This window comes from Lynx canadensis, chromosome B2, assembly GCF_007474595.2.
Source record: "Lynx canadensis isolate LIC74 chromosome B2, mLynCan4.pri.v2, whole genome shotgun sequence".
Lineage (NCBI taxonomy): Eukaryota > Metazoa > Chordata > Mammalia > Carnivora > Felidae > Lynx > Lynx canadensis.
Genome location: NC_044307.1, coordinates 31,974,861 through 32,046,949, shown reverse-complemented (window position 1 = coordinate 32,046,949; position 72,089 = coordinate 31,974,861). Strand labels below are relative to the sequence as shown.

The following is a 72,089-nucleotide window of genomic DNA, read 5'->3' as shown; positions in this document are numbered from 1 at the left end:
CTAAACAAGTCCATGTTATTAACTAAGAGAAGATGAAGTCTGTCTTTAACCTGACTCTGTCTCATCTCCTCCTGCTGTCACACAATGAACCTGTTCCAGTCACTTCTGTCTTCTGGTCATTATTTTAATATAAGATAAAATCATTAGTGAATTAGATTCCAAGGAATGGTGTACCATTTTTGACAAAAACTAATTTGTTACCTTCTGTCTCTAAGGAAAATGAAAGGCCCTTTTTATTAATTAATGGTAGAAATAAAATTTGGGGTTTAAGATATTACTTTGTCCAAGATTTTCTCAAAAAGCATGAATTTCCTCCATTAATTTAATACTTAGTCGTCAATATGAATAGAATGTGTCATTATAAGTTATGTCATTGGAAGCCCTTAGAAATTATTCAGACAGAATGTATGTTAGTTCTAATTAACATTTGTAACATTTTCTAAGGACTTGTGTATTTTCAAGTTCTTCAATTCTGACTTTCAACTCTTTTGCCCTGACACAACCCTGTTACTATATTGGTGAAGTTTTACTAAAAAGGCCAAGGCCTGTGCCATCTTGCAGCAAAGGTGCTTCACAACAATAACCAAGTCCAGAGCAGCAAAGTAAGATGAGGAAGGACTTTGTAACCAAATAAATAAGTATTCAACACTGCCTTTTTAAAATATATTTCTAAATGTTTATTTTTGAGAGAGAGAGCATGAGCAGGGGAGGGGCAAAGATGGGGGTGCACCTGGGTGACTCAGTCGGTTAAGTGTCGGACTTTAGCTCAGGTCCTGATCTCCTGGTTCCTGAGTTCGAGCCCTGGGTTGGGCTCTGTGCTGACAGCTCAGAGCCTGGAGTCTGCTTTGGGTTCTGTGTGTGTGTGTGTCTCTCTCTGCACCTCCCCCACTTGTGTGCCTGCGTGCGTTCTCTCTCTTTCCCTCAAAAATACATATTGAATGAAAATTTTTAGAAAAGCAGGGGGACAGAAGATCGAAAATGGGCTATGCGCTGACAGCAAAGAGCCCGACGTGGGGCTGAACTCACAAACCATGAGATCACGACCTGAGCTGAAGTCAGACGCTCAACTGGCCGAGCCGCCCAGGTGTTGCTTTTGATTTTATCAGTTACATCACATTGGACAAGTCATTCAAAATATATGAGCCTTAGTGTACTTTTCTATAAAATGGGATGAAAACTATTACATGATAGTATATGATGAAATGAAATTATTAATAAGTACAAATTGTAAGATATAAATACAGTCCAGTGCCTGGCACATGACAAGTACTCCCAAATGATAGCAACTCTATACTGACAAATATTAATTGTGCTAGGCCAGGGATGGCCTATAGCTTTCCCCTCATTAATCCAACCTTCTCCTTGTGGCAGTGTAGGTTTGTGAGAGCCTGTGACCCACAGGAGCAGTAAGAGATCATAAGGAAATAGAATTTTTTTTTGAAGGGTGTTGTATTAGTCAGTTTTTTCTATGTAACAAAGTACTCTAAAACGAATTGATTTCAAACAAGGTTTTAGTATATTCTGCTGATTCTGTAAGACAGCAAATTGTGCCAAGCCCATGTGGGCACTCTGTGTTCTGGGACAGCTCAGTTGTTTTCAGGTTTACAAGTCTGGGACGTCAACTGGTTCAGCCGAGACTGCTGTGCCTCTCCATTTGGGCTCATCATCCGGCAGCCTGGCTGAGGCATATTCACAAGGTATCGGAACTCTCCCTAGTGCAAGAGAGAAACTGCAGGGCTTCTGCAGCCTAAATTTAGATTCACAACATCACTTCCACTACATTCTCTTAGTCAAAGCAAGTCACAGTTCAACGTCAGTTCAAGAGGTGAGTTAATATTGCATTTCTTAATAGGATGAGCTGCCAAGAATTTATGACTAATTTTGCAATTTACCACAAATGTTCTCTGGCTTTTGTGTCTATATCGAGGAGTTTTGAATGTGAGAGTTGGAGTGCTTCCATATATGAAATGAACTCCACCCACTCAGCTACTAAATTTTACTTCATCCCCATAGCTTTCCCAAAGGGGATGTGAACTAAGAACTGTTGAATTCCAGCATACTCTAGATGTTATGCTTTGTTCTCACAACATTTTAAAACGCTTTCTTTACATTTATTTTAATGTTTATTTATTCTTGAGAGAGAGAGTGAGACAGAGCATGAGTGGGGGAGGTGCAGAGAGAGGAGACACAGAATCCAAAGCAGACTTCAGGCTCTGAGCTGTCAGCACAAAGTCTGATGTGGGGCTCAAACCCATGAACCATGAGATCATGACTTGAGCTGAAGTCGGACCCTTAACTGACTGAGCCGCCCAGGCACCCCTGTTCTCACAACATTTTAGAGGTTTCCAGATACAAGCACAGGAACTTGGAGAATTGTAAGTGATCTTATGGTCACCAAGCATATTCTGATACAAAGAACTGTGTACATGGCCCCTCAAATGACAAAGTTAATGAAGCAGACAGGCATTGCAAAGATAATTAGTTTGTTTTTCATTTAATATCACTCCCACCTATTCTTTGCCACCAACAACTCCTGTATGTGTGACTTAGTTGCTTTTTCTCTTACACTGCTCCTGAACAATTTTTTACTGACAAACTTGAAAAATTGCCTCCATGTCCGAATCCACTTTAACTATAGCTCAAGGGAACTGTTCAGCGAAACTGAATAGGTTGTTTGATGAGGACTGTGTGCTAAGATTATAGCACATAATCAACAAATGCTTGTTGAATTTAACTGAAGCTCTTAATTCATCGGGTTACAGAACTGACTGCCTGGAGACAGATGATGTTTGTGATGTCCAGTGGTGACTGGTTGTTTTTCCAGGAACTCTCCAATCCTAGTGTACTTACTTATCATGAACATTCATTACACAGAAATATTTAGTTATCATTAGTCAATTAAGCAAATGAAAAAGAATCTTATACGAAAAAAAATTTTTTTTGAGAGAGAGATACAGAGAAATGCAAGGGGGGGGAGGGACAGAGAGGGAGAGAGAGACACATGGACAGGCTCCTTGTCCAGTGTGAAGCCTGTTGCAGGACTTGATCTCATGACCCTGGGATCATGACCTGAGTCAAAATAAGAGTCCATACTCAACTGACTTGAGCCACCCGGTGCCCCTTAAATGAAATTTTAAATCAACTGTTTATTTTAAATTACATTTTTAAAACCAGATATCAATGCACATATTTAAAGCATTTTGCCTAGAAAGTTTTAAATTAGGATTTAACCAGAATTTAAAAATACAAATGATAACACACATAGAATTCTAATGTTCTAACAACTGACAGTATTAAGGAAAAGTATTCCACATGTGTGTAAAGTTTGGGAATTTTGAAAAAATACTTCAAAGAAGTATCTTATAAAATTGTGTTTACAATAATAGAATTGATTACAAATTAGTCTTACTGGAGCATTTCTCTAAGACTATCTGTAGTGTAAACCCTGGCAGCTGGTTTTCCATTTTTATAACGCAAGTGCCCTACATAGGCCCTGTTTGCTCAGGCATCCACTACAAAGAAGCATCCACTTTGAGATGTGGGGATATTGAAGTCCACAGAATTTTTGCAATGATCATAAAAGAAAGAGCCAGTAAAGAGCCAGGGTGCTCCACTCTGATTTTTTTGTTTGTTTTAGAGATCTAGCTGATCTAGAGAACTGACTCCCCTCCCCTTCCTTTTTTCTCTTCCTGTACCTTAATTTCTCCTCTTATGTTTTAAATTCACCCACAAAGAGGGAACCTGCAAAACCCTGGGCCCCCATTCAGCTTTAATAAAGACAGAACCCCAGTATGATAGGGAAAGATAGGATAAAATAGGAAAAGAGGGAAAGGATAGGACCCGAGGTCCCTGGATGGGGAAAAAAACACATATTTTGGAACAATGCTGGGAGTGTCCGACCACAGCAAACTCCCTCAGGGAGTAAGGTTCCTCTTAAGGATGTAACAGACACCACCTACTGTCCCTTCACATTCCCCTCAGGAATTTGACAAAAGACCTAAAGAAAAATAAATAGACAATAAAGCGTATGACTCACGTGGAACCCCACCCCTCATCCAATAGAAATGAGCCAATTAAAAAAGAATGACTCGGCATTTAGAATTACCTAGCCAGTAAGGGTAGAACCTGAGAAGAAACAAGGGAGGGGGAAAGGAAAGGAGGGCTGATGGGAATCATAAAACAAAGACTCTTGTCTGTTGTCGGGCCCCCCTCTGCAAAGAGGGCTTTCTTATACTCTAATAAGTTTCTGCCTGCTGCTCATTTTGTATTCATCTCTTCATTCTTCCAAGGGGTGAGACAAGGAACTCTGGGTATTGAGGTAAAAAAATCCTGCAACACAAGCCTTGCTCTCAGGCTAACTCCTCCCTACCCCCACTTTGTGACCTCACTGCATGGCCCCAGTCGTGCTGTGTAATTTCCAGGATTTGTAAGTAATAAACCTTTTCTCTTTCAAAGTTTCCTGTTGGTTATTGTTGAAGGTGTCCTGCAATCTTAAGTATCACAGGGGTTGGTCTGGCAACAACATTGTTTATGGATAGCCTGAGGCATGCACAGAAACGCTATCTCATTAAAGAAAAAGATCTGTCACGGATAGTCTTGCACCTGAGAGGTGGTAGAGATTGAGAGGGTTTAGAGTGAGCTCTGAAGAGAGAAGATAGTGGGGTAGGTAGGGGATGAACCCACAACCCATTCAGCCTCTTCTGCCTGTGCACTTGAGAGTCATGCTTTCATTCTTACCTTTGAGATGTGGGGATATTGAAGTCCACAGAATTTTTGCAATCGTTGTAAAAGAAAGTTCCTTTGTAAAAAGGTCTTCATTGTTGGGGTTTTTGGAGTGATGGTGGAGTTCGGAATGGATGGCCATTCTTGAGATGTCTTTGGTGCAAAAAGGTGGTTTTAGTAAAGCACGGGGAAAGGACCTGTAGGCAGAAAGAGTTGTCCCTGGATTGTGAGGAGAGACTGATTATATACTTGGGTGTTGGGGGAGGTAAAGGTAAGGGGGAGATTGCAAAAGGATTTTCATATGTTAAGACTCACAAGGTACTGGAGGCCTAGCTATTGTCAAGCTAAGGTTGTTTTTCCCTTTTGCAAAGCATTAACATTAAGATAGTAGGGAGTTCCTGGAGAAATGTTCTACTCTGTCAGCCAAAAGTATAGTCAATGGGTTGCAGGTTATAAGGAAATTTATTTCTACCTGTTGCTTCCTTCTTGCCTTTGCTCCCCATATCACCTAAGGAGGGGTGATGTTGGGGCTCCAGGAAACTGAGTCTACAGGTTTCTTAGGCTATTGATAAGATTGCCTTTTTTTTTTTTGTAAACTGATGGAGACTCAGGTCCTGCGTGACTGTGATCTCTATCAGCCATTTGTTTTCTTTCCTTTTCTTTGTTCTTGGGCAGCCAGGAGTGCCTGAGGAATATCACACATATCCCACCTGGAGAAGAGTGTATGCTAGCTTATGCTTGGCCCTTAGCTTGCCTATGGTCAGTCATTAACAAGAGAATTTAACCAGCAATGAATAGAAGAAAAATATATGGAAAACCCTAGAAGAAAACGTAGGAAAGAAGCTCCTTGACATTTGCCATGGCAATATGTTTTTGGATATAACACCTAAAGTATAAACAACAAAAACAAAAATTAACAAAATGAAACTACATCAAACTTAAAAGCTTCTGCACAGCAAAAGAAACAATTAACAAAATGAAAAGGCAATATCAGAGTGGGAAAATATTTAATAAATCATATATTAAATAAGGGGTTAATATGAAAATATATAAAGAATTTAATCACTCAATAACAAAAATGAAAATCTGATCAAAAAATGGGCAGAAGAACTAAATAGACATTTTTCCAAAGAAGACTTCCAAATGTCTAACAGGTATGAAAAGAAGCTCAACATCACTAATCATCAGTGAAATGCAAACCAAAACCACAGTGAGATATCACCTGATACCTGTTAGAATGGCTGTCATCAAGAACATAAGAGATAAATGTGGGCAAGAATGTGGAAAGAAGGGAACCATTATACACTGTTGGTGGAAATGTAGACTGGTTTCCCCACTGTGAAAACAATATGGAGGTCCCTCAAAAAATTAAAAATAGAACTATCATAAGATACCGCAATTCCATTCTGAGTATATACCCAAAGGAAATTGAAACAGAATATCAAAGAGATATATGCATTCCCATATTTATTGCAGCATTATTCAAAATGGCCAAAATATGGAAACAACCTAAGTGTCCATCAATGGATAAATGGATAAAGAAGATGTATGTGTGTATCCATATACACGCATACAATAGAATATTACAGTGATGAGAAAGAAAGACATCCTTCTATTTGCAAAAACATGGATGGACCTTGAGAATATTATGGTAAGTGAGATAAGTCAGAGAAAGTAAGTACTGTATGATATAACTTACATGTGGAATTTAAAAAAGTCAAACTCATAAAAACAGAGTAAAAGGGTGGTTACCAGGGGATAAGAGTGGGGGTGGTGGTATAGGACAGATATTGTTTGAGGGTACAAACTTGCAACAAGTAGTAAATAAGCCCTAAAGATCTAATGTACAGTGAATATAGACAACAACATTGTATTATAATCATCAAAAGTGTGAATATGAATAAGAAACCTCACTAGAGTGGAGTTGGGAGAACAGAAGGGGGAGCTCCAGGCTCTGAGCTGTCAGCACAGAGCCATACAATATGGGGCTTGAACTCACCAACTGTGAGATCATGACCTGAGCCAAAGTTGGATGCTCAACCGACCGAGCCACCAAGGCCCCCCTAAAAGGAGAAATTCTTGGTCCTTCAGATAACTGAATACAAACTGTCATAAACCTGGAAGAGCTTCAGTCTCAAAAAACAAACAAACAAACAAACAAACAAACAAACAAACCCCCCCCCACAAAACCTTGGCAGTGGAGTTTAAGAGAATGACTAAACAAGTTTTCATAGATGAAAGCACGAGCCTCTGGTATGGAGAGAGTAGATATGTTTGTCAGGGTCCCGTGTCTAGGCGACAAGTGTGCTGAAGTAATCATAGACCTCTGAGAAAGCTTTTACACAGCCTTGTACTCCTCAAATACCTTGGCATATACCACTGACATTGCTGGCAGGCTGTGAGGTGATGAAGGAATTGTAAATTTGCAATCAGAACTAAGGTGAAATTCACTCCTCAAGTGTCCAGGTCATTTTGATGATAAATGCAGACATGAAAGCCCACCTGCCTTGTGGGGGATTAGCTTAGGAATCCCCCGAGCTTACACCAATGGGTTAACAAGGCATAAAGAAATATAAAGTCATAAAATTCTCACACCTGAGTTTGGGTAAAACAGATTGGCACTCCAAGAATAGGGGGGTGCAAAGACACCCTGAGAAAAGGGAGGTACAAAAGTGCCAGAAATAGGGAGGTGCAAAGGCACCCCAAAATAGGGAGGGGGTGCAGTGCCCCCCAAAATAGAGAGAGTGGCAAAGGCCTGAAATAGAAATGGCACAAAGGTGCCCAATACACAGGAATAACAAGATTAGATTATTCAGGGTGAAAGCACCCCAAATTTAGTACTATAGCAGAAAGCTGCTTTCATAGGAAAATAGGACCAGGTTAGGTAAATGGTGAATTGGACTATGGACCGCTGCACTGCAGGCAAAGCAGCCCAGAGCAGAGATGGTTAACAAGAGAGAAGGTGCCTTGTTAACCCTGAGGTTATTCCCCCTATCTGTCTCATCCCCTAGGCTGGCAAAGATAAACAGGCACGGAGTCTCCTGTCTGCTGTTAACAACCATCTACCCATCTGCCCAGCGCCAGGATGTTGTTTTATATTGACCCAAAACCCAAACACTGTATATCTTCAAAACCCCCTTTCCCCCCTCACGTCCTCAAGTTAATATTCACAGTTTCTTTGTCTCTTTGTACATGCCCATCATGTATGTAAGCCTTCTGATCTAGATAAATACGAGACCAGGACCCTTATTCGGGGCTCTTGTCTTTTTCTGAACATTAGCCATCTCTCTCGCTTCAATCCTGTGTCCGCTCTTTTGCTAGACAAGACACAACTTGAAACTTAGAGTCTATGACACTGCCTTTGTTTTTATTGACGAGGAATGCTCATTTTTGCTGTGAGCATCTTCGATCCACTGACTTCAGAAAATATCCCATTTTTCCCACGCTACAGAAACACTAAGGAAAGTACTGTCTCCATAAGTAAAGGAAGTGCATGCTTAAAGAAGGAAGAAACATTTTTGAAAATTAAACAACGTGGTTGAGAAGAGAGTAATTATAAATCAAGTAGTAAATTCAGTAAAACAAAGGTGTTCTTCTTGCCTATTCTTCATTCCTAATGAATTTTATTTTATTTTATTTTATTTTATTTTATTTTATTTTATTTTATTTTATTTTATTTTATGAAATTTATTGACAAATTGGTTTCCATACAACACCCAGTGCTCATCCCAAAAGGTGCCCTCCTCAATACCCATCACCCACCCTCCCCTCCCTCCCACCCCCCATCAACCCTCAGTTTGTTCTCAGTTTTTAACAGTCTCTTATGCTTTGGCTCTCTCCCACTCTAACCTCTTTTTTTTTTTTTTTCCTTCCCCTCCCCCATGGGTTCCTGTTAAGTTTCTCAGGATCCACATAAGAGTGAAACCATATGGTATCTGTCTTTCTCTGTATGGCTTATTTCACTTAGCATTACACTCTCCAGTTCCATCCACGTTGCTACAAAGGGCCATATTTCATTTTTTCTCATTGCCACATAGTACTCCATTGTGTATATATACCACAATTTCTTTATCCATTCATCAGTTGATGGACATTTAGGCTCTTTCCATAATTTGGCTATTGTTAAGAGTGCTGCTATGAACATTGGGGTACAAGTGCCCCTATGCATCAGTACTCCTGTATCCCTTGGATAAATTCCTAGCAGTGCTATTGCTGGGTCATAGGGTAGGTCTATTTTTAATTTTCTGAGGAACCTCCACACTGCTTTCCAGAGCGGCTGCACCAATTTGCATTCCCACCAACAGTGCAAGAGGGTTCCTGTTTCTCCACATCCTCTCCAGCATCTATAGTCTCCTGATTTGTTCATTTTGGCCACTCTGACTGGCGTGAGGTGATACCTGAGTGTGGTTTTGATTTGTATTTCCCTGATAAGGAGCGACGCTGAACATCTTTTCATGTGCCTGTTGGCCATCTGGATGTCTTCTTTAGAGAAGTGTCTATTCATGTTTTCTGCCCATTTCTTCACTGGGTTATTTGTTTTTCGGGTGTGGAGTTTGGTGAGCTCTTTATAGATTTTAGATACTAGCCCTTTGTCCGATATGTCATTTGCAAATATCTTTTCCCATTCCGTTGGTTGCCTTTTAGTTTTGTTGGTTGTTTCCTCTGCTGTGCAGAAGCTTTTTATCTTCATAAGGTCCCAGTAATTCACTTTTGCTTTTAATTCCCTTGCCTTTGGGGATGTGTCGAATAAGAGATTGCTACGGCTGAGGTCAGAGAGATCTTTTCCTGCTTTCTCCTCTAAGGTTTTGATGGTTTCCTGTCTCACATTTAGGTCCTTTATCCATTTTGAGTTTATTTTTGTAAATGGTGTGAGAAAGTGGTCTAGTTTCAATCTTCTGCATGTTGCTGTCCAGTTCTCCCAGCACCATTTGTTAAAGAGGCTGTCTTTTTTCCATTGGATGTTCTTTCCTGCTTTGTCAAAGATGAGTTGGCCATACGTTTGTGGGTCTAGTTCTGGGGTTTCTATTCTATTCCATTGGTCTGTGTGTCTGTTTTTGTGCCAATACCATGCTGTCTTGATGATTACAGCTTTGTAGTAGAGGCTGAAGTCTGGGATTGTGATGCCTCCTGCTTTGGTCTTCTTCTTCAAAATTCCTTTGGCTATTCGGGGCCTTTTGTGGTTCCATATGAATTTTAGGATTGCTTGTTCTAATTTCGAGAAGAATGCTGGTGCAATTTTGATTGGGATTGCATTGAATGTGTAGATAGCTTTGGGTAGTATTGACATTTTGACAATATTTATTTTTCCAATCCATGAGCAGGGAATGTCTTTCCATTTCTTTAAGTCTTCTTCAATTACCTTCATAAGCTTTCTATAGTTTTCAGCATACAGATCCTTTACATCTTTGGTTAGATTTATTCCTAGGTATTTTATGCTTCTTGGTGCAATTGTGAATGGGATCATTTTCTTTATTTGTCTTTCTGTTGCTTCATTGTTAGTGTATAAGAATGCAACTGATTTCTGGACATTGATTTTGTATCCTGCAACTTTGCTGAATTCCTGTATCAGTTCTAGCAGACTTTTGGTGGAGTCTATCGGATTTTCCATGTATAATATCATGTCATCTGCAAAAAGCGAAAGCTTGACTTCATCTTTGCCAATTTTGATGCCTTTGATTTCCTTTTGTTGTCTGATTGCTGATGCTAGCACTTCCAGCACTATGTTAAACAACAGCGGTGAGAGTGGGCATCCCTGTCGTGTTCCTGATCTCAGGGAAAAAGCTCTCAGTTTTTCCCCGTTGAGGATGATGTTAGCTGTGGGCTTTTCATAAATGGCTTTTATGATCTTTAAGTATGTTCCTTCTATCCCGACTTTCTCAAGGGTTTTTATTAAGAAAGGGTGCTGGATTTTGTCAAAGGCCTTTTCTGCATCGATTGACAGGATCATATGGTTCTTCTCTTTTTTTTTTTTGTTAATGTGATGTATCACGTTGATTGATTTGCGAATGTTGAACCAGCCCTGCATCCCAGGAATGAATCCCACTTGATCATGGTGAATCATTCTTTTTATATGCTGTTGAATTCGATTTGCTAGTATCTTATTGAGAATTTTTGCATCCATATTCATCAGGGATATTGGCCTGTAGTTCTCTTTTTTTACTGGGTCTCTGTCTGGTTTAGGAATCAAAGTAATACTGGCTTCATAGAATGAGTCTGGAAGTTTTCCTTCCATTTCTATTTCTTGGAATAGCTTGAGAAGGATAGGTATTATCTCTGCTTTAAATGTCTGGTAGAACTCCCCTGGGAAGCCATCTGGTCCTGGACTCTTATTTGTTGGGAGATTTTTGATAACCGATTCAATTTCTTCGCTGGTTATGGGTCTGTTCAAGCTTTCTATTTCCTCCTGATTGAGTTTTGGAAGAGTGTGGGTGTTCAGGAATGTGTCCATTTCTTCCAGGTTGTCCAATTTGTTGGCATATAATTTTTCATAGTATTCCCTGATAATTGTTTGTATCTCTGAGGGATTGGTTGTAATAATTCCATTTTCATTCATGATTTTATCTATTTGGGTCATCTCCCTTTTCTTTTTGAGAAGCCTGGCTAGAGGTTTGTCAATTTTGTTTATTTTTTCAAAAAACCAACTCTTGGTTTCGTTGATCTGCTCTACAGTTTTTTTAGATTCTATATTGTTTATTTCTGCTCTGATCTTTATTATTTCTCTTCTTCTGCTGGGTTTAGGCTGCCTTTGCTGTTCTGCTTCTATTTCCTTTAGGTGTGCTGTTAGATTTTGTATTTGGGATTTTTCTTGTTTCTTGAGATAGGCCTGGATTGCAATGTATTTTCCTCTCAGGACTGCCTTCGCTGCGTCCCAAAGCGTTTGGATTGTTGTATTTTCATTTTCGTTTGTTTCCATATATTTTTTGATTTCTTCTCTAATTGCCTGGTTGACCCACTCATTCGTTAGTAGGGTGTTCTTTAACCTCCACGCTTTTGGAGGTTTTCCAGACTTTTTCCTGTGGTTGATTTCAAGCTTCATAGCATTGTGGTCTGAAAGTATGCATGGTATAATTTCAATTCTTGTAAACTTATGAAGGGCTGTTTTGTGACCCAGTATATGATCTATCTTGGAGAATGTTCCATGTGCACTCGAGAAGAAAGTATATTCTGTTGCTTTGGGATGCAGAGTTCTAAATATATCTGTCAAGTCCATCTGACCCAATGTCTCATTCAGGGCCCTTGTTTCTTTATTGACCGTGTGTCTAGATGATCTATCCATTTCTGTAAGTGGGGAGTTAAAGTCCCCTGCAATTACCACATTCTTATCAATAAGGTTGCTTCTGTTTATGAGTAATTGTTTTATATACTTGGGGGCTCCGGTATTCGGCGCATAGACATTTATAATTGTTAGCTCTTCCTGATGGGTAGACCCTGTAACTATTATATAATGTCCTTCTTCATCTCTTGTTACAGCCTTTAATTTAAAGTCTAGTTTGTCTGATATAAGTATGGCTACTCCAGCTTTCTTTTGGCTTCCAGTAGCATGATAAATAGTTCTCCATCCCCTCACTCTGAATCTAAAGGTGTCCTCAGGTCTAAAATGAGTCTCTTGTAGACAGCAAATAGATGGGTCTTGTTTTTTTATCCATTCTGATACCCTGTGTCTTTTGGTTGGCGCATTTAATCCATTTACATTCAGTGTTATTATAGAAAGATACGGGTTTAGAGTCATTGTGATGTCTGTATGTTTTATGCTTGTAGTGATGTCTCTGGTACTTTGTCTCACAGGGTCCCCCTTAGGATCTCTTGTAGGGCTGGTTTAGTGGTGACAAATTCCTTCAGTTTTTGTTTGTTTGGGAAGACCTTTATCTCTCCTTCTATTCTAAATGACAGACTTGCTGGATAAAGGATTCTCGGCTGCATATTTTTGCTGTCTAGCACCCTGAAAATCTCGTGCCAATTCTTTCTGGCCTGCCAAGTTTCAAAAGAGAGATCAGTCACGAGTCTTATAGGTCTCCCTTTATATGTGAGGGCACGTTTACCCCTTGCTGCTTTCAGAATTTTCTCTTTATCCTTGTATTTTGCCAGTTTCACTATGATATGTCGTGCAGAAGATCGATTCAAGTTACGTCTGAAGGGAGTTCTCTGTGCCTCTTGGATTTCAATGCCTTTTTCCTTCCCCAGTTCAGGGAAGTTCTCAGCTATGATTTCTTCAAGTACCCCTTCAGCACCTTTCCCTCTCTCTTCCTCCTCTGGAATACCAATTATGCGTATATTATTTCTTTTTAGTGTATCACTTAGTTCTCTAATTTTCCCCTCATACTCCTGGATTTTTTTATCTCTCTTTTTCTCAGCTTCCTCTTTTTCCATAACTTTATCTTCTAGTTCACCTATTCTCTCCTCTGCCTCTTCCATCCGAGCTGTGGTGGTTTGCATTTTGTTTTGCATTTCCTTTAAAGCGTTTTTCAGCTCCTCGTGACTGTTCCTTAGTCCCTTGATCTCTGTAGCAAGAGATTCTCTGCTGTCCTGTATACTGTTTTCCAGCCCAGCGATTAATTTTATGACTATTATTCTAAATACACTTTCTGTTATATTATTTAAATCCTTTTTGATCAGCTCATTAGCTGTTGTTATTTCCTGGAGATTCTTCTGAGGGGAATTCTTCCGCTTGGGCATTTTGGATAGTCCCTGGTGTGGTGAGGACCTGCAGGGCACTTCCCCTGTGCTGTGGTGTATAACTGGAGTTGGTGGGCGGGGCCGCAGTCAGTCCTGATGTCTGCCCCCAGCCCACCGCTGGGGCCACAGTCAGACTGGTGTGTGCCTTCTCTTCCCCTCTCCTAGGGGTGGGATTCACTGTGGGGTGGCGTGGCCCGTCTGGGCTACTTGCACACTGCCAGGCTTGTGATGCTGGGGATCTGGCGTATTAGCTGGGGTGGGAAGGCAAGGTGCACGGCGGGAGGGGGGGCAGGCTTAGCTCGCTTCTCCTTAGGTGATCCACTTCAGGAGGGGCCCTGTGGCAGTGGGAGGGAGTCAGATCCGCTGCCGGAGGTTTGGCTCCGCAGAAGCACAGAGTTGGGTGTTTGCGCGGAGCGAGCAATTTCCCTGGCCGGAACCGGTTCCCTTTGGGATTTTGGCTGGGGGATGGGCGGGGGAGATGGCGCTGGCGAGCGCCTTTGTTCCCCGCCAAACTGAGCTCTGTCGTCCGGGGGCTCCGCAGCTTACCCTCCCTTTGTCCTCCAGCCTTCCCGCTTTCTGAGCAGAGCTGTTAACTTATGACCTCCCAGACGCTAAGTCGCGCTTGCTGTTGGAACACAGTCCGTCAGGCCCCTCCGCTTTTGCAGGCCGGACTCGAGGGCTCTGCTTGGCTGGCGAGCCGCCCCTCCGCCCCGGCTCCCTCCCGCCAGTCCGTGGAGCGCGCACCGCCTCGCCGCCCTTCCTACCCTCTTCCGTGGGCCTCTCGTCTGCACTTGGGTCCGGTGACTCCGTTCTGCTAATCCTCTGGCAGTTTTCTGGGTTATTTAGGCAGGTGTAGGTGGAATCTAAGTGATCAGCAGGACGCGCGGTGAGCCCAGCGTCCTCCTACGCCGCCATCTTTCTGCGCCTCCCCTAATGAATTTTAGATTCATGTCGTTAATTTTAGAATTTCACGTGAACTTTGATTTATATTTTATCTCTTTAGCTTTTCATGTTACATTAAATAAATTAGTAAAGTTGTCATATTGTTGTTTCATACCTTTTAGATTTTGTTGGTATTGTGAAAAAGACTTTTCTATACACATTAGTTCTGTTCCTGTGAGTTCTCTTGACAGCTTTGCTTTCCAGAGACAAGTGATGCTGCACTACATCTGATCCTTATTGGCTGGAGAGAACATGTTCAACGTCAAATCGGTGTTCTACTTAAACACAACTTCTGCAAATGCTCTGTCTGTAAGTTCTCCTTTAGCTTATGTTCTCTTTTTGGTCACGAGGCGGTGGCAGTGTGGGAGTTGAACAGAGCAAGGCAGGGCTGCAAAGGCACTCTGAATGTGTTTTTCCCTTCCCCTGTCTCCAGGATTTAGCCCTTTAGGCCAAATGGTACTTATTAATACTGTAGTCAGAGACGATGGAATAAATCACCTCCATATAAGAAGAACTAAATATTACTAGAAAGAAAAAGCACTTCTGTAAGTGAAGCAATACAGTGGAGACAAAAGCTTATTATTTTTAGAAATTAATAATATAGTGTCAGATATACATACATACGCACATTTATTTATTTATTCATTTATTTATTTATGGGTACTTTGCATACTGACTTTTGAAAATACATTACTAATTTTTAGTATGTCATGTAGATCTTGACTGAAACTGAATTAAATCCATATTATATTCCTCTCTGGGAACATCGTATTCTGCTCTGCTTTTTCATCTTTGGTGGTCTCAGAAGAATTTTATAATGTTTTCTCTGATGATTCTTTATATCCCTTGTTAAATATATGACTTAGTATTTTGGGTTTTTTTGGTTGTTGTTTTTGTTCTTGTTAATGGGTATTTTTTTCTTCTCCTCTACCTAAATATTTTTATCTTATACTTCTTTGTGGCTTAGTCTGCCAGAGACCAATGATGCTGCCTCCCGTATGGTTTTAATTTGCCTGAGAGGAACATACCCAATGTCTTATTTTGGTTTCACTTAAACCCAACTTCTGCAAAGTTTGTCGCTACAGCAGATTTGGGGGAAGAAATGTGATAGCATGTAGACTATGGGTGTGCCTTCCAGAGTGCTCTGCTTCTCTATTGAGAAAAAGATTCCATATGTAAAAAGAAGTGAAGGGCCGAACAGTCATATGAAGGAATATGTATCACCCCTCTGATCTAGGTCACAACTAAGTGCTACACTTAATCCAAGGATGGGCTTGCGATCATAGGTCTGTAGGGAAATGACAACTATAAATATCAACATCATAAAGTGTTTACACTTCTAGAAATGCAGAGGATACTTCATTTATTTATATCTGCTCAGTCCCAAGTGAGTTTCAGAATATGCTCTGCTCATTAAACTGCCAATGAATCCCAAATCAACTATTGGTTTGACCTGCGTCAAGCAGGTGTGAACGTGATTTTTGCAGTTTCAGAGTCAACCAACACATTCTGCGATATGTAAATGATGGAAAGGAAGTCAGGAAGGGAGGGAGGGGATAGATCCAGCTATTTGCCTAGCTGTCTTATTGCTGGTTAGTTTCCTGCGATGGCAGAACCTAAAGTATGAATGGCTATTCCCTCCTATTCCTTCCCTCCTCCCCTTTCCCACCTAATATAAAGAAAGGCAGGCTTCTTTTGGCTTTTTTTTTTTTATAATTTTTTTTTCAACGTTTATTTATTTTTGGGACAGAGAGAGACAGAGCATGAACGGGGGAGGGGCAGAGAGAGAGGGAGACACAGAATCGGAAACAGGCTCCAGCGGCTTTTGACACTAAGACTTCTCCCCCAGATGTATTGGATCCTGATCAACAAGGCTAGTGAGAAAATAAAGACAGATTGCCAGGTTACCCTTCAGACATGATGATAATGATAATTAATAAAAATAATAATAATAATAATGCCTAATAATTACTGAGTGATTTCTATATGGCAGACACTCTTCTGCTAAGTGCTTTTACTATATTAACTGGCTTCATCTTCATGATACCATGAGGTAGGTATACTTTACCAGCTAGGAAATTGTCGCATGGAGGAGGTGGACGCCTGCCTAAGGCTGCACCATTAGTAAGGGGTGGAGCCTGAATTCAAACTCAGGCCGTCCAACCAGAGAGGGGTGACTGTGCTACACTGTGGCCCGGAAGGGCATTTACATACACTTCCCCTCACGGGCACTAGACCACATAATTCTTCTTCTTCTTTTTTTAATGTTTATTATTGAGAGACAGACACAGAGTGTGAGCAGGGGAGGGGTAGAGAAAGGGGGGGGGTGACACAGAATCTGAAGTAGGCTCCAGGTTCTGAGCTGTCAGCACAGAGCCCGATGTGGGGCTCGAACTCACAAATTGTGAGATCATGACCTGCGCTGAAGTCGGTCGCCCAACCAACTGAGCCACCCAGGCGCACGACCACATAATTCTTCTAAAGAAGGAATTAGGCACCTGGCCACATACACCTTCAATGGCCTCCTCCTGGCAGTGTTTCACCAGTATGAGCCTTTGGTGGAGAGTTACATTTTTGTAGCTCTTCTCTGTGGGCACCTTATGGGTAGAAAAGAGCTGTTCCCCATCTCTCTGTTTTTCATATCTGTCGCAGTATTTTGTTCCTGCATGCATGCCTGCAGGGATGAACACTCCTGGTCAGTTCTAATGTCATTTATCTAAGGGTTATTTAAAGAGGTGACACATCTTAGAGATTTCATGCTCAGCTGAAGATTCTGAAATTTTGTAAGGTAAAACACTTTGAGTCTAAGAAGTGTTCAGCTTCATCAAAAACCAAAGCAGTTCCTGTGCTGAGACCATTGCTAAATGCAGTCAAAGGGTCAAGGCTTGCACCCAGTCCCAGAAGTTCTAACACAAAAGCTGCTGTACTTTAACTACAGACTGGACATTTATTCTGAAAGTTTCCTTTTGCAGGAAAAACAGTGTGAACTTCAATAGGGCTCTCCTGTCTCTGCTTGCTTGAGTGGCACAGTTCCTGGGTTTTGAATTTAAGGCTTGCTGGATTTGGGAAGTGTTTGTGTTTTTCCTCTTTATCTGTGAGGTACAAAGTGGTAACTATTTTAGTTACATGAAATGAGTGGGTAAAAAAGAAAAAATTGGAGGGAAACGAGAAATAGAAATGACTAAGACATATAAAAGGATTGAGGGGCATCTGGGTGACTCAGGTGGTTGAGCATCTAACTCTCGATTTTGGCTCAGGTCATGATCCCAGAGTTGTGGAATGGAGCCCTGCATTGGGCTCCATGCTGAGCATGGAACCTGCTTAAGATTCTCATTCTCTCTTTCTCTCTCCCTCTACTTCTCATCCCTGCTCACATGCTCTCTAAATAAATAAATAACTAAAAAAAAGGATTGAAAAGTGGGCTTGGGAGCATAACTAAGATTGGAAAGTTTGTGGTCATGATCCCAGAGGGACTGTGAAGTCATATGGGAGGAGAAGAAAGGCAGAGAAGAGACCCAGTGGGGACAGGGTGGGCAGGTAACTTCAGAAATTCTACACAATGTTCCATATGTAAGTGTTTCATATACCAATTTCACTGAACTGAGATGTTAATGGAGTTTCCATGCCCCCTCCCCTGCCTGCCACCACACGTTTGGGTATGCCTTCTTTGTGGTTTAGTCTGCCAGATACAAATGATGCTGCCTTCCTTTTTTTGCTTTGTTAGCTGTAAAGACAAGTATTTAACAATTTATCACGGTTTCTCTTAAGTGTGGTTTATGCAAAGATTTATGTTCCATCATTCTTCCTCTTCAACCACAACATGGTCTAATAACTACTTCCTATGCCCAGGCAGCTTCTCCCTTCCTACAGCCATCAAATGTGTCAGTTTCTCTGAGGTTTCAATGCACATTTTAGATAGTAACAGAGTCTTTGGTCAGTCCATCAAAAAGCTTCACACAAGATGTGAAGCACGTCAGAACAAACTATAAGTAAAGACATCAAAAGAGTGTAGATTAATACTCCCAACTGTGAAGGCAATTTTCAGTTAGTCACTATATTTTACAGGGCACCTTCTAGGCATATGAAGCCAGCATAGTAGTAACTACACTGCAAAACTTTCCAAATGCAGTTGGGAAACCCATTTCAATACGATGAATCTGAAATTGTTTGGTATGATAGTGAGAGTGCCTAGTTATGGACCAGACAGACATAGGGCCACTGTCTCAACAGTGGCCTCAACTCTCTCTCTCAACAAAGAGACAGGTTTGAAGGGAGAGGGCTGCAGTAACCAGGGGGCTGGACCTACAGAGCTCACACTTAAACAGAGATAGGAGCCATGCTGCCTGCCAGCTCAGGGTGTAGGCAATAAAAGGTCCCCTGCTGGAGGCCGGCATATCAGTATATGCTGGCATATGCTGGCCATCAGTACGAACACAAGTATATTTTCCAAACAGTGAGTCCTTCAGGGCCTGGGCTAAATTAACCAGCACTCTCCCAATGGTAAGTCTGATACATCAGCTCTAGTTTGCTTTGTATTTTAGAATTTTCTAAATGCAATAGCTGATAATTTGAGCCACATTGGTTTACACTGCTACTGACTCAAGAGCCATGTTGTAACTCAAGTATAAGAATAGGATTTTGCATTGCTATGCAAATTTATCAGTGACAGTTACTGTGTCTCACTACCCATTCACATACCTGTTCTTTTCTGGTACTGAATAAAAATATATGACATTAAGACATTTATAACAAGATTGATACCATGAAAGGCTCACTTTTAGCTCTCCAGAAGTCTGTCTCTTAGAGTTTGTTGTATCTCTCTTACTCTTGCTGAGGCATCATCCAGTAAGCTTGCAAATTCTGTAATCTCTTTCTTCCAATAGATTTACTACATCTAAACTTAAATATAAGTCTAGGAATCCTTTCTGACACTAGGACACTGAAAAGAAGCATCCTTCTATTCCCTTATTTACTCAACAGATCTTTTGATCAACTGGAGAGTCTGGGCTACCCTAGCAAAGGATAAATTTCTCTCCTAATTATCTCAGTTACTGGGGGCTCCTTAATATGGGAGTTTTTACTGTATCACATGGGGAAAATGAAGGATATGACTGACTTTGTGGGGTTGGTTTGGGGAGATCAGCTGCACTGTGTCAAGTAATTCAGTGAAAGGCACTGTCGTTGTTTCCTACTCTGAACATTTTGATCTGAACATTTCCTTCACATCAGAGCTCCATGCACCTCTGATAAATGGTGAAGAGATTCTGAGAATGTTTCTGAAAACCTTTAGCATGACAGAATTTGGTCACTTCATATTGCTATTTCTTCTTGATTTGGTTTTGGAAGTTGGTGACTTTCTTTTTTAATGTTTATTTATTTTTGAGAGAAAGAGAAAGACAGAGTGTGAGTGGGGGAGGGGTAGAGAGAGGGGGAGATACAGAATCCGAAGCAGGCTCCATGCTCTAGGCTGTCAGCACAGAGCCCAACACAGGGCTTTAATTCACAAACCGTGAGATCATGACCTGAGCCAAAGTTGGACACTTAACTGACTGAGCCACCCAGGTAGGTACCTCAAGTAGTTTGTGACTTTCTAGGGATTAGTCCAATTTATCTAAGTTATCTGATTTATTTGTATATACTTGTCCATACTATTGCCTTTAAAAAATTGATGTATAATTGACATATAACATTATCTTAGTTTCAGGTGAACAGCGTAATGATTCAATATCTGTATATATTGCAAAAATGATAACCATAGTAAGTCTAGTAACATCTGTCAACATAGATAATTACAAACATTTTTTTTCTTGTGATGAAAACTTTAAAATTTGGGGGCACCTGGGTGACTCCATTGGTTAAGCATCTGATTCTTGATTTTGGCTCAGGTCATGATCTCACAGTTGGTAAGATGGAGCCCTGTGTTGGGCTCTGTGCTGAGCAGGGAGCCTGCTTGGGATTCTCTCTCTCCTTCTCTCTGCCCGTCCCCTGCTCATGTGAGCGTTCTCTCTCAAAATAAATATTTAAAAAAACTTTAAAATTTCTACTTCCTTCACTTTCAAATATGCAATACTGTATTATGGACTATAGCCAACATGCCATACATTACAACCTTGCTATTTATTTATTGTTTTATAACTTTTGACCTCCCCATAACCAATTTCACCCACCTTCTCTGGCAATCACCAATCTTTTCTCTATAATATGAGCTTGGATGTTTTGTTTGTTTGTTTGTTTTGTTCTTAGATCCCACATGTAAGTGAGATCATATGGTATTTGTCTTTCCCTGTCTGACAAATTTCAATTAGCATAATACCTTGAAAGTACACCCATGTTTGTCATAAATGGCAAGATATCATTTTTTATGGCTGAATAATATTCCATTGAATATATACCATGTTTTCTTTATTCATTCATTCATCAATGAGCACTTAGGTTGCTTCTATATCTTAGCTATTGTAAATAATTATGCAACAAACATAAGAGTGCAAATATGTCTTCGAAACCCTGTTTTCATCTCCTCTAGGTATATACCCAGAGTGGAATTGCTGAATTGCATGGTAGATCTACTTTTAATTTTTAGATTCTTTTTCTTTTTTGCTGATCTTATTTGGCTAATTGTGCTGCCATGTCTTTGAATTCGGTGATCCTTTCTTCTGTTTCATCTACTGGTGAACCCCAATAGTGCATTTTTTTTAGTTCAGTTATTTTATTCTTCAGCTTTGTGAATTTTATTTGTATTTTCTTTTTCTTTGTTGAAATTCTCCCTGTGTTCATCCATTTTTCTCCTGAGTTTGGTGAACACCTATAAAGAACCACTGCTTTGAGCTCTTTATCTGGTAAATTTCTTCTGTCCTTTCCATTAAGGACTTTTATTCTGAGGTTTTATTTCGTTCTTTTGTCCGGAACAGATTCCTCTGTTTCTTCATTTTGCTTGACTCTGTGTTGATTTCCATGCCTTAGATAAAATAGCCACCTCTCCTAGTTTTGAAGGAGTGGCCTTGTGTAGGAGATGCATTTTTATTTTTCAACCCTGCTTTAGCTTTTGGTTGACTCTCAGACTTTTGTGATTAAGCAACTATTTTATTTTCATCCTTGTTCAAAGTCCATGCTAATCTTCTCTGTATTGTTCCAATTTTAGTATATGTGCTGCCAAAGAAAACACAACTTGTTTTATTTTCAGGGCTTCTAGTAGCTTAGGGTATGCCAAAACCTGTCAGTGTCCTAAATGGAAGGATCTCAGTTAACACCAAGATTCAATCTGTTTGGAAGCCAGACCCTCAAGCAGCAGCTTTTAAGGAGGCAAATATATGCGGTGTTGTGGGACTGCAAACATAAGCCCTTCTGGCCACCAGAGCCTGACAATCTGGTGGTGTCCTTTGGGTGGCAGTTGCAAAAATTGTCATGCTAGTGTAGAAGCTCCTTTCTAGGAGATACTGGCTAGTTAGAGCTAGGCAGTGGGGGAGCCCAATGATGGTGTCCACCAGCCTATGTTCCTTGAAAACATTTCTATAGCATCCTAGATATGCCCCTCAGGCTGATGCTCCAGGACAAACAAATAGGCTTCTTTCACAGACAGACTCAGTGTATGTTTCAGTCTGCTGTCTGGGCAGCGCCCTTGAGGCAGTAACCTTCCAAGAATTTTCTTCCTAATTGTTATAGTCTTGTGGGATCAATTAATGCAGCCCCCCCCCCCCTAACTGGGCCACCAGAGCCAGATAACCAAGGAATGCCCTGAGGTCAGTGGTCTTAAAAACTGAGGCAACAGACACATGTAAAATCTCCTCTCTAGGAGATACTGGAACTTTGGAGCATGGTAGAGGCAGAACATAAAAATGTCAACCACCAGCTGGAGCAAGGCAGAAGGAAAGTGTAGCAATGTCTCCTACCAGCCTCTGTCCCTGAAGAATACATCAGCAGGCTCCTAGATATATGTTAAATTAGATGCCTGCCCCTTAGGCTGATGCTTTAAGAATAAGCAAATGAGCCTCCTTCATATAAAGTCTGGGTGCCTCGCAATTGGCTAGTTCTGTGCTGGGCTCCGGGATGAATGAGTCCAAGTGTACAAACCTTTAAAGAGGCATTTTTCAGTTGAGCATATCTTTTTTTGGAGGCAGGGTATGGTGTATTTTATTGGTGGTACATAACAAAGGAGGGCTCCCTAAGGCCTTCCCCTTCTTCAAGGGGTCTGGGATGGAAGCTGTTTCAAGGTTTGGAGATTCTCAGTGTGCTGGGGGATGAGTTGGGGCAAGCAGCTAAGGACCTCTCTCTTCTTTTTTTGTTTCACTGGGGCTGGCTGTTCAGGGGTCTCTTGCTCCTTGGAAGCCATGTGGACAATAAGGTTCACCACCCAGTGGCTGTAGCCAAATTTATTGTTGTACCGGGAAATGAGCTTGACAAAGTGGTCATTAAAGGCAATGCCAGCCCCAGCATCAAAGATGGAAGAATGGGTGTCACTGGTAAAGTTGCAAGAAATAACCTGGTCCTCAGTGTAGCCCAGGATTCCCTTGGTCCAGCATCAAAGGTGGAAAAATTCGCGTCACTGTTAAAGTTGCAGGAAGCAACCTTATCCTCAGTGTAGCCCAGGATACCCTTGAGGGGGCCCTCTGATGCCTGCTTCACCACCTTCTTGATGTCATTATGTTTGGCAGCTTTTTCCAGGTGCAGGTCAGATCCACAACTGATGTGTTGTGGGTAGGGACATGGAAGGCCATCCCAGTGAGCTTCCCATTCAGCACAGGGATGACCTTGCCTTCAGCCTTGGGCTGTTCTGGGCAGTCCCTCAGCTATCACACCACAGCTTCCCAAGGGGCCATACACACTCTTCTGGGTGGCAGTGATGGCAAAGACTGTGGTTATGAGTCCCTCCATGATGCCAATGTTGTCATGGATGATGTTGGCCAGAGGGACCAAGCAGTTGGTCATTTAGGAGGCATTGCTGACGGTCTTAAGGGAGTTGTCTCATGGTTAATGCTCATCACAAACATGGGGCCATCAGCAGAAAAAGGGCAGAGATGATGACCCTCTTGGATCCACTCTTCAAGTGAGCCCCAGCCTTGCCAATAGTAGTAAAGACACCAGTGGACTTCACAACATATTCAGCACCAGTATCACTCCATTTGATGTTGTTGGGATCTTGCTCCTGGAAGGTGGAAATGGGCTTTCTATTGATGACAAGTTTTCTGTTCTCAGCCTTGACTGTACCATTAAATTTGCCATGGGTGATTTCATTCTAGAACATGTAGTCCATGTAGCTGAGGTCAGTGAAGGGGTCACTGATGGTGAAAATATCCACTTTGCTAAAGTGAAGGCAGCCCTGGTGACCAGGTGCCAAATATGGCCAAATTCATTTTACTCCAACCTTCACCATCATATCTCTTGAAATCAGGAAATATGATGCCTTCAGCTTTTTTCTTTCTCAGAATTGCCTTGGCTCCTTGGAATGTTTTGTGTTTCCACACATATTTTAGGATTATTTTTTTCTATTTTTGTGAAAAATGCCATTGGAATTTTGATTGAGACTACACTGAATTGGTAAATCACTTGGGGTAGTATGGATATTTTAATAATATTAATTCTTCCCATCCAAGAATGTAGGATATCTTTCTATGTGTCTGTGTCTTCTTCAATCTCTTTCATCAGTGTCTTATACTTTTTAGAGTACAGTTCTTTAGATTTCTTTCAAAGAACTGGTTAAACTTATTCCTATGTATTTTATTGTTTTTGATGTTTTGTAAATGGTATTATTTTTTATTTCTATTTCAAACAGTTCCTTATTAGTGTATAGAAATTGCTGCTGATTGCTGATTTTGTATCCTGCAAATTTACTGAATTCATTTATTAGTTCTAACAATTTTTGGTGGGGTCTTTAAGATTTTCTATATAAAAGATTCTGTTATTTATAAATAGCAACAGTTTTACTTCTTCTGTCTGTTTTGGATGATTTTATTTCTTTTCCTTGACTGATTGCTCTGGTTGGGACTTCCAGTATTAGTTTAAATGAAACAGAAAGAATGGGCATTCTTGTCTTTTTCTTGATCTTTGAGGAGAGTCTTTTAACTTTTCACCATTGAGTATGATGTTAGCTGTGGGCTTGTCATATAAGGCCTTTATTATGTTGAGGAACATTCCTTCTATACCCAACCTTTTGAGAGTTTTTATCATGAAATAATGTTGAATTTTGTCAAATGCCTTTTCTACATCTACTGAAACAATACTATGATTTATATTCTTCATTCTGTTAGTGTGGTGTATCACATTTATTTATTTGCATATATTGAACCATCTTTGCATTCCAGGGATGAATCCCACTTGATCATTGTGTATGATTCTTTTAATGTGTTCTTGACTTCACTTTGCTAGTATTTTGTTTAGGATATACGCATCTATGTTTTTCAGGGATGTTGGACTGTAATTTTTTTTTTTTTTCTTGTGTCATTGTCTGACTTCAGTATCAGGGTAATGTTGGCTTTGTAAAATGAGTTTGGAAGTGTCCCTTCCTCTTCAATTTTTTGGAAGAATTTGAGAATGATTGTTACTAATTCTTATTTAAGTGCTTGGTAGGATTTACCTGTAAAGTCATCTAGTTTTTTTGTTGGGAGATTTTTGAGTACTGATTCAATCTCCTTCCTTCCTATTGCTCTACTCAGATTTTTTATTGCTTCATGATTTAGTCTTGGTATGTTATGTGTTTTTAGGAATTTATCCATTTCTTCTAAGTTATCTAATTTGTTGGCATATAATTGTTCACAGTAGTCTTTAATGATACTTTTTATTTCTGTGGTATCAGTTATAATTTCTCCTATTTCATTTATAATTGTATTAGTTTGAGTCATCTTCTTTTTTATTAGTCTAGCTAAAGGTTTGTCAATTTAATTTGTTTCCAAAAAACCAACTTTTAGTTTCATTGATTTTTTTCCTACACTTATGATTACAGTTTTATTATAAAGGATGAAAATCAGGATTAAACTCAGAGTGATGTTTGGGAGTTTCCCAAATGTGATATGATACTTTTGTGCATTCAGGATGCATTACCTCCTGACACTTTAATGTGTATAACCAAACATTGATCTTTTTTTAATTGTCTTTATGGTCTCTATTTCACTTGTGTCTGTTTTAACCTTTATTATTTCATTCTTTCTGCTAACTTTGGGCTTAGTTTATTCTTTTTTTTCTAGTTCCTTGAGGCCTAATATTAGGTTATTTTTTTGGGCCTTTCTTTTTTACATAGGCTTTTATTGATATAAACTTCCCTCTTAATTTTTTTAGTGTTTATTTATTTTTGAGAGAGGGAGAGAAAGAGACAGAGAGAGACAGAGAGACAGAGAGCAAGCAGGGGAGGAGCAGAGAGAGAGTGAGACACAGAATCTGAAGCAGGCTACAGGCTCTGAGCTGTCAGCACAGAACCTGACATGGGGCTCGAACTCATGAACCACGAGATCATGACTGGAGCTGAAGTCAGACACTTAACCGACTGAGCCACCCAGGGGCCTCTAAACTTCCTCTTAGAACTGCTTTTGTTTCATCCTATAGGTTTTGATATGCTGTGTTTCCATTTTTGTTTGTTTCAAGGTACATTTTGGTTTCCATTGTGATTTCTTCCTTGATCCACTAGTTGTTGGAAAGCGTGTTGTTTAATTTCTACATATTTGTGAAATTTTCAGCTTTTCCTCTTGTTACTGATTTTTAGTTTCATACCATTGTGGTCAGAGAAGGTACTTGATATGACTTCAATCTTCTATTTATTAAGAGTTATTTTGTGACCTGACATATGATTTATTCTGGAGAATATTCCTTGTGCACTTGGAAAGATATATATTCTGCTACTTTTGAATGGAATGTTCTGTATATGTCTGTGAGGTACATTTGGTCTAAAGTGTCATTCACTTCCTTTTTTTTTTTTCTGTTCGTTTTCTGTCTGGATGATCTATCCATTACTGAAAGTGAGATATTGAAGTCCCCTACTATTATTGCATTGCTGTCTATCCTTCCCTCCAGATTTGTTAATAATTGTTTAATATATTTAGGTACTCTGCTATTGGGTGCATATATGTTTAAAATTGTTATATTCTCCTAATGAGTGGACAGTTTGATCACTATATAATGACCTTCTCTGTCTCTTGTCACTGTTTTTGACTTAACGTCTATTTTGTCAGATGTAAGTATAGCAACTCTTTCTCTGTTTTCATTTCCATTTGCCTGGAATCTTTTTTTCCAACCATTCTTTTTTAGCTTATGATTGTCCCGAAAGCTCAAATGGGTCTCTTGTAGACAGCATTTCGTTTTTTTTTTAAATATTCAGTTACTTTCTGTCTTTTAATTCTAGAATTTGAACCATTTATTTTTAGAGTAATTAGTCACAGGTAAGGATTTGCTATCCCCATTTTGTTAATTGCTTTTTGTTTCTTTTGTAGTTCCTTTGTTCTTTTCTTCCTCTCTGTACTTCTTCATGAGTTGATTATTTTTTTTGTAGTGATATGCTTTGATTCTTTTCTCTGTATTATTTGTGAATTCATTATAGGTGTTTTGCTTTGTTGTTATCATGAGGCCTTCATAATACATCTTATGGTTGTAAATATCTATTTCAAGCTGATAGCAACTTAAGTTCAATTGCATAAAAATGTTCTAACCATTTACTTTCCCTCTCCATTTTTCCTTATCCCAATTTAAATCTTTTGTATTGTGTATACATTAAAAATATTGTAGCTACAGTTATTTTAACACTTTTGTCACTTAACCTCTATGTTAGAATTCAAACTGCTTTACCCACTACCATGCAATATTAAAATATTTTTTTTGAGAGAGAGAGACAGAGAGAGAGAGAGAGAGAGAGAGAGAGAACATGTGGGGGAGGAGACAAGAGAGAGGGAGAGAGAGAATCTCAAGCAGACTCCATGTTCAGCATGGAGCCTAATGTGGGGCTTGATCCTGGGCTTGATCTCATGACCCTGAGATCACGACGTGAGCTGATACCAAGAGTCAGATGCTTAACCGATTGTACCACACAGATGCCCCAATGTTAAAGTGTTTTTAATTTGACTATACATTTCCTTTTTTAGTGAATTTTATATTTTTATATATGTTTTCATGTTACTCATTAGCATCCTTTCATTTCAGCTTGAAGAACTCCCTTAAGTATTTCTTGCAAGCAGGTCTAGTGGTGATAAATTCCCTCAGCTTTAGTTTGTGTAGGAAAGTTTGTATCTCTCATTCACTTTGGAAGGACAATTTTCTTGGGTAAAGTATTTTTAGTTCAAATATTTTTCTTTGAGCACTTAAAAAATTTTTAAATGTTTTGTTTATTTTTGAGAGAGATATAGAGACAGAGCACGAGTGGGGGAGGGGCAGAGAGAGAGGGAAACAGAATCTGAAGCAGGCTCCAGGCTCTGAGCTATCAGCACAGAGCCTGATGTGGGGTTTGAATTCATGGACTGTGAGATCATGACCTGAGCTGAAGTGAGTTGCTTAACCAACTGAACAACCCAGGTGCCCCTTTCTTTGAGAACTTTTAATATATCATCCCACTCGCTCCTGGCTTACAAGGTTACTGCTGAGGTAGTTTCATAGCCCTATTGGGATTTCCTGGTTTGTGATGAGTCTTTTTTCTCTTGCTGCTTTCAAAGTTTTTTGCCTTTGCTTTTTGAAATCTTTATTTTAATGTGTCCAGTGAAGAACTTTTTGGGTTGAATATGTTTGGGGATATTTGAGCTTCACATATCTAGATGGCTATATCTCTCTCCAGGTTATAGAAGTTTTTAGCCATTTTTCTTCAAATAAGTTTTCTGTCCCTTTCTCTCTCTTCGTCTTTTGGGATTACCAAAATTACAAATATTATTCTCCTGATTATACATCATAATTCATGTAGGGTTTCTTCATTTTCTTTCATTCTAATTTCTTTATTTTCTCCTGACTGTATAATATCAGGAAATCTGTCTTCATGTTCACAAATTTTTTTCTTCTGACTGATTCTGTTGTTGGAGATCTCTATTGCATGTTCATTTCATTCATTGTATTCTTTAGCTTCAGAATTTCTGTTTGATTCTGTTTTGTGAATTCTTGCTGAACTTATTTTTTTCTTGTATTCTTTACCTGAGTTTGCTGAATTGTTTGTGTGTGTTCTCTTGGAATCTCACTGAGTTTCCTTAGAATAATTATTTTGGCATTTTGGGGGGATAACTCACAGATCTTCATTTCTTTGGGGTCAGTCACAGGACACTTACTGTGTTCCTTTGGTTCTGTCGTGTTTTCTTGTTTTTTCCTGTTTCTGATGGCTTTGTATTGGTGTCTGCACATTTGAGCACACAGTCACCTCTTCTAGTCTTTTCAGACTGGCTTCACTGGGGAAAGACTTTTACTGAAAGGTGGTTGTGATGCTACAGCTGGTGGGATACAGCATTTTAGTTCCTTGGAAAGCGCAGTGGCATAGTCTCTGTGCAGCTCCATCAGCTGACCTTGACATTGGCCAGACTGTGGTGGTCTTTTGTGGTCAAGACTGCAGAATTTCTGTGAGTGGCAGTGGTGGATGAGTCTAGTAAGATCCTTGCAGGTGAAGGCTGTTGCAATTTTCTTGTTCTTTTTTTCCCGTGGTTTGAAGTTCTAGCCTAGAGGATCCACAGTAACACTTGCTCTGCTGTGTTGGCACTCTGAGGAATAACTGGCCCAGGATTCTGGAATCAGGTGCACAAAAACTACCATAGCACCCGATTTAGGTCCTGGGGCTCAAGTGTGTTTTCTGAGGCAGTGTTACTGGTGTCTACAGTGTGGGTGTGTGGAGATATCCCATGGAATGAGGATCTGGGTCTTGGGGCTCCCTTCAGTGACTCTGGGAGGATAAAAGAGGAAAACACAGAAGCAAGGGTCCTGGGATGACAAGGGAGAGCAGTGGCTTGGGCCCAGGGCCCATGGTGCAGTAGCAGCACAGCCTGTGGTAATGGCTCAAAATTCCAACTCTTAGCCCCAGAGAGGGGTCATAGGACAGAAGAAGCAGTCCCTGATGATCTCATTGTTGTTTTGATTTGTATTTCTCTGATGATGAGTGATATTGAGCATCTTTTCGTGTGTCTGTTTGTGATCTGTATGTCATCTTTGGAGAAGTGTCTGTTTATGTCTTCTTTCCATTTCTTACCTGGATTATTTATTTTTTTAGGTGTTGAGTTTGATAAGTTCTTTATAGATTTTAAATACTAGCCCTTTATCTGATATGTCATTTGCAAATACCTTCTCACATTCCATAGGCTGCCTTTTAGGTTTATTGATTATTTCCTCTGCTGTGCAGAAGCTTTTTATCTTGATGAAGTTTGCTTCATCATGTTTGCTTTTATTTCCCTTGCTTCCAGAGTCATGTCAAGTAAGAAGTTGCTCCAGTTAGGGTCGAATAGTTTTCTACTTGTGTTCTCCTCTAGGATTTTGAAGCTTTCTTGTCTCACATTTAGGTCTTTCATCTATTTTGAATTTGTTTTATAAGAAAGTGGCCCAGTTTCATTCTTCCGCATGCTGTTGTCCAGTTTTCCCAGCACAGCTTGTTGAAGAGACTGTCCTTTTTTCATTGGATATTCTTTCCTGCTTTGTTGAAGCAGGATGCATGGGTTGACCATATCGTGTGTGGGTCCATTTCTGGGTCCTACATTCTGTTCCACTGATCTATATGTCTGTCTTTGTGCCGGTACCATACTATCTTGATGATTACAGCTTTGTGATACAGCTTAAAGTCTGGAATTGTGGTGCTTCCAACTTTGATTTTCTTTTTCAACATTACTTTGGCTATTTGGGGTCTTTTCTGGTTCCATATAAATTTTAGGATTGTTTGTTCTAGCTCTGTGAAAAATGCTGGTGTTATTATTTAAAAAAATTTTTTTTAACGTTTATTATTGAGAGAGAGACACAGAGCATGAGCAGGGGAGGGGCAGAAAGAGGGGGAGACACAGAATCCAAAGCAGGCTCCAGGCTCTGAGCTGTCAGCACAGAGCCTGATGCGGGGCTCGAATTCACAAACTGCGAGATCATGCATAACCTGAGCCAAAGTCAGTCACTCAACCAACTGAGCCACCCAGGCTTCCCTGGTGTTATGTTGATAGGGATTGCATTGAATTTGTACATTGCTTTGGATAGTATAGACATTTTAACAATATTTGTTCTTCCAATCCATGAGCATGGAATGTTTTTCATTTTTGTGTGTCTTCCTCGATTTCTTTCATACGTTTTATAGTTTTCAGAGTACAGATCTTTTACTTCTTTGGTTGTTTATTCTTAAGTATCTTATAGTTTTTGTGCAATTGTAAATGGGATCGATTCCTTGATTTCCCTGTCTGTTGATTCCTTATTGGTGTACAGAAATGCCACACATTTCTCTACATTGATATTTTATCCTGTGACTTTGCTTAATTCATGAATCAGGTCTAGCAATTTTTTTTGGTGGGCTTTTCATGTAGAGTATCATGTTGTCTGTGAAGAGTGAAAGTTTTACCCCTTCCTTGTCAGTTCAGATGCCTTTTATTTCTTTTTGTTATTTGACCGCGGAGGCTAGGACTTCCAGTACTATGTTGAACAACAGTGGTGAGAATGGACATCTTTGTGATGTTCCTGACCTTAGGGGGAAAGTTCTCAGTTATTCTCCACTGAGAATGATATTACCTGTGGGTCTTTTGAATATGGCCTTTATGATGTTGAGGTATGTTCTTTCTTTCACTATGTTCATGAGGGTTTTTATCAAGAAAGATCCTGTATTTTGTCAAATTCATTTTCTGCATCTATTGAGAAGTTCATGTAGTTCTTATCCTTTCTTTTATTAATGTGGTGTATCATGTTGATTGATTTGCCAATATTGTACCACACCTGCAGCCCAGGAATAAATCTCACTTTATCATGGTAATTCTTTTAATGTATTGTTGGATTTGATTTACTACTATCTTGTAGAGCATTTTTGCATTCATGTTCATCAGGGAAATTAGTCTGTAATTCTCCTTTTTAGTGGGGTCTTTGTCTGGTTTTTGAATCAAGGTAATGCTTGCTTCATAGAATGATTTTGGAAGTGTTATTTCTATTTCTATTTTTTGGAACAGCTTCAAAAGAATAGGAATTAATTCTTCTTTACATGTTTGGTAGAATTACCCTGGGAAGCCATCTGGCCCTGGAATCTTGTTTGTCGGGAGATTTTTTTATTACTGATTTAATTTCTTTACTGGAAATGGGTTTGCTCAAGTTTTCTACTTCTTCCTGTTTCAGTTTTGGTAGTTTATATGTTTTTAGGAATTTGTCCATTTCTTCTAGATTGCTCAATTTGTTGGCATATAATTTTTCATAATATTCTCTTATAATTGTTAGTGTTTTTGTGATGTTGGTTGTGATCTCTCCTCTCTTATTCATGATTTTATCTATTTGGGTGCTTTCCTTTTTCTTTTTGATGAGTCTGACTAGGGGTTTATCAGTTTTGTTAATTCTTTCAAAGAACCAGCTCATAGTGTGGTTGAATGGTTTTACAGTTTTTATTTTTTTATTTTTTTTTTATTTCAATATCATTGACTCTGCTCTAATCTTTATTATTTCCCTTCTTCTTCTGGCTTTGGGCTTTATTTGCTGTTCTTTTTCCAGCTCCTTTAGGTTTAAGGTTAGATTGTGTTTTTGAGACATTTCTGCCTACTTTAGGATGGCCTGGATTGTCATATGCTTCCCTCTTAAGACTGCCTTTGCTGTATCCCCAAAGTTTTAGACTGTCGTGTTTTCACTTTCATTTTTATTTCTTCTTTATTTTCTTGGTTAACCCATTTATTCTTTAGTAGGATGTTCTTTAATCTCCAAGTATTTGTGGTCTTTTCAAATTTTTCTTGTGAGTGACCTCAGGTTTCAAGTTGTGGTCTGAAAATACACATGGTATGATCTTGATCTTTTTATACTTGTTGAGGACTGACTTGTGATCCTGTATGTGATTTATTCTGGAAAATGTTCCATGCGGACTTGAGAAGAATGTGTGTTCTGATGCTTTAGTATGAAATGTTCTGAATATATATGTTAATTTCATATGGTCCAGTATGTCATTCAAAGCTAATGTTTCCTTGTTGATTTTCTGCTTAGATTATCTTTCCATTGTTGTTAGTGAAGTGTTAAAATCCCCTACTATTGTGGTATTATTATCAATGAATGTTTTTATGGTGGTTATTAATTGATTTATTTGTTTAGGTTCTCTTAAGTTGGGGGCATAAATATTTATAATTCTTAGTCTTCTTGATGCATATACCCCTTAATTATGATATAGCACCCTTCTTCATCTCTTATTATAGTCTGTGTTTTAGCATCTAGTTTCTCTGGCATAAATATGGCTACTCCGGCTTTCTTTTGATGTCCGTTAGCATGATAGATGGTTCTCCAACCCCTTACTTTCATTCTGCAGGTTTCTTTAGGTCTAAAATGAGTCTCTCGTAGGCAGCATATAGATGCATCTTGTTTTTTGTTTTTTACTTTTATCAATTCTGATACACATTGTCTTTTGATTGGAACATTTAGTTCATTTGCATCAGAATGATTATTGAAGGATATGAATTTAGTGCTATTGTGTTGCCTGTAGAGTTGGTGTTCTCTGGTACTTTCTAGTCTTTGTTGCTTTTGGTCTTTTGTTTTGTTTTGTTTTGTTTTTTTCTCCAGTCAGAGAGTCCCCCTTAAAATTTCTTGCTGGGCTGGTTTAGTGGTCACAACCTTGTTTAGGTTTTTGTTTTTGTTTTTGTTTTTTGTATGGGAAATTCTTTACCTCTCCATCTATTCTGAATGACAGCCTTGCTGTCTTGGCTCCATATTTTTCCCATTCAGCACACTGAGTATGTTCTGCCATTCCCTGCTGGCTTACCAAGTTTCTGTGGACAGATGTGCTGCAAACCTGTTTTGTCTTCCCTTGTAGGTTAATAACTTTTTTTTCCTTGCTGCCTTCAAGATTCGTTCCTTGTCTGTGTATTTTGTAAATTTGACTATGATATACTTTGCTAATGTTCAGCTTTTGTTGAGTGTAATGAGAGTTCTCTGTGCTTCTGGGGTTTTAATGTCTGTGTCCTTCCTGAGATCAGAGAAGTTTTCAGCTATAATTTTCTCACATAAACCTTCTGCCCCTTTTCCTCTCTTCATCTTCTGGGACTCTTATGATATGCGTATTATTCGTTTTTAATAAGTTGCTGAGTTCTCTAAGTCTGCCTTCATGATCCTTTACCTTTGTTTCCCTCCTCTTTCAGCTTCATTATTTTCCACAATATTTTCTTCTATATCACTGATTTACTCTTCTGCTTTGTCCATCCTGTCTCTCATTTTAAGAGAGAGAGAGAGTGCGAGTGGGGGAAAGGATCAGAGGGAGAGGGAGAGAGAGAAAGAGAGAGAGAAAGAATCCTAAGCAGCCTCCATGCTCAGCTCAGAGCCTGATGTGGGGCTGGATCTTATCAATGGTGAAATAATGACCTGAGCCAAAATCAAGGGTTGGATGCTTAATAGACTGAGCCACCCAGGTATCCCTAGGTTTTAGTTTTTTTTTTAATCTCTGCAGAAAGGGATTCTCTGGTGTCTTCTATGTTTTTTCCAAGCCCAGCTAATATCATTATAGTCATGTTTTTAAATTCTAGTTCAGACATCTTCCTTAGATCTGTATTGATTAAATCCCTGACCATGATTTTTACTGCCTGTTCTTTCTTTTGGGGTGAATTTCTCTGTCTTGCCATTTTTTCTGGAAAAGAAAAGAAGAAAGAAAAAAAAAGACACACACATACAAAAAAAAAAAACTAAGGGAAAAAAACAAAAAGTCCCCCCCCCCCCAAAACTAGATCTTGGGTGTCTTTTGGTCTGTTTGTTAAAATAATCTAGATCATAAAATAAAATAAAATAAAATAAAATAAAATAAAATAAAATAACAATAAAATAAAAAATAAAATAATATGTATATGTAAAAATAAAATAATACTAAAAAAGAAAAAAAAGGAATAAAAATAAGAAAATAAATGAAAAAATAAAAATAAAAAATAAAGAATAAAAGTAAAATGAAGGTTAGATCCTATTTCCCCTAAAGCTGAAGCTTTGCAGCACTCTATGATCAATAGATTTGTTGTGAGCAAAGGGTTTGTGCTGGTCTTCTGGGGGAGGGGCCTGCTGTGTTGATTTTCAGGCTAACTTGTTTCAGGGCAAATGTGCCTCTGGGTGCAGGTGGTGGGGCTTGGTGTGACTTAGGCCTTTACTAGGTCTGGCGTTTTACTCCCCGAAGGCTTTCAGCTCTGAAGGGAGGAATGAATATTGTGTTGCTCAGCATTATAGCCTGGGAGCTGAAAGTTCAGAGTCCCCACCCCCACTCTTTAGGGTAACCTCAAAGAAGAGCAATCAGTAACACCTCTTGGGTCCCCAGTTTCTTTCAGAGTCCTGTGTTCATGCTCCCTGTGTCAGAGCTTTTTCATTTTATTTTATTTATTTTATTTTACTTATTTTATTTTATTTTATTTTATTTTATTTTATTTTATATTTTATTATTTTATTTTATTTTTTTATTGCAGATGCACAACTGAGTTTCAAAACTCTAAGTTTTAGGGATTCCTGTGGGGTGGACCCATGCTATTCCTCTGGTAGAGGGTCTTGCCCTGCTTTTGCCAGCTTTTCTGAAAAAAGCAGTTACATGACTGTGCAACAGTTCAGAATTTATGTCAAAAGACAGCAGAAAACTGGCACCCCTGCTTGCTGCCCTCAGCTGGAGTAAGTGCCCACTCCTATGGCTGGAAACAACACAGCGTGTTGGCTTGACCTTTCTTGTGACCCAAGGGATCATTAGATCATGCTGTCACTCCTGGGATTCTGCTTTGTTTCGTCACCTGAGCACCTTTAAACCAGGCACATCTGACATGGTAGCAGATGGTTAACAGTTCAGTTTTTGTGCTCCGATGCTTATACTCCTTTGTGGCAGCCTCTATGAGCACATTCCCTTCCAGGGGCCATACCCAGAGCAATATCTCCCCTGGTAAACTCTCCTCACCTCCTACATTCCAAAAGCGGTCACTTTTCTACCTGTAGACTTGCAGTTTTTGTTCTCTCAGAACTCAGATTGATTTCTTCAGTTTTCAGAAGGATTTAATAACTATCTAGCTGTGCTCAAGAGACAGACAAGCTTAGGGTCTTCTTACTCCTCTGCCATCTTAACTCCTTCCTCTCATAATTGTTTTAAAAATAATTGTTATCTTAGGGGCGCCTGGGTGGCGCAGTCGGTTAAGCGTCCGACTTCAGCCAGGTCATGATCTCGCAGTCCGTGAGTTCGAGCCCCGCGTCAGGCTCTGGGCTGATGGCTCAGAGCCTGGAGCCTGTTTCCGATTCTGTGTCTCCCTCTCTCTCTGCCCCTCCCCCATTCATGCTCTGTCTCTCTCTGTCCCAAAAATAAATAAACGTTGAAAAAAAAATTAAAAAAAAATTGTTATCTCTATTGGTATTTTCTCTTTGACACAATATTGGCATAATACCTTCTTTTACTTTTGAAATCATACTTTCGGTTACGTCTGTGAACCTAGTTACAATGGCTACTTCTAGAACTTTTCCTATTAAATCCAGCATCTGGTTATTTTCATAGCAGTTTGTTACCTTCCTTTTTTTTTTTTAAGTTTTATTTTTAAGTAATCTCTACACTCAATATGAAGTTCAAACTCACGACCCCAAGATCAAGAGTCACATACTCCACCGATTGAGCCAGCCAGCTGCTCCTGCCTTCTTTTTTTCTGATGTATTGGTCATGCTTTCCTATTTCTTTGCATGTCTCATATTTTTTATTGGAAACTACACATATTAGGAAATATATTATAGCGTCTTTGGATACTATCCCTGCTCCTGGGGCTTGTTATTTTTTCTTTCCTTCTTCTTTTTTTTTTTTTTTGGTATAATGATTGATTGGATTGTTTCTGTGAAGTCTATTTTTGTTCCCTCACCCCACAGAGCTAAGCCTCTGATGTTTGTTCTCAATGAGGAACATCTATCATTCCAGGACAGTGGTACTGGTAGGACTCTTCCACTGTTTCTTAATTGCCATTGCTTTCAATAGTACCCTGGGGCGTAAATTTCTCTATGAACTAATCCAATGAGATCGTGAGTCTTTCTATGAAACAGTTTCTGAGGTCAGTGGCTGATATTTGTTCTGAGCCCGAGAGGACTCCTCTCAGGTGACTTATTCCCCAGTTTTTATCTGCAAACTAGCCAACCTACAATCTAAGCTGTATCTTCATTGCTTTCCACCACAAACTCTACTATTCTTGGAAGTGCCTTTGATTTATTTTTTTTTTTTTATTTTTTTTTTTTAAATTTTTTTTTTTTCAACGTTTATTTATTTTTGGGACAGAGAGAGACAGAGCATAAACGGGGGAGGGGCAGAGAGAGAGGGAAACACAGAATCGGAAACAGGCTCCAGGCTCTGAGCCATCAGCCCAGAGCCCGACGCGGGGCTCGAACTCACGGACCGCGAGATCGTGACCTGGCTGAAGTCGGACGCTTAACCGACTGCGCCACCCAGGCGCCCCTTCTTTGATTTAAACTTCATGCTCTGTTGCAAATGAAGTCACTTTCTCAAGGAATATAGTAGGAGGTATCTGTTTTATGGCCTATTTATCACCCCAGGCAAAATATTTGAGCTAGGATCATGAAGCTAGGTGCAGAGACAATGGTAAGCTTCTCTCTGAGTGATACTTCCACTCTAAGGTCAGAGCACATGGTGCAGGGAGAGGCCAACAGCTTGAAGCTCTCCTGGCTTGACTCTCCTGGCGTGGAATCACCACATTATTAGCTAAGGAAAGGGCTAGTGGGGCCCCGTATTCTCAGCATGCCACACTCAAGGTAGATGCTTCATTCCACTAGTGGTGGTTGGGCAGAAGATGAGACTTCTCACCTCTAGACGGTGCTCATTTGGGACTTAGCCTCAGCAACAGATAGCTGAAGACAAGATGAATTATTCTGAAGTTGTTTGTCCTGGGAAAAAGTCCACTGGGGGAGACAAAGTCCTTTGTTCTTGGCTGCAACAATCTGGAGTAGAGTCTCTGTCTTAATAACCTGGGAGTGCAGAAGAATACAGTCTGTTTTGAAATACTACAGACTCTCATCTTTCTACTGAACTTTTATAGATTTTCTTGAATAGGTATTTCATCATTTGCTGTTTGCCTGTAACCTCTGAGCCAGAGACTTTAATTTTTGTAAACAAATTATTTTCATTAATTTCTCTGGGAAGCACATCAGTGGATTTCTTCACACTTAACACTGTTGTAAGTTGATCTCCTTACATATGAAATTAGAAATGGAAAATAATTACAAAAATGAAAAGCAAGTTTGTATTTGCCAGGGGTTAAGGTGAGGGTTGGGGGTGAGCATAGGCCATGGAAAGGATTAGATGTGGCTATAACAAGTCAATAAGTGGGCTCTTTGTGATTATGGTAATGTTTATACCTGGACTGTATCAATGTTAGTCTTCTGGTTGTGATATTATACTACAATTTTAAGTAGTTATTATTTGACTAAATTGTGTAAATGATACACAAAATCTCTGTATTTCTTCTTACAACTTCATGTGGGTCTGTAGCTATTCAAAATAACAAGTTTAATTAATAAAACATGCTCCACGTTATAGTAAAAAACTATGATAGACATCTTTATGAATAATTATTTAGTGTTTAAAATGAACATTTATAGAAATACAATAAACGTGGAAATGGGAAAATATTTAAAATATAGTGTTAAGCAATCTATACAGGATAAAAATTCTATATTATAAACTCACTTTAAAAAATATAGATGTATGTGTTTTGGAAAAAAAGACTGAAATATTCATTAAAGTGGTTGTAGTGGTTATCTCATGATAAAGCAGAGACAGATTAATTTGTTTCTACTGATTATATCACTTTCAAACTTCTTTATCAAACTAACATTGTTATATAATAAGGAATTTGGTGCTTTAATTTTATTATTTATTTATTTATTTATTTATTTTGAGAGAGAGAGAGGCAGAGGGAGAGGGAGAATTTTTTTTTTAATTAAAAAAAATTTTAATGTCTATTTTTGAGAGAGACAGAGTGTGAGTGGGGGAGGGGCAGAGAGAGATAGGAAGACACAGAATCTCAAACAGGCTCCAGGCCCTGAGCTGTCAGCACAGAATCCAATGCGGGCCTCGAACTCGGAAACGGTGAGATCATGACCTAGGCTGAAGTTGGATGCTTAACTGACTGAGCCATCCAGGTGCCCTGAGAGAGGATCTTAAGCAGTCTCCATGCTTAGGATGGAGCCTGGGGTGGGGCTCAATCTCACCATCTTGAGGTCATGTGACAGCTGAAATCAAGAGTTGGATGCTTAATAAACTGAGCCACCCACGCACAACTGTACATGATAGATCATCAAAGGCGGTGACCAATTCCTTGCATTCATTCCATGTATATGGAGGTTTCATTCTGGGCCAACTTTTAAGTCATAAAGTGGAACTCTATTGCAACTACTGTTATTTTCTTCCCAATGCTGAAGGTGCCAGAATACTTGGTTATTTCTCTTTCTCTCTCTTTTTTTGACAGGTAGTCCTATATTCTGAAAATATCAATAGGAAGCCTCACAAATCCAATTTAAGGATATTCCTGTCTTCATGAAGTATGATCTTGTGGTTCATATATAAACAAGGATTTCCACTTTTCCACCATTGCCTAGGAATTGGCAAGCCTAGAATAGTATGAAGGTGTCCACCTGTTGTAGAAACAAAAACATCTGTCCCAGATTTTCAGAGAAGTATTTACAAGGGGGTAGCTACATTATCATAAAATCAGGGAATTGATTGGAAAGTTAGTGAATATGTAGTGATGAAAATTCAGCTACAGAGATTTTTTCTAATTTAGGAGATATGTATTTTCTGCCCAAAGGGTGAAAATCCTGTTCCACAATTCTAGGTTAGGAGGCAAAGAGTGCTAGCAGTGTACTGGCTAACTCTTGAATTACAATGAACACAGTTATACCAAGAATAGTTTCAACAAATAATGCCCTATCTCACCATTAAGAGATATTTAAAAAAGAATCCAAAAAGGCTAATATTTTTATTAGCTAATATCATTTGGCCATATTGGGAAATTATTTTCTTCTGGGACAATTAAAAATTTCATTTTTATTTGGGTAGATACCCACTAGTGGAACTGCTGGATCATATGATAATTTAATTTTTAATTTTTTGAGGAAACTTCATACTGTTTTCTACAGTGATTACCCCAGTTGCATTCCCACCGACAGTGCACAAAGGTTCCTTTTTCTCCACATCCTCTCCCGCACTTGTTTCTTGTGTTTTTGATTTTAACCATTCTGACAGGTGTGAAGCGATATCTCATTGTAGTTTGATTTACATTTCTCTCATGACAAGTTGATGTTGACCATCTTTTCATGTGTCTGTTGGCTATCTGTATGTCTTCTTTGGAGAAACACCTGTTCATGTTGGTGTGTGTGTGTGTGTGTGTGTGTGTGCGTGTGTGTGTGTGTGTTGAGATGTATATTTGTATACTTTCTTTATATATTTTGGATACTAACCTTTTATCAGTTATGCTATTTGAAAATATCTTCTTCCATTTGGTGTGTCTTTTTGTTTTGTTGATGGTTTCCTTTGCTGTGCAAAAGACTTTTATTTCGGTGTAGTCCTAGTAGTTTAATTTTGCTTTTGTTTCCCTTGCTCGAGGAGACATATCTAGAAAAGTGTTCCTATGACTGATGTCAAAGAGGTTACTACCTGTGTTTTCTTCTAGGAATTTTATGGTTTCATGTCTCACGTTTAGATCTTTAATCATTTTGAAATAAGTCAGAGAAAGACAAACACCATATGATTTAATTCATATGTGGAATTTAAGAAATGAAACAAGTGAACAAAGAAAAAAAAGACAAACATAAAAAACACTCCTAAATATAGAGAACAAACTGGTAGTTGCCATGGGGGGGGGTGGGTGAGGGGATGGGAGAAATAGGTAAGGAGATTAAGAGTACACTTATTGTGATGAGCACTGAGTGATGTATAGAAATGTCGAATCACTTAATATATACCTGAAACTGATGTAACATTGTATGTCAATTATACTGGAATTTAAAAAGTAAATAAATAAAAAAAAATTTAATTAATTAATTAGTTAATATAAATCTGCTCTCAAAAAATTTATCCTTCTGTTGAATTTATGACTTCTGTTGAAGTCAGTTTTTAGGACATTTTCTTCCCTTTTCTGTGATTATTTTGTTACTGGAATGATGAATATAAGTGAAGTAAAAATTAAAATTTTATTAATAGTTATCATATTCCAGGAACCAGTTAGGTGTTATGTAATTCAACTTGTAAAATCTAGTGATGAATAAATAGAAGCTCAGAAGAGTAAATCATGGATGAAGGTATAGATCAGTTGCCAGAATTCTAATCTCATGACAATGAACATGATGCTTTTTCTACCCTGCGGTATATACTTCTTAAATGAATTCCAGAATAAGTCTGATAGTTGAAATATTGCTTTGTATTGGAGGTATATTGGAAGAAGAAATATTAAATGGAAGTGTCTAAAATTCACAGAATAAAGATGCAAGCTTTATTTCAGATACTTTTCTGATCTCAGATAAACTTAGAGTTTTAATTCCTGGGGTTTGGATTTAGGCAGAACAGAGATTGGATCCTAATAATTATAATCTTATATTTCTTAAACTCAGTAATTCTTAGTATCTTATTTATTAAATAATTAACCCAACATATATTGAGTACTAAGAACTGTTACAGATGCTGGAGATTCAGCAGTTAATAAAAATGCAAGTCTGTCATGATAGCTAATTGAGAGGTGATATATCTGGAAGTGCTGACTTGCTAGAGCTATAATCAGTATGTGATATTGTGACCTTCCCTCAGGTTGTCATATGATGATCAGCAGGTGATCATGGATTTTTTCACAATTTCCATTTCATCCACCACAGGTACTCATGTGTCACTAGCAGGGAATGGTCGATGTCATAGCCATTTCCTTCTCTTTTAAAACTGAGCAAGGACTTCCCACAGATGCATGGAAAATATCAAGTACCCTCCCCTGCCCCACCCAACACTAAGTACTTAGATCTTCTCTCTCCACTCTGTTTCACAACTATAAAATGTGGTTTCTTGGTTCTCCAACATGACATATCATTTCTTTCCATAAAACTAGGTGGTCAGCTATTTGTCTCACCATGCATCAGTCATCCTGCCTCATTTTCACCCTCTCTCCAAGACCTGGTATCAGATTAGACCTTTGTAGCAGTTACATCTGCTGGAGACAAGTGATGCTGTTTCACTTTCTATCCCTATTGGTTGAAGAGAAATGTCGATAAAGGGATGGGGCTTTCCAGGAAGACTTTTCTTTCTTAAAATACCTCAGTGCCAAGAGCTGAAATACCTTCCCAAAAAGGCATTAACCTGAACCTGAATTAACTGATGAGTCAGATTCTAGGTTTGAGGGCTAAGCCTATAGGTGCTGATTTGAAGGGAGAAAATGAATTCTTTTTAAAGGGGCTCATAAAAGGGGCTCTTCATAAAATGATATTTCCTAGCATGATTATGAAAATTTTAGTGCTCAGCAAATGCAAAAATTCCTTTCCAATTTGTCACTTCCTAGCCTTGTAACTACACTGGAACTACCAAAAGGACTTTTTGATTTGTTTCCTTTTCTATCTGCAGCTGTACAATTCCCTTGCTTTGTTGGGGTGGCTCCACTCTGTATTTCTGTTCTCATTCCTTGAGGAAGACTTTTCTCTAACTCCCTGCCTGCATCTTTTATCCTTTATTGTCCTGTATATTATTTCATCATATTTTCTTTGCCCCTTCTGCTCCTTTAATCAGTCTGAGATATACTTCCTTTTCCTTTTTTATGAGTCTTACTATTTCACATACATAGGGAGCTCCAGTCTTTAATTTGTAAGGTTCTTAAAGTTTGTAAAACATTTAAACAATTTTACCCACTTTTGAAAACTCGTAACTGAATGTTAGAAACAAATCTATTGCAGCTCTTGTTGCAGTGTATAATAGCAAGATTTTGCAGGTTCTGAACTCCTAGGAAACAAGATCTATAGATCCCATTCATCCTTGTAATGCCTGCACCTCAAAGAATGCTTTGCATGATTGCAACGCTAATACAGTGGTACTAAATTTATATTTCCTGAAGAGAGCATCTTTTTCTTTTTGAAATCAAGCTACAATTCATACACTCTTACTAACATTTCCACAAATAGTATAAAATTTTATTTGTAGAGTTTTTATTAAGGTTAAATGAGGTAATATTAAAATGCCTAATTAGGGCCCAGAACTATATCATTGCCCCTGCACTGTCTCATGATAACCAGCCCTTATATCTCTCTTTCTCTCTCTCTCTCACCCCCAACCCTCAATCCTTCCCTCCTCTCTCTTTTCAACCTTCTTTTCACCACAGAGATTAATTTTTTTTTTTTTTTTTTTTTTTTTTTTTCCAAAGATGAGACACTAGCATCATAGCAGGTTCCTTTCCATCTAACCCTGGTCAGGGGCTTTCCAATGATGCCTGAAAAGGAACAAGTATCCTGATTTTAGCACTCTACACCCACCTAAATCATGCTTGGAAACCAAATGTGGAGAGTCTTTGACAATCCACACAGCTATATCCTGTTTCTTGCCATGAACTCCAAGTATTAGATCTTTCTCTCACCATGTAACTCACCTGATCCTACTCCACTTTCTCACAAGATCTTGAGACCAGACTAACACTACAGCTATTGAAATAGCATTATTTGGTGTAGACAAGTGATGTTACTTCTCCCACTGGTTATGGAAAAGCAATTGATAAGTAGTATCAATTTTTAGTAGTGCCTTTTTCCAGAAAACTGACCTGTTTCATCCTAAAAGAAAGAACCTAGGACCCAGGATTGAAAAGCACCCTGAGGGTTGAGGACTGAGCCTTTGATGCACTCCTGAAAGAAGAAGCGAGACAGTTCTAAACAGCTTTACGTTTTCTTCCCCTACTCATCGAATAGGAGTACTTCATACAAGTTTGTGAAGACATGAGGCATTCAGTAATACCAGCCCTCTAGTCTCACCTTCACCTCCCTAGTCTTGATTCTCTTCCTATGCCTACAAGACACCTGGGTTACCAACAGGTTGATTCTGCTGATTTGCATTTATACATGCATCATATTTCAGTACGTGTCAGTTCCTCACCTTCCTAACATAATAGCTGCTCTGCTCAGCCTCCAATGCCTCTCATGCATATCTGCTCTTATCCCACACTATTCTTTAATGTGAATGTTCACTCCAGTCAGAGCTTCTCCTTACATTAATTCACCCCACCTGGTACTGCTTTTGCTCATGTGGCTCATGATTGTTCCTTTTCCCCTGCTGTTCTTCTGAATCATATCCTCCTTCTCGGCCTCAAATCTCACTTCTGCAAATCTCACTTCTTGCAAATGCAAACTGCATTTTCAAGTTTCCTCTGAATATTCCAAACTATATTAATATATACCATTTCTCTATTATTTTAAAATTCTGTTACTTTTAAATTAGACTTCATTGCAATTTATAAATGCCTATATTTATCCTTAATATATTATTTATCAATTTGATAATTATGATTACCTACTTTGAACCAGGACTTTCTCTAGGAACTGAGGAGAGAATGGTACACAAATATAAAATCTCTGACTCATGGAGTTTATGTTCAGTGTGTGTTTCTTTTTATTCTGGTTGATATTGATCTTTCTGAGATCTTAATTTTGGTATTCCTAGCCCCTAGCACACTTTTTTTTCTTTTAAAATTTCTATTTAAATTCTAGTGAGTTAACATACAGTGCAATATTGGTTTCATTAGTAGAATTCAGTTATTCATTACTTACATACAACACCCAGTGCTTATCACAAGTGTCCTCCCTAATGTCCATTACCCATCCAACACATCCCCCCATCCACCTCCATCAACCCTCAATTTGTTCTCTATCATTAAGAGTCTTTTATGGTTTGTTTCTCTCTCTCCCTCTCTCTCTTTCTCTCTCTTTCTCCCCCTTCTCATATGTTCATCTGTTTTGTTTCTTAAATTCCATATATGAGTGAAATCATATGGTATTTGTATTTCTCTGACTGACTTATTTCACTTAAGCACAGTACTCTCTAGCTCCAACCACGTTGTCTTAGCACACTCCTTCGAAACAGGAGGTGTTCAATAAATATTTGCTCTTTGAATTTCACCTGTTATACTCCATGCTTCTATAGTTCATATAGTAATTAGCATAATGCTTGACATTTATAGGTGATCAGATAAAATTTATTGTTTAATTGATATCATTGCATCAAGGAGAAATTTAGATGGACATTAAGGAAGAGTTTTCTCTGACTTTGGAAGTGATCATTAGGGAGTTCATTGCTGATGTGCCACACTTCCCTCTCCTCTGGCACGTTTCGATTCATCACCTTCCTGAAGGTCCTCTTGTTTCACGGATTTAACCACCCCTTTCCCTTCAGTGATTTCCAAAGTATCTAAAGGTGTGCTCCTCTGTTATCTTATTTCTCTTCCTAACCACAGATATTGAAGCCCAGCCAGTGAGAGGTTTCTGGTATCAGTGTCATATGCTCATTGAAGATCCTTCAGGGGTTTTCCTAGTGTATCCCATGACACTCTCTAGATGTGTGCAATAATTTCTTGCTGTCCTCATTAAATTTTTTTTTAATATTTATTTTTTTCTTTGAGAGAGAGAAAGAGAGAGAGAGTGGGAAGGGGCAGAGAGAGAGGAAGACACAGAATCAGAAGCAGGCTCCAGGCTCTGAGTTGTCAGCACAAAGTCCAGTAAATGTGGCTCGAGATCATTACCCAAGTCAAAGTTGGACTCGCTTAACTGACTGAGCCACCCAGGCACCCCTGTCCTCATTTAAAAGTTATACTTGTGACTACTGGCTGATTTTTTTCGTTATGACTGGTGAGCTTTGGATCCTATGTTAAAAATTATTTTTGACATCAAGGTCATAAGGATAGTCTCTACTATCATCTCCTGAAGGTTCTATTGCATTGCTTTTTACATACAGAAATACATTTCAGCTGGAATTAATTTTGTATGTGATGTGAGATAGGTGTTAAATTTCATTTATTTTTTTCAATAAAGATTTCCAAGTTCCAGCAGCATTTATTGACAAGACTATCCTTGAAAACAATTAGGGCACAAAAGTGAATGTGCTGTATGATTTAATTTATGTACTGCTACTAAGCATATTTACAGGTAAATAACACATTGTGAAGGTATACCAAAAAGCCAGGATGTGATTGCTATACAAGTCTGGATAGTGACTTATCTTGGTGGGGACATGAAGAGGCACATGATGGGCTTATAAGGTGTTGACCCAATGTTCCATTTCTTGATCTGGGGAGTTTCATGGATGTTGGTATTATCATAATCAATTAAGTTGTACATTAATTGTCTATTGTTTATTCTAATAGAACTAATTATATTAATTAATTTTTATTAATAATAATAAAATAAATAATAAAAAATAAAAAATTATCATTAATGAATTCTAACTAATTCTAATAGAATTATTGCCTATTTCACAATAAAGTGTTAACAATGTAAACTATTTAATTTCCTGACTAGATCCTAGTAATCACTATTTATTGAGTACTACTAACTGGTCAGCATTTTTTCAATGTACTGGGATGTAGCAGTTAACAGATAGTATGAGGTGATACACTATACCTATTGCAATGCTATGAAGATAATTAAATGAAATAAGGCACATGGAAGTACATAGCTCAGTGCCTGGTCGAAAATAAATAATTCATTATTTGCTTCCCCCTTCATGTATATGTGCAACTGGAGTTGGGGTTATAGATCTCTTTCATAGTCCCCATCTCTTTTATAACAGGAATAACAAGGAGATACCAACATCACAGCTGTTTATTCGTGCTTTTTAATCATAGCCAGAGACTTCCTAGATTGGCACAAAAACCCAAGCATTATGTCTCTGTCATTCTAAATGCCTTGTTCCTCTAATCCTCACTCCATGTTTTGTTTTACTCTGCAAGTACCCTTTCCTCACTACCCACCTAATTATGTCCTAAATAATTCCATTAAAGGAAATGTTCAGTCTTTCTTATCCACATCTAACTTAGTCGTCTTGTCCTCCCCTGACTTCTACCCGAGACTTTAAATAAGACCTTCCGGTCAGGTTGATCTGCCAGAGATAAGTGATGCTGTCTCAATCTTTGTCCCCATTGGATACAGGAAAAAAAACAACAACAGTTATCTGAGAGAGGATAAAGATTTCTAGCATACCTCTCTCTCTTTCTCTTTCTTTCTCCAAAATGTGTCACCCATAAGCTAACACCTACACCAAGAGGTTTGATCCTTTGGGTGTTATTTCCAAGAAAAGAAAATACATTCTTTTTAAAAAAATCCTCAGGTTCTTTATTTATTCATCACATACCAATTTTTAATGCATGTCTAGGAATCCAAAAGATGCATGGCATCCCTATCGTCCATTCTTATACATTCATTCCTATTGTCATCATGCTAATCTCTATGCCCAGTCCCTCATAACTAACCCTAGATTGCTAAATGTTTTCCTAGTTAATGTTTTTTTTTCTGCTCCCACTCCCATCTTTCTAAAAGATGTTACTTCTTCACCAATTTATCAATGCCTTTCCTAGCATAGTTCAATCCTGCACACTCCCTCTGATCTCCCAGCATTATTTATGGAGGAATCTAAATTCCTGTCAATCAGGGCGCCTTCCTATCTAACACCTCCTGACCACCCCTCACCCCCACACAGGTTTTTCACTATTGTTTCTGGTTCCCTGCTAGTCTCTAACCAACTGGAAGAATAACCCCTTCCTCTATGTTCTTCACTTCCTGTAGAACTCATGTCTATATAAATGCTGTTTCAGTATAAATTATATGTTTTTACTTAATTTTAACCATTTTGTTTCATCTTGAAAATTAATGTCATCAATTTGTGTTCATTTTAAAAATAAATGTATCTATTGTGGATCTCGTCACATTATTTTATATTAATCTTATATGTCTGTTTTCACTGTGAGTTTTAGTTTCCTTAAAAGTAGGATCTAAACCATATGTATGTATCGCCAGCATTAGAAGTCTGCACACATAGGAAGTCCTCAGTAAACTTTTTGTGCATTGACTATCTCCAACTAAATTGCATATGCATACACATATACATGTGGTGGATTCTCAGCTAAAATTACTGAATGGTGAATGGTTGACATCACTGCAGCAAAAAATACGAGTGATATATATCAGGGATATTTTTCTGATTGTGAGGATATTAGATACGGACAAGCCCTGCCACAAAATTCTTTTTTCACCAAAATACTGTTTACTGCTGCCACCCGGTGTGGCTCCAACAATTTTTCCTATGTAGAAAGAGGTAACTATTTCTTTCTGGAAAATGGGAGTATGAACTGACTAGTGAACAACGGTTCACTGTTTCTGGGATCATATACCAGATGATACTGATGCTCCTGATTTCATAATTTAATTATCAATACAAGATTCTCTAGATGCTGGCTGTTGGGACTTTTAGATGTTCTTTATTTCTATTTGCCCCCACTCCTCAATATATCCACAAAAAGCCTTGTCCAAGGGTAGTATTTCATACAATTATCTATTTCAGACCCTGTTGAGGTTCATCTTCCCTTTCTTCATCTCCCCACATCAAATGCCAGAATCTTTGCAGTAAAAAGAAGCTAACATTAACCATGTGCTTATTTTTGGGCTCTAGTCAAGAACTTTCCTAGAGTCCTGTGGGAATCAGTAACCTTGTCTCAATACTTTCTCATTGTTTTCACATTATTCACTGTCCCTATCGTATATCACTACTGAATTATTACTTTTTAAAATTAGATTTTGGCAACTGGCCCAGTGCACTGTATTGGTTCATTCTCTATATGTTATGGTCCTTTTATGACTCACACATGCTACTTTCCATGAACCACACAGGATTTTTATCACAGAAGACAATGCTCAACTTTTCCTACAGATCGCACTCCTTCTTCTCAACACTTGGACTCAAAGAAATGTTTCCTTTCCACTTTTGTTTTCTGCATTTACCTTCTGTTGTCTGCTCCAATATCCACAAAAACATTCCTAGTTCTCCAAGGCCTTTTGTTTAAAGTATACTGCTTATTTTCATGCATTTAAATATATACATATATGTGTGTGTGTGTGTGTGTGTGTGTGTGTGTGTGTTTAAATGTTTGTTTATTTCTGAGAGAGAGAGAGACAGAGGATGAGCGGGAGAGGGGCAGACACAGAATCTGAAGCGGGCTCCAGGCTCTGAGCTGTCAGCATGGAACCCAATGCAAGACTCGAACCCACAAACTGGGAGATCAAGACCTGAGTTGAAGTGGGATGCTTAACCAACTGAGCCACTCAGGCGCCCCAAATATGTGTGTGTGTGTGTGTGTGTGTGTGTGTGTGTGTGTATATATATATATATATATATATATATATATAGTGTTTTATACATACTTGGGAAAAATGTCAGGTTGGTGCCACTCTTGAACCCCAGTTCTCTATTTGGTAACATTCTGCATTTGGGTAGGAGGAGTGAAAGGAATGTTGATGGGCACAGCTGTGAACATGTTTGGTACATATCTCACCTGGGCTATGTCTCTAGAAGTTATTGGATAGTTCATCTGCATCTTGCTATTAAAAATAAATCTTGGGGAAAAAAAAGAGTCTAATGTGTGATCCCAGGATGCCATCATGAACAAAGATATTTAAAGAAAAAAAGATGTATATTGACAGAGTGATTCTCAGAAAGAATGCCAGAGAGTTCCTGTTTTGATTTCCTTATTTGGAATTAAACACATTTTTGTTGAATATAGAAGTAGAATTTCTTCATAATATTTGGAATATTTCCTATTACAGTATTACTTGGATATAGTTTATTTATATTAAAATTATTGAATTTTTATTATACTTCTGAAAAGTTTACTCTAAGTATAAAGGAAGGCCTATGAGGTTTTGGGATTTGCTTACTCTTTTGTTACAAATATCTTTCATTGGCTGGAATTATCAGTGCAATACTTAACTCTACTGGTACTGGTACTAGTTTGCATACATTCTTATTTCATGATCTGAATGCGATCGATCCTAGGAATTCACATATTATATTATATTCATTACTCATTAGAAAGAGAAAGAGAGACTGAGCCTAAGCCTACATTGTTTTTTTTACCTTTTAAATTTTTTTAATGTTTATTTTTGAGAGAGAGAGAGAGAGAGAGAGAGAGAGAGAGCAGGAGAGGGGTGGAGAGAGAGGGAGACACAGAATCTGAAGCGGGCTCCAGGCTCTGAGCTGTCAGCACAGAGCTCAATGCAGGACTTGAACCCATGAACTATATGATCATGACCTGAGCTGAAGCTGAACACTCAACCAACTGAGCCACCCAGATGCCCCTAAGCCTACATCGTTAAGTGTGATTTGGAGTTAGTACTTTTCATAAATCTGAAGTAATAAATAAAATCAATTTCTTCTATGCTTTGGAAGATATAGCTGATATGATATGAGAATTATTTCTATTTTTTGAGAATCATTTCTATTTTGAAAAAAAAAGAAGAAAAACAATACAATGTTCTTGGAATGATTTAACACCTTATACTCTCTCTCAATTTATATATTATTGTTTTGGGTATTAAATTGTATATTATTTTATTTTATTTTTAAATTGTATATTATTTTAAAACTCCATAGGATAATCTTAGTATTATTTTATAAGTTGATACATTTTAGCATGGCCCACATATTTACCACTGTCTTTGTTCTTCATTTCTCATTTCATCCCAGAATTTATATCTGGGGTTACTTTTCTTCTGCCTGAAGTATATAATTTATAATTTTCTTCATTAAAATATATTGGAGACACATGATCTTGATTTTTGTTCATATGAAAATGTTTCCTCATTCTTTTTCTTTTTTCCTCATTCTTTAAAGATAGAATCACTGGTTATAAAATCCCAGGCTGGTCATTATTTTTATTAAACACAATGAAAACATCACTGTACTACTTTTGGTTTCCATTATTGCTGATGAAAAGTCAGCAGTTAATCTAAGTTTTTCTCTTTGAAGATAATCTGTACCCCATCCCCCCAACCCCATGCTGCTTTAAGACATTCTTTGCTTTAGGTATTCTATGGTTTTTCTAGAATATGTCTAGTATGTTTTCTTTTTCAGTTATATTGCTTGGAATATTCTGAGTGTCTTAAATATGTAAATTGGTGTTTCATCAGTTCTAGAAACTATTTTCAGAAAAGGTAAGCATCATCGTCAGCTCTCATGAAGCATTCTTCAAGATTTTCAGTACCTGGTGCTAGAGTCTGGCTGACTGACTGTGGCGTAAGTTCAGTTTTTATCAGGGGGAACAATTGACCTATTACACCTAATGGCCACTATGGTTACCACAGTGAAATTCTGCACTTTCTAGAGAATGGTGATAGCTGTAAGATATCTGTATAATAGGCTTTTTGTGCCATTAGGCTGGCTCATGACACCTGTTTGGGGAATGGTGCTGCAATGATTAATGGTAACAAAATTGCATTTCAAGTTATTAGATGTTTCTGTTCATGTTTGGCACATGTGCCATTTTGAACATCACAACATTGTGATCTTGTTGCTTTTGGGCAGTTTCATAAGATAACATCAACCAAATATATGATCTCCAACACTCCATGTTTGAGATGGGGAAGTGAATTGAAGATGATACTAACAGACAATTCTTGACTTCAAATTTTCCATAGCAGCTGGGACCCAGAGATACTTCTTGAGGTACTTATATGAAGGTTTCTTTTTGCATAAAGCTTCCAATCTAGAGAACCTTTTGTTACTACCCCACTGTCAATCTTAGAAGATCATTTTCCGGTGGGTCTGGGATAATATTTAGATGCAGTTAGGGGTATTGGCATACCTACCAAGGATATTTTTCATCTTTCTGATCAGGGTATATGGAAAGCTGATGTTTACTCTCTGTTGCATCTGGGCAGAGACCACTAGTAAGCACTTGATGGACTCAATTGCAGCAACCTGCCTTCTAGTGGACCTCAATGTATCTCTGTCCAAAGGTTACCAGGTCACCAAGATATTTGACTTTGAGGATTTTAACAACATTTTCACTGAACTCTTTGGAATCTATATCAGACTGCACTCTGGAAGGCTTCTGAGTTTCTCCCTGGGTGTAAACTTCAAATCTGGAGGTCCAATACAGAAAGGACTCTCAATTTGTGCCCTGATGAGGTCAGCCTAAATTTTGCCAATTTCCCTGATTTTATTATTGGTTGAATGAAATTGAAATTGTAGTCACAACTCCCAATACCTCTTGATTAGGAAAGCTGTGGAGAGTTTGAGTATATCTCTTCACTTTCCCAAGAAGTTATTTATTTATTTATTTATTTATTTATTTATTTATTTTGAGAGAGAGACAGGGTGGGGAGGGGCAGAGAGAGGGAGAAAGACCATCCCAAGCAGGCTCTGCAATGTCAGTGTGCAGCCTGACCTGGGACTCTATCTTGCATACCATGGGATCACGACCTGAGCCCAAATTAAAAGTCCAGCACTTAACCAACTGAGCCACCCAGGCACCCCAAGAAGTTTTAAACCTAGACTTCATAGGTGATAGAGCTGTGATCTTCCAGAGGTGTGCCAAAGATTACAAGATGTCAGAAATTTCTCCCAACATTTCATGGCCCACCTAAACTTGCTTAAACCTATCTAGAATTTTACAACTCAATTAAATCTTTGTCATGGTAGTGATTATGTTTTTAACTAATAGAGAGGGAAACTAGAGGCACCCTTAGGAACCTGTCTATGTAAACACTCCAGTGAATTGCCCATACAGGAGCTCAAGAAGGGGTTTGGTTTTGGTGTTCTGAAGTAATATGGCTATAAAACTACAGGTAAAAAGACCATGGTTAAGATTAATGATATTACAATTAATATCAGCAATAGCACTAAAGGAAATGTTGATGGCTAAAATAATTTGGTGTTCAACTGATGTTCTGAAGGAAAATAAACCAACAGCTATGTATTTTGCTTACATTGGTGGAACCAATTGCCTATGGGACTGATCCTTGTTAATGCTTTTGTGGTTTTCATACCTTAGAAATTGTAAATGCAATAAGGATTCCTCACTTCTGGAGAACCTTAAACTTTCTAAGCTGTCTTATGTTCTCTTCTGCTATAGTTACTAGAAAATTTTTTTTCTCTGGTTAATATAGATTTTTAAATAATTAAATCTCCCCTTGGATCTTATTTTTTTTAATTAATTAATTTTTTTAAGTTTATTTATTTATTTGAGAGAGAGAGAGAGAGGGGGCAAGTGGGGAGGGGCAGAGAGGGAGAGAGAGAATTCCAAGCAGACTCTGCACTGTCAGTGCAGAGCCTGATGAGGGGGCTTAAGCCCGTGAACCATGAGATCATGACCTGAGCTACAACTGAGTCAGGTGCTTAACCAACTGAACCACCCAGGCGCCCCTGCCTTGGATCTTATTTTAACTGACATGATTTATCTGAAAACTTTTTCTTTAAGGTCAGGTACTGAATTCTGAACTCTAAAAACTGAGAGTTTGTCATTGCACCCAAATTATCTTTAGTATCTCTAGGCAGAGGTGTAATGCACCAAGTTTTGTTCCTTGTGTAAACTATGGAATGAGCATATGACCAAAATGTGGATGCCAGCAATAGTGAGGGTCATATGCTCTAATGTTCTCAAAATTGTTCTACGATATTGAGAATATTGCTTTAAGAGAGTTGCTTTGTGAAATGCACATCAGGTAGGAAGAGACTACAAAGCAAAGAAAGTATCTTTTTCTCTCCCTTGGGGAGAATAATTACTAATAAGTCTACATTTTCAGGGTGGAAACTTGCTTATGTATAAGGGGATAGACTACTGAACTATTAATAAAATGGCTAAAATAAATATTTTATTATTAATTTTGAATAAAACAGATAGCATTCGAGGTACACAACTAGAATCACTGGGCCGTTGACTAGTGCAACAACAAAGCAGAATTTTGAAAAATAGTCTGGCCAATATTTGTACTGTCTGAGAAGTAAATTCTTTGCCATAGCACAGTTAAAGCATGGTCTAGATCAAAGAGAAAGAAAACTAAAACTCTTCTTATGTGCAATATTAATGACAGGCCTGTGAGAATTCTAGTTGTTCTCCCTGTGACTACTCAACGGTAAAAATTCTGGTGCTAAAAAAGAGTGCTGTGTTAAAGTATCGTAAGACACTTAGATAACACCACAACATAAAGACTGGCTTCATCCAAAGTCTTGGATGGAAGACTCAATGGAAGACATCGCTGAAATCTCACTGGAAAGGGTCTTATCAAGACTTCTAAGTGCTAATATGACCTGTAATTGGGACAGACTTCTGTTAAGGATACATGTCTTTCATTGTAGAAGAAATTGGCCCTGTTTATCTACTTCTTGTTATTAATATTTTTTTCAGAGACAAAGGGATCTCTGATCTGCTTCTCACTTTAAATTGCATATTCGTGGTCATAGCTATCTGAGAACTACAGAGAATATTCTGACACTAATTGGACAAGTGATGGACATTCTGTGCTAACTGTAGACTGCTGATACCTGAGAGCTTCCTAGAGGTATTGCAACTTTCCATACTTAACTACAAATGAGTCCCATTCTATGACAATCAGTGGGACTCAAGACATTCTGTAATGCTACAAATTTCAACCTGCCTGTTGTTCAACAAAAGTCTGTGCTTTTGATGTCACTTGTTTGTTCCCAATGGTGTTTTATTTCCAATGAAAACAAACCTATGATTTCATGTATCAAGAGCAGAGACGGTAGAACTTCTGTACTGATAAGCACTCTTTTAGAAACCAATTTAACTCTCTTTTCCTCAGGAAACAAGGTCTTACTTGACACTTCTTACTTGGTACACAGCAGAAGTTGACTAGGACTGCTTCTTTTGTGTTAGGTGAAGAATTTCAGCCTACACACCTGCAGGATTGATGGTTTGGTAAAATTTGCTATAGTGTTTCACCTGAACTTTCCTAATACTGAATTAATATTGAAGAAAAGTGTGAAATATGTTATACTTAAAGCAGCACATTTTGTTACTCACAAATGTATACAACTATAGAATTTAGCTCATAGTTGCTGGCCTATTCTTTTCAAAACTAAATGTATATGATATGTAAATTGTCAATTTTATATAGATAAGTTTTGATAGTGTTGTCTTTGACATTTCAGTATGTTTAATATTTCAATATGTTCTTGATATAGAATTACTTTTCTTTGCCATTCCTTTTATCCTATAATCTAAGGTGAACTTAAGCTTAGCTCTCTTAGATTATCACTGTTACAACTATTTAATTCTGAATAAATTATGGCTTTCATTTTTGAAATTAAATATGGCATTCTTCTGGTTGCAATTATACAACTTCCAATATTACTGAATTATCGCTGGGGTCTAGGAACACAGTTTCTCCTGAAATCCAGGGACAATAATGACTTCTACCCAACTTCTACAGGATATTTTTAAGTTTCCACATTAATAGAAATACATTTTTCCAAGGTATGTGAGATAAAATTTCTATCCTTTTCTGACATGTTCAAATTTGCAATAAATTATTCTGAGAAATCTGAAATAATGATTGAGAACAATAGATTGGATTTAAGAATTTGGAGGCCACTATTGTCTTTGATAGAAAGGATACTTAGGCAGGAGCTGTGGGTGTCATTACATAAGATAAACAGAAATGTTGTCATTTCCAGAGGAAAGTAACAATGGTGATGAAAGAACTTTTGGAGGAACTAGAATTACTACGCGGTAATTTATGTAAAATGCTGTCATTCATTAAAAGGAGTAGTTGCATTGTTATGGATAAACCATGAATTAAACTAATAACAATAGTTTTAGCAAAATGGACACTATTCTCTTCAGAAATTGAATGGGAGGTGGTGAGGTGGTGTGATGCAATGGCTGGCCTTCTGAGTTTGGACTCGCATATACCTCGGCTCAATCTGGAGTGCGCCATTTACCGCTTGTGTCCTTGCCAAACTTATTTAACATACACCCATCATTTATTCTCTGCATCTGTAGGGATGCAAAGGGTATGCAAATCACTGAGATGATGTGAGGATTAAATATTAATATGGTGTATAAAAAGCCCTTGTATAATTCTGGGTGCAAAGTAAAATGCTCAAAATTTGCTCAGTAAATATTAGTCATTTTTATTGCAACGTGGTTTGTTCTCTGTCACTAGTCCATAAACAAGGACTGCTGATCAGACTGTGGTAGACTGGGAGTTAATGCAGAACTTTAGATAGATAGTTGTCCTTTAAAGTCCATTCTGAATCTGAGATATTACATTTATATTAATATAATACATAATAATTATCTAAAGGTAGAAATATATATATTTAAAACTACATGTTGACATCAAAGGATGTGATTCATAGTATTTCCATTGTGTTCTCTTTCCTGGACACTCTATAACGTATCCATTAGCACCAGCTTCTTATTCTCTCCTTAGGATAAAGCAGGAGAAGGTAATATAATAATAAGAGCAGGGAACATAATAAAGGGAAAACAATCCCCAATAAAATGAGGAAATCAGAGTGTGATCCAGGAGTATGGATTGAACACATTTTCCACATAAAATATTAAAGTTTTTCTAAGCAGAGCTGTTATGTTAGAGGTTGAGTTTGAATCCTTTATTGATCTCTCAGCCCCCTGCATACTTTGATTTGGACAGTGGCCTTATCATTTTGTTAGGTTAAATGCTATACAAAGGAACTTTCAAGACCCTTCATTCCTTACAGATCATGTTCTCTAAGCCCCTTTTTCTATGCAAATTCTGGAGGTGCCTCCAACTCAATGACAGCATCAGCAGACAAACTTGAAAAGCATTTTCACTCAGGTTAAGTTGTGAGTAAATTCCCATTTCCTTTAGTTTATCAGAGACCTTTCTACCCATAAGGAGGTAGAGATTATACTCTCCAATCAACAGGTATAATTCTGTCATGTCATCAGTTACCAGGAGATGCTGCTCCTTGCTTGAGCTGTCCAGAGAATCACACCACTTTCCATTATCCAAGTACCAGAAAGACTGCTGTGCCTTCATTTCAGGGTGAAGGTTAAGTAATTTCCCCAAATCTACACTACTGATGGGTGAAATAAGGTCCAGATAAAAGGTTTCTTCATTTGCAATCATCGTCCCTCCACTCCCTCAGCTCCTAAAATCCCTCAGACATACATTAAACAACCCTGTCTTCACTGGAGAGACATGAATACTCCTAAAAGACTCAAACTTTTGTTTAAATAACTGCCCTGCATAGAGCAGGCTTAAAATAGGGGCCCAATCAAATGTTTCACATACATTGGATGAAACCTTTCAAGTACTAAATTAAAATAATCTTTTCAATGAAGGAAGTCAGAGTTTCAGAAGAGGCTCTTGATACTGAATCTCTGACCAGCAACTGATGATGCAGTATATTTGTGATGCTGATTGGTTCTCAAACCTAGATTACCCAATCCAGGAGCAGAGAAACATTCCCTGGTTGGTATTATTTGGGAGGTGCCTAAAGGAGGGTCTTAGTTCTCACTGACTGAGACTTGCCTGTTCCCCTGCCCCCTGTCCTCTCTGTTCTCCAGCATGATGTGCCTGTGTTTCATGGGAGGCTCCTGGATGACAGCTCTGATGTTGATATTGATGATGCTGAGCCCTCCCCTGGCTTGGGCCAAGGACACCTCATGTAAGTGCACTCCTTGGGTGGTGAGCTATTGTGGAGTGGGGGGAAAGAAAGAAATCAGTTTTGCCACTGTGTCCACGCCATGTGCCTTAGAAAATTGTGACATTTTCTTTAATGATTGCCCACCTTTATCATATAGATCCCCAATTCTATTCAAAACAAAAGGAGGCTGAATCCTTGCCCTCTCTATAAGAGCTGTGTAAGGGGCCTCCACATATAGAGGCCATTTCTTCCCAACTCTTCCCCAGTCAAAACTCTCCAGGTTTGAGTTTCATTCCCTCAGGGTCTTGAGAAGACTCAGAAATAATGATTTCAAATTAATTCCCATAAGTGGTTCCCTTTATAATGTTGAGTTATGCTAGAAAATAAGAAAGTTTCTCAGAAAATTGGACAGAGAGTCAAAAGGAATTAGAAAGGTGTCTCCTAGAAGACCCTGTGTTATGTCTTCACAGGGTTAGTTATGTTGGTACCTCTCTGTAATATGCAAGGCTGTATCAAGGGTTCTCTCCCATTATCTCCTTTACTTTCTCCGCACCTCAAAGTTTACAAGGCCTTTATCCCTGGACTGAAGGTTCTCTGACCAAAGTTGGGGCTAGTTTTATCTCTATTTCTCACCCTGGAGGTACAGCAGAGATCCTTAGTACTTGAAATGACATTTTGGATGAGAAGCACGTATGGGAAGTTCTTTGGAGTCTTAAAGAACTTAAGATATTTTCTGAGAATCCGGCACAAGTTAATTTTTCATTATGAATCTATGTTGAACCTTTCTATGGTGTCCGTTTCTCCTGCATCTTTCTGTTCTGTGGCCTGAGCCCACAGGAAGGGATTCAACTAGTATAAGATAAATTATATGCAATTATGGCTTTGTAACCCAAAAATAGGCAACATCAGGAATTTCATATGGTTCCAACTATCTACCCTGAGCAGAGTACAAAGTGCATGAAGGTGTTTACATTTCATAGGACTGAAAGCCAAAATGCAAGTCAAGGGGATTTATTGGCTCACTGAGGTGATGTCCCCAGATGGCATAGGTTTATTCCTCATGTTTTCTGTTTTTCCTTAATAACCATGTTGGGTTGCCTCCACTTCCAGTTCCTATTCTTTACCGAGCCATGTTGTCACCATTACTGTGAATCCCCCGTGTGTGCAGAGACCTCAGCACTCTCACAGATCTACAGGATGAGCTGAAACTTAATGAGATTTTTCTTTTTTCTTAAAATCACCTTTTCCTTACCTGTGATATTTTTTCCAACAGTAGACGAAGAAGGAGGTAGTTTGTGTGGATTTCTCACAGGAAGTGGAGGGGATATAATGTATCATCAGAGTAAAAGAATGTTGGACCTGAGCCCCTTCTTGCTTTCCAGGATCCTCACAATGACTGATTCTCAGAGCCCTGTGTTTATCCATTGTATCACAGACATTTCTCTGAGCAGCTATGATGTACTAGGCTCTGTTCTGGGCTCAGTGAATTCTATTTGAATAGGCTAAAGATCATTACCATCATGGATTTTATGTAACGACAGAGGAGAAAGCCCAATAAACATTTAACAATAACAACAAAAATTCTGACAACAATAAGTATGCTGAAAAATAATACACCTGGTTGTGAAACAGACAGAATTGGATACACCTGACTTCAGTTCAAGTGTGTAGGGAGCTCTCCCTGAGGAAGTGACATTGAGTTGAGATATGACTGGTGACAGAAGCCAGGCAAGTGAAAGATGTACAGGACAAGTGTTGTAGAGGGAGAAAATAGGATAAAGGTCAAGTGCGGGAAGATGTTTGGTGAGTGCAAGGGACAGAAGGAAGGCTGGAGAAGCTGGAGTGTAGGGAGCAAGTTGGGGAGTGCTCTCAGTCACCACTACCATGTTTCCATCACTCAGGGAATGCCCTGTGTGACCCCATCATCAGTGATAAGTATTTTTGGATCAGCACCTTTGACTTATTTGTTTGTTTGATTGTTTAAGATTATAGGTATACATTTAGGCAGAGAATATCTTTTAAAGTTATTATTTAACTTCCATTTGGTTAGCATACAGCGTAATGTTAGTTTCAGATGTACAGTGTAGTGATTCCACACTTCTATACGCTACCTGGTGCTCATCTCAAGTGTCCACCTTATTCCTTGGACTTATTTGGATAAACTTTTACATACATTGAAGTGTCATATAATATTTTCTCATTAATCACGTGACAGTTTTCAATGTCTTCAATTGGTAGTTCATTTGCAAACTCGGATGTAGCCCAAAGTCTTGCTAGGCAGTTTTTCAGGTTGGTTTATTAAACATTAGCTTTGTCATAACACTAGCCATTAACTTATTTCAGAAGATGTGGATTCATAGGCCTCTGTAAACTGCATCAAGAACAGAGTTTAAAAGTTTTTTTTTACTTGATCTTCATGGGATGAGAAAATTCCTTGTTCAAAGATTGCAATATAGACGTCATACTTGGTGGTGGGGCAGGGGGAGAATTAGAAGCCAAAGCTTTAATTTTTATAAGAATTTGAGGAGTACAGTATGTGGAACAATTATACAGGGACAATTAATTTCCAGGTTTCTCCCAGTCCAGCTTGCGTCTCATGAACGAAGCCCATTGATACAAAGTGGTTTTGAACCAAATAAAATATGTATCTGGTTATCCATATTATCTTTTTTGAAAACTAATGCACAAGTAAAATATTTGTCCCTTTCAGGCATCCTGGATTTTGGCTTTTTCCAGTGTCTGCCCACTTTGATTTGGGTAAGCCTGAAGCATTAGCACACCCAAGAGCAATCATCTTTTGGTTGGAATTCATAGTAACTTTTGATACACTCTTGTTATCCAGAAAAATAAATTTGTTCAGTATCAAAGGTTTTTTTTTGTTTTTTTGTTTTTTTGTTTTTTTTTACCAGATATAATATTGGCAAAGTTTTCAGTGTAATTCTCAGCTGCCATAGAATTAACATTGGCTTTTTTACCACAGATTTTTCAAGTGGTGTAACAGTGGTTCTCATATGGGGACTTCAGGGAACATTTGGCAATGTCTGGAGCCATTTTTGGTAGTCACTTGGGGCTTTTTTCTGACATCTGCTAGGTAGAAGCTAATGATGCTAGTAAACAATCTACAACGTACAGAACAGGCTTCCCACAAAAAATATCTCGTCCAAAATGTCAAGAGTACTGATGTTGGAAACACCGGTTTATACTCTGCTGCTTCTAAAACCTCTAGACTTACCCTTTATACACACACTCACCTTCCAATTCAGGTCTTTGTGGTGTAGTTTAGCTTATTTTATTACAAAAAATAATAAGATCAACAGTTCATAGATTGAACACTTTCTTGCTGAGTCCACTCATTCAATGCAAGCTGGAGATCTTCATCTTTTATTCTTTGCCTTATGCAATGTTTTATAAGATTTCATGATTTGTTGATCATCAGCATCTCTGTTAACTTTCAACAGCTTGCCTTATGAGTCATCAATTGTGACTGTCACAAGTATCTTTCTGTAAAATGTATCAAACTTGTGCAGTAATGCTACATTCTGTTCTGTTGATAATGTCAAAAGCTCCTTTTATTTGTCTCATTTTTTTTTAATTTTTTTTTTCAACGTTTATTTATTTTTGGGACAGAGAGAGACAAAGCATGAACGGGGGAGGGGCAGAGAGAGAGGGAGACACAGAATCGGAAACAGGCTCCAGGCTCTGAGCCACCAGCCCAGAGCCTGACGCGGGGCTCGAACTCACAGACCGCGAGATCGTGACCTGGCTGAAGTCGGACGCTTAACCGACTGCGCCACCCAGGCGCCCCAATTTGTCTCATTTTTAAAAGCACAGGTATTTTTAAACTATTTTTAAAATGTTCATGTCAATTCCACTTGAATAAAAAATTTTTCTTAGTTCAATTAAACAGAAAATAAAACATCAAAATATATACATACATGTATGTATATGTGTCATGTATGTATATGTGTGTATATTTATGTATGTATATGCATGTATGTACATATATTATGATGTGTGTGTGTTTATATATTGAAACTCCAGGAGCCCATGTGACTGACTGACCAATAAGAGGTCTGACATGTTTGACCCTTTATCTCATCAGGTTAGATGTAGCAAAAGAGTTTGTCATCAAAACTTGTAAAAAGATCTGGTTTTCTAGGTTTCTGGAGTTTGGAAATTCCAGGTAAGGACTTGAGGAACTGTAGTGCAGTCATGGTTTTAATGTCCTTAAAACTCTTCAGTAGTTTCCCATTACGTGAAGTATGAAGTCAAAATCCCAACATCACCTGTAAGGCTTTTACTGCCAGCTCCCCATGATTTCTCCAGTCTAACCTTTTGCCTTCCTTTGTCCCATTGTGCTTCAGTGAACTCCCTTTTTCCATTTTGTTGAGGAAGTTCATCAATTCTTTCAAGATTTTGCACATTGTATTACCTTTCCCTGAATTATCAAACACACACACGCCCACTAGTTCACATCTAGTTACTCTTTCCTGTCACATCCTAAACATCCCCCTTGAGACCACCTGTCTGGCGCCCTAAGGAAACTCAGATCACCCAGTTATCCTCTGCTGTAGAACTGCAGGCTTGTCTTGTGACATTTCTCCCCCCAGGTAAATAAAGTCCTGCCTGGCTGGGTTTTGTCCATCACTTTCCATAAATTTTAGCCGAGAGTGGAGGGGATGTGGGGGTGTTTCCCTTCTCTGGGTTCGCAGGGGCCTGAGTCAGCTCAGCCCAGACCAAGTGTTGGGTGGGGGTGGGGGAGGGGGACGCAGGTGGGACGTGTGTGAGGCCAGGAAAGGGCTGTGGGAGGCGAGGAGGGAGGTGGGTGTCTGCCAGGAGGAGGCGTCCAGGAGGAGGCGGTGAGGGGCAAATCCTCAGGCTGGGAGGTCCGCCTCTGAACCGGAAGCCAGTGACCCGGAGAAGCTCCCAGGAGAGGGGTCACCTGGCCTCCTTCCGCCCCGCCGCTAGAGGAGAGAAGAGCCGTGGGTGCTGGTGGTTTGGGGGTGCGGGTGGAGCCCCGAGGGGTGGCGGCGTCAGTGTCTTCCAGGATCCCGCGAGTGACTGGGTCGCCCTGTCCCCACAGCACATTTCTTAAATATGTGGAAGGGGGAGTGCCATTTCACCAACGGGACGGAGCGGGTGCGGTACCTGGAGAGACACTATCATAACGGGGAGGAGTATGTGCGCTTCGACAGCGAAGTGGGGGAGTTCCGGGCGGTGACGGAGCTGGGGCGGCCTGACGCCAAGCACTGGAATGGGCAGAAGGACTTCATGGAGCAGACGCGGACAGCGGTGGACTGGTTCTGCAGACACAACTACGGTGTTGGTGAGAGCTTCACGGTGCAGCGGCGAGGTGAGCGGGGGCAGGGGGGCTGGGGCGGCCGGGGCTGCGCGGTTGCGACTGTGAGACAGAGACTGGGTCCCAGTGAGCCTACAGGGTGTTGAGCAAGAGCCCGTCACGGGGATCCCTGCGAGAGTGCGACGTCGGGGAGTGTGTGCTGAGTCTGTGGGGTGGGGACAGTGTGGTGTGTCCGTGTGTGACTGTGGGGACCATGTTTTGTGACTGTTGGGAAGGCGTGGTTGTGTCCATGCGTGACTGGGGACAGTGTGGCTGAGTCTCTGTGTGACTGTGAGGACCATATGGTTGTGACCGTGGGGACAGTGTGATTGCGTCCATGTGTGACTGAGGGGACAGTGTGGTGAGTCCGTGTGTGACTGTGGGGAAGGCGTGGTTGTGTCCATGAGTGACTGTGGGGACAGTGTCGTGTGTCCTTGTGTGGCTGTGGGGACAGTGTGGGAGGGGTGCCCTGTGAAGTGAGGGGGACAGAGAATGAGTGTGTGGGAAGGGGGGGCAGTGCGTGTGGAGAGAGTGGTTTTGGGGAGGCAACAGGAGGGGACATCGGGCATCCTTGGTGGCCCCTGAGGCAGAGGTGAGGGGGGCTCAGGAGCTCCAGCTAGAGGGCACCATGGGCAGGTGGTTGGAGACCTGGGGAGGGAAGTGGAGGGTGTCCTGGTTGGGGTGAAGGTGTAGGGGAGGGGAGGGGAGGGTTAAGAGATTGGGGAGATGTGAGGAGGCCGGTCACCTTCTGTTCCTGACACTCACCCTTCTTTTTCTGAAGCCCCTGAAATACGTGTGCCTGTGTCTGTATGTGCTACCACTGCTGTGAGAAAAATGGCCAGACTAATCGTTGAAGATTTGGGGGACTTCTGAGGTCCCTCTGACATTTCTATTTTTTTAATGTTAATTTTTGAGAAGGAGATCCAGTAAGACAGAGTGGGAACGGGGGAAGAGCAGAGGGTGAGATAGAAAAAGTGCAAGCAGGGGAGGAGCAGAGAGAGAGAGGGAGATACAGAATCCCAAGGAGGCTCCAGGTTCTGAGCTGTTGCCCAGAGCCTGCCCCGGGACTCGAACCCAGAAACTGTCAGATCATGACCTGAGCCAAGTGGGACCCTTAGCTGACTGAGCCACCCAGGCTCCCCAAACCCTCCTGATATTTCTGGGGCTTCGTTTAGGTCTCAACTTCCCGCTCTTTGTTCTCTTAGAGTATGTATTCTTACATTCTTGAAATGATTGTGAAACCAGGTATCTTATTTATAATTTTGTTACTAAAGGTATTGATATTACTGTTTTTATAATGCTGAAAGTATTTAAGGAGTTGCATATTATTTCTTTATATAGTTGTAACAATTCACCTCATGTTCCCCATTGTTAGATCTTTTTTCCCAATGTTGCAAATACTCGGTTGAAATTTTATATCTTTTTTTTATTTTTAATGTATATTCCTTTGATTTTAAGGTCCTTGGATTTTTTTTTTTTTACATATCTATTGGCTAATTGTTGTTACTGATGTAAAAATTATCTACTATTATCTCAGGGATTCTGGTATATTTCTCAGTGATTTTAGGTGTTTTCTATGCATAAGATTATTAATGCTTTGCTGATAGTCGATTCAGCATTTTCTCTAGTCTGTGGCTTATATTTTGACACTGTTTATTACTTTTCATGCTAGGAAGGTAAACATTTATATTTAATGAAATATGCTACAAAAATTGTTAGCAAAGCTTTGTCATCAATCTTGAATCTACCATTTTACGATATTGTAGAAATGGTTTCACCATATATTTCCTTTCTTAAAAACAGTATTTATTGAGGCTAGTAGTGTAAGGGATTGTCTCTGCACTAAGGATACCCGTTAAATAGTCTCAGTCTCTTCCCTGAACTCAAATGTCAGCTTTCAAAGGGAGACAATTATAAAGGTATAACAATTCCAATAACAGTAATTTTTTATACTGCACAGAAGGAGTGATCATCTGAGTGCAATTATGAGAACTTTTTAAAAACAATGAGTTTCCTTGTTCCTTTCCCTCTCTTTCAGGACTCACACTGTTCTTGAAATTAAACAAATAGGCTAGAGTATCACCTCTGTCTTTCCTGCTTCTGGGGGAGAACCATTTGTGTGGTGTTGTAAGGTGTGAGTGGAGCATTTCTAGGGTTTCATACTCTATTTCCCCATCAACCTCAAGCTGTTCTCCAATTTACCCAGACTGCTTTAAATAATATTTTCTCTGTAATTAAACAAGGTAATAAGTACTTAACATATATTGAAGGCTAAACTCCAATCATCACTTTACATACTTTAGGTGCATTAATCCTCACAGAACTGTAAGAGGTAAGTATTACTATCTCCTTCGATAGAGGAGAAAGCTGGGATGCAGAGGAATGTAATATTCTTCTAGGATCAATCAGTAAGGAGCAGAGCCTATATTTGAGCTCAGTCAGCCTGCTCCAGAAATCATGCTTTTAATTGAGACCCTATATCCCTTGCAAAATGTGTAAACAAGGAATTCCGCAAGGAACAACTACCTCACACTATGAAAAACAAACCCCACAAATTTCCTCAACATCTCTCAAACTTAATGGACCCGTACTGTCAGGATTGAATTCAAGACTCATGAGACTGGCTGGTACTGGGCCACGTGGCCAGCTTTGAGGGAGGCCTGCACGAGATGCAGCCTGGGACCAGAGACCGGAGGCAGGAGGGCAGCCAGCCAGGGAGACTCACTCTGTCGTCCTCAGTCCCGCTACCACTTGTCTTCTAGTTGAGCCGACAGTGACCGTGTTCCCCTCGAAGACGCAGCCCCTGCAGCACCACAACCTCCTGGTCTGCTCCGTGAATGGTTTCTATCCAGGCCACATTGAGGTCAAGTGGTTCCGGAACGGCCAGGAGGAGCAGACTGGGGTCGTGTCCACAGGCCTGATCCGTAATGGAGACTGGACCTTCCAGACCCTGGTGATGCTGGAAACAGTTCCTCAGAGTGGAGAGGTCTACACCTGCCACGTGGAGCATCCAAGTCGCACGAGCCCTCTCACCGTGGAGTGGAGTGAGAAGCTTTCTGATCCCATAAGTTCCTCGCCCAGCAGGGAGGGGGCTTTGCTTTGCCTTTTGTGCTTCTGGCACATCCTGTATTTATAGGGACCTTCCGGGCAGGAGGGGAATACAATCTTGGCTCTGCCTTTTATTAGCTCTGTCACCCTGCACAAGTTACTTGAACTTCAAGGAGCTCCTCATCCATAGATATTGAAGGAGTGGATTTGTCAAAGCTGTGGTATTTAAAAAGTTCAATACCTAAACCTTGTATCTATGGAATGGGATTTAAATTTTTCCCCCCAGAAATTGCCACTTACTCTCTTTCTTCCAGGGCAGGCTTCATTCCTCATTCTCAAAGTTCTCAATCCAGAGTCTCCAGGAGGGGAGTTGGATTTGGGGTAAAAATAACTAAAGCTGCTTCTTCTCTCAGGGGCTCAGTCTGAATCTGCACAGAGCAAGATGCTGAGTGGAATCGGGGGCTTTGTTCTGGGTCTGCTCTTCCTGGTGGTGGGGCTGTTCATCTACTTCCGGAATCAGAAAGGTAAGGCACCTGTTGGTAGCTGGGCCTCGCTATAGACCTTGTGGGAGAGAAATACAGCTTTGATCGCATAAACTCCCTGTGGACCAGTGGCCTTGTAGGATGCCTTTCCTTCCCCATGTGACCTCAGATTTCCTAGATATCCAGAAAGCAAGGGTCCATGGTTACTGTGCTTCAGCATAAGAGGTTATGGGTTATAGAGATAAGAAAGAAGTTGACAAGACAGATATCTTGGGTTGGGGTCCTTGGCCAGATCAGGAAGAGCTATGAAAGCTAATGAAGCCACAACAGATTTGTGTGACAGAAACTTCACAGGCCACATCTCTCCCTTTCTGATCCCGCTGGCATCATGCAATGTGGGTTGTGGTGTTAGGTGGGTCTGGGGTTGGGACCTTGTATGTGGGGACAGATTTACCTGTGTCTCTGTTAAGTGTATGTTGTCCCTTTTCTTTCCCAGGACACTCTGGACTTCAGCCAACAGGTAATGCTCTTTGACCCTCTTTAAAGATAGAGTTGATTATCCTGGAACAGATGGTGGAGGTGAAAAGACAGAAACAATGTCAAAGACTTTGGATCTGACTTCTGCTCAGGCAGTTAACTGAAGCTTCTTCTCTCCACTTACTAAAAGGCCTGCACTGCAAATAGCTTTAGATCAGGATACTTAAGAAAGAATATGTTCTTCTCCTTACTGTGGTGCTTTAACACGAGGCCCTGAGAGAGGGGCGAGGAAGCTGCTTGTGGAGGTGGTTCTGGGAACAACACTCTGCTCTGTCTTCTGCAGGACTCCTGAGCTGAAGTGGAGATGCTGACACTCCAGGAAGAACCTTCTTTTCAGGCTTCCTCACACAGTGAAAACGTTTCCTGTTTGGCTCGAATTCTTCCACAAACACAGTGCTCTCTCAGGATTTGGTTTGCCCTGCGTTCAGTGACCCTGCAGAACCTGTCCTCCCTGATGGCTCCCTCCACCCTATCCTTGACCGGGAAGCCCCAGTACTGACTGCAGTTCCTTATCTTCATTCTCTCCCAGCTCCCTGTGTATTCAGCCCCTTAATGCCTCCTTTACATTGGAACTCACCTCTGTTCACGTGTCTTTATCAGCTTTTCTCAAATAAACATGGAGTGACAATCATCCGTTGCATATAGTTTCAAGGAAAAGAAGTAGCGAGAAAAAGGGAGAAAGGGAGGATTGCAACAAATTACAATATTGGTTTTTATTTATATTACAGAATTTGGGTCAGATGTGGATCTGGAAGGTATCTTTGTATCATGCCCTTTTATACTTGGTCTTTTTCCATTCTGTAATTAGGCGTGTTTTCTGGAGCTAGGAAATGGAGCTTTGTGGCCCATATGATGCTGGTGTCCTACACCTGTGTGTTCTCAAAGACAAACACAGAAGTCCCTTTGCACAAGAGAGGGGACAAAAAATATCAGAAATCCACTAACTTATAATGATATGACGCCCACAAAATTTTTGTACTCACTTTGTTTCCTTTCCCAGATTTTTTATTTTACTTTTCATATTTTTATTTCATTTTATTTTTAAGTAGGCTCCACGGCCAATGTGGAGCTCAAACTCATGACCCTGAGATCAGGAGTCGAATGCTCCACTGACTGAGACAGCCAGGTGCCCCTTTCCTTGATTTTTCATATTAAAGTCTCTAAACCTGTGGAAACCCCTTTCATTAGCCTGATGGTGGGCTGTATCTACACTTCCATCACTTTCTGTGTCTCAGATAAACATCAGTGGCATGCTGACACTTTGGCTTAAGACACATGCTTCCCCATCCTTCCCCTTAGACCATCAGGATCAAGCCACGACTCTAGTGGAAAAGAGGTATGTCTGAGGCCTTCCAGATTGTAAGCAAATGTACTGTCTGTACGGGAACATCCTGTATGGATCTCATCTTAGAAATCCAAGGCAATGCTGGGAAACAAAGAAGGAAATTATGAATACTCTGATGTGCATACAAACAGTGACATACTATGTAGCTAGAAGAAAAAAATAACCCTTGCTTACAATAATCTCCACTTCTGTACAGGTAAGGAGATTTTGTACAACACACAACATTTTGTTTAGTAGGATCCAGGAAGAGAACAGGAATACATAGCTATATCAATTCAATTTATCTGCATCCATCTATCATTATCTCTTTCTCCATCATCTATTAAATCTATTTACTTTTTTATATATGACAATGAAAGGACTTTTAAAAAATGGTTGCCTCTTGGGCACCATGAGGGAATAGATTGAAGGGAATAGGAATGAAAGCTGAACTTTTCTGAAAGTGTCTTATTTGATAGTTTTTTAATTTCAAAAATTTCTTTTAGAGACAGCGAGCCTTTAGTGAGGACCAGGGGATCAGAAAGAGAGAGAGAGAGAGAGAGAGAGAGAGAGAGAGAATCTTAAGCAGGCTCACGTGAAGCCTGATGCAGGGTTCAAACTCATGAACCATGAGTACATGACCCGGGTGGAAATCGAGAGACGGAGGCTTAACCGACTGAGCCATCCAGGCACCCTTCTCATTTAATAGTGAGGAATTGGCAATATTTTATGTAATAAAACTTTACACAATATATACAAATGAACCCAATTTAATGAAAGAAATGTGACAGAGAGTATATGAGGGGAACAAACTAGACAAGGAAACCAAATATTTGTGTCTCTTGCATAAAACAATGTGGAATCATAATTATAAATCAATATATAGTTAAATTTCATAGACTTCAGTAATATAAAAGAGTTAGAAAGGTTTCAGAGAAATGCAACGAAATTGTTTAAGTAGATGATGAGTTCTGTTATCATATTCTGTCTGAAGAGTCAGTGTCAAATGTAAATTAAACCTAAAGAGCAGACAACAGATTCAGAAGTTTATTTCAAGGTAATAGACACTCAGACAATTTCTCCACGATCGGAGACAGCTATAAATTTCAAGCCAACTCAAAGTTTATGTATATTTCAGTCATATATTGTGCACTATTTGTGTGAAACAGGTTACTATCGCCTGGGAAGTTAATAACTAACAGTAACATATGCAATGTTTATATGGTTGGGATAAGTTCTGCTGATCCCAGGGTTGCAACTTTACTTTCGTTTTGTTCCCTAAGATGAAGAAGTGAATTGTCTCATTTCATCTGGGACCTATGGTGTGACATTATAATATAGAATTAAAATGTATGGCAGGAGTATTTCAGTGGAGATGCTTTGTGTTGCTAGTGGAAAAACCCAATCTAATTGACTTTATTTTTCTTTAACTACTTGTCTCACAGAGCAGATAGACCCAAGGTACCTCATCTCTAGACTGGTTAATTCATCAGGCCAGTGGTGTCACCAATGATGCTGGGACTTTGTATCTCATCTCCTTATCATACACCACTTGTCAGTGTTCCTGAAATGGTAGTAGGATGCCTGCAGCAGGTTTACGCTTCATTGTATCTGATAATTTCCAAAGGCAGGAAAAGGGAACTGCTCTGGTATGCTTTTATAAGGGTGATCTATACCTTTTTCAGGTGTCCCCAGTAGACCTACTTTCCACATGTTGAGAGGACCACAGGATTACGGCGATACACTCAGACAAATCATGCTTCATCCTTTTTGGGGATGGGCTTGCCTCACCTGATGTGTTGGAAAGATGGGAGCAAATAATTTTCTTTGGAAAGAAAGAAATATTAGGTGGGATAGATGAGAACAATTTCAGGCAGGGAAACTATAGTATCTGGTACTATCAGAATGTTACTATTTTTTAAAAAAAAGGTTTTTTAACGTTTATTTATTTTTGAGAGAAAGAGACAGAGTGTAAGCAGGAGAGGGTCAGAGAGAGAGGGAGACACAGAATTGGAAGCAGGTTCCAGGCACTGAACTGTCACAACAGAGCCCCCGAAGAGGGGCTCAAACTCAGGAGTGGTGAGATCATGACCTGAGCTGAAGTCAGATGCTTAACCAACTGAGCCTCCCAGGCACCCCTAGAGTGTTAGTATTTTAAAGTATCTCCTCATAAAGGATGATACATTGTTGAGGGGAAGCATCAGTTTGTGATTTTTTTTTAACAGGGAGTATTAAATGGCAGCTATAAACCCAATCACAATGAAAAACAGCAACTGAGGAAGAGGATTATTTGTTTGCTCTTAGAAATTAACCTGCCGAGACTTAATTTTGTAAGGAAAAATATATTTTCCAGAAAATTTTCAAAGATAATGGAGAAGGGATGCTAGTGTCCCTTTGCTTCTCCATTGCATCCTAGGCTACAAATGTGTGCCTGTGATATGAGAACAGAAATACTGTGCTGTGCTGTGCCTGGAAAGCTGTACCATAAAAGGCCAGGCTGTAGAAGGCCGTGTCTTCGTTTACTTTGTTTTGAGGAGCATGTCATGAAGGTCATGCCTTAGTTTCCTTGAAGGCTGTGCCGTTTTTAACCCATGGAAAACACTAGAAATGTTTTACAAGGGGGAATTACCCAATTCTGTAATTTAAGTAGCTAATAGAGGACATTGACAGAAAAGAGTGAACATAGAAATCCATCATGATCTAAGTGACATTGCGACACATACTGTCTTTACATCCAACTTTCGTAGGAAACGGTCTCTGGTTGGGTTTTACTTCAATCGGGTACTGGTTTTGGCAGGCTTCTAGTGGAGGTCTTGTGGCCAGAAGTGGCTAGACCAGGGATATGGAGGGGATCACATTAGACCAATAAGGAGGAACCCTCACACAGGAGTCATAAGATTGGGAGCTGTGTTAGTTTCTTAGGTGGCTGTCCCATGCCCAAGAAAGACAACGTTGTATGAAGACAGGAATAAAGAGAAGGCATCAAGTTTCTGGGTCTTAATACCATTCTGGCCAGGGTAGTAACTTCCAGCTGAAAGGCAGGCATTCTCCTCTCTGGAGAGTAGCCATGGGCTAGAGGATTATAGACTGAGAAATCGACATGAAAGTGTTCCAATCAGAGCCCAGTCCTTGAAAAGCCCCTGAAATGAGAGTAAAGGAAGAAAAGAGAAAGTTCTCACCAAGTTTGAACCAAGGCTCGGAGTACAGATGAAAAGACTCAGAAAGCCTCACATAAGAGCGCCAATATGATGGGGTTCTTGAGCAAATGGCAAGAGCAAGTTCTTGAGACATCATTGGTGCAAAAGAGTGATTTTATTAAAGCACAGGGACAAGACTTGTGGACAAAAAGAGCTGCACTGAGGTTGTGAGGAGTGACTGATTATATGTTTTTAAGTTAGTGGGGGCTAGGGATAGTGTAAGTCTCTAAGGAATTTGGAAGCAAGGCTTTCAGGACCTTGAGGGCCTAGCTGCTGTGAAGCTAAGTTTACTTTTAGGTAAACAAAAAACATCAAGCAAGTAAGGCAGCCCTGAATTCCTGGAGCAAGGTCACACTTTGCATGTTTCAGATGTCTATCGGTGGGCAGCAAACTGTAAGGAGATTTCATTTAAGCAAGATTTCTCTGGCCTTTGTTTCCCTCATCACTATCAACAGTAAACAAATTGTAGAAAGAGCTCAGATGTCCATCAACTGATGAATGGATAAAGGAAAAGTGGTATATATGCATATATATAATGGAATATTTCTCAGCAATAAAAATGAAAGAAATCGTGTCATTTGCAATAACGTGGATGGACCTAGAATGTATCATGCCAAGGGAAATAAGTCAGTCAGAGAAAGACAAATATCACATGCTGTTACTCATGTGAAATTTAAGAAACAAGCGGATGAACATAGGGGAAGGGAAGGAAAATTTAAAAGATAAAACAAAGAGTGATGCGAACCATGAAAGACTTAAATATAGAGAACCAACTGAGGGTTGATGGAGGGAGGTTTTTGGAGGGATGGGCTACATGGGTGATGAGCATTAAGGAGGGCACTTGTTGGGATGAACACTGGATGTTATATGTAAGTGATGAATCACTGAATTCTACCTCTGAAACCAATACTAAACTCTATATTAACTAACTTGAAATTGTGTTAAAAAAGAGAAAAAATCACGTATCAATAATCTATGTTCCCACCTCAATAACGTAGAAAAAGTACCAGCAAAATAGCCTAAAGTTAACTGAAGAAAACAAGTAGTACCTGTAAGAGCAGAAAGAAACAAAATTGGGAAAAGAAGACAATAAAAAACTCCATGACACATAGAGCTT

The 72,089-nt window shown here is 39.3% G+C and overlaps 1 protein-coding gene, 1 non-coding gene and 1 pseudogene across 2 annotated transcripts; 1 reads left to right on the top strand and 2 right to left on the bottom strand.

Annotated features, from left to right (window-relative positions):
* Nucleotides 1–21,392: 21,392 nt before the first annotated feature.
* LOC115515103 lies at nt 21,393–21,499 on the bottom strand. Its single transcript, XR_003969167.1, has one exon. It is a non-coding gene; the product is annotated as a U6 spliceosomal RNA (small nuclear RNA).
* A 1,014-nt stretch (nt 21,500–22,513) lies between these two features.
* LOC115514895 lies at nt 22,514–56,526 on the bottom strand (annotated as a pseudogene).
* A 368-nt stretch (nt 56,527–56,894) lies between these two features.
* LOC115513787 (DLA class II histocompatibility antigen, DR-1 beta chain-like) lies at nt 56,895–67,082 on the top strand. Its single transcript, XM_030315190.1, has 6 exons — nt 56,895–57,067; nt 62,130–62,399; nt 65,147–65,428; nt 65,846–65,956; nt 66,411–66,434; nt 66,735–67,082. The coding sequence occupies exons 1-6, from the start codon at nt 56,968–56,970 to the stop codon at nt 66,746–66,748; spliced, it is 801 nt and encodes a 266-aa protein (XP_030171050.1). The 5' UTR covers nt 56,895–56,967; the 3' UTR covers nt 66,749–67,082.
* Nucleotides 67,083–72,089: the final 5,007 nt, after the last annotated feature.

Excerpts from the sequence above, each read along its gene's own strand:
- LOC115513787 (XM_030315190.1), top strand. The coding sequence starts at position 56,968 with ATGATGTGCCTGTGTTTCATGGGAGGCTCCTGGATGACAGCTCTGATG. Across the intron at positions 57,068-62,129 it reads TTGGGCCAAGGACACCTCAT|CACATTTCTTAAATATGTGG; the intron begins GTAAGTGCACTC and ends CTGTCCCCACAG. Across the intron at positions 62,400-65,146 it reads CTTCACGGTGCAGCGGCGAG|TTGAGCCGACAGTGACCGTG; the intron begins GTGAGCGGGGGC and ends CTTGTCTTCTAG.